General features: G+C 37.6%; 1 pseudogene; it reads right to left on the reverse strand.

The window, feature by feature from the left end:
* Positions 1-1,287: 1,287 nt before the first annotated feature.
* LOC131848829 (nose resistant to fluoxetine protein 6-like) lies at positions 1,288-19,249 on the reverse strand (annotated as a pseudogene).
* Positions 19,250-52,979: the final 33,730 nt, after the last annotated feature.

Genomic DNA, 52,979 nt, shown 5'->3' on the forward strand with positions numbered 1-52,979 from the left:
TCTCTACGACTACCGCTATTAAAACCATTGAGGTTCGTACACGGTCTAGCGTGACTCGCGTCGCACAGTCGTGCCGCCGCCTCTTCGTACAAGGCCAGGGGCGGATCGTGGCGTTGTGGCACCTAAACTAGATCTACTTAGGGGCCTACGTAATTAAATTACTGAACTAAAAAATGCAGCGACCAAAAACGAGTGACCAAAAATTCCCCGTTCCTTTCGATGAACGCGTGCTCGCATTGGTTGGGTCGTCTCAGGATCCAACCTTATGATAGGTTTGTTTTAAAATTCTAGATATTTTTTATATTCTAAATATCGCTTCAGAGAGGACTATCCGGGCATTGCAGCCCAAGGCCCGAAGATACAAAGCATCCCTCTTTGTATCCTCGGAGCCCTAGTCCGTAACCCAAAAGCCACGGTAAATCTGCCCCTGCACAAGGCTAAGTAAATCTTTGATACTGATGCTGTATAGTAAGTTGGTAATAGAGTCGCGTACGGTCCACCACACGACATCGCATCACAACATGAAAATAGCCTGTTCGTCACTAATAGGCATAGCGACTGAACAGATCACACGTTTACAAATGTTTTGATATCACGCCATCCTTAGATTACGCCGCAACTTATGTAGCGACGATGTCAGCACTTATGTAGCACACGACTGGCGAGGTGCGAGTCGCGGGATCACTCAATGGATATATATGGTCACTCGGAGAGTAAAATTGTAGAGTATCGAAGATATGAGTAGCCGGACGTACGAAGAGACCAAGGCCCTTGCAATTCCAGTGCCAAAAATAATATACTATATAGATAGGTAAATACTCATACTATTATAAATGTAAATGAAACTCTGTTTTCTACACTTAGGCTAACATTAGGACCGTTGTTATGGTGGCAGAAACCGAACTCTTCCCAGGACACAGAAACTTTCTGATCTCCTTCTTCTGGTTACCGGATATTTAAACCTTGAAAGGCCACTCCTACGGTCTCAGAATTACTTGAACAGCCGTTTTGAATTAAACACTTTGAAGAAGCTATAATATATACCGTACTGACGACCTCAATAGTCTAGCGGTTTAATACCTTGAACTTGTGGACCCAGGTTCGATTCCTCGAACGATATAAAGATTTGTATGACGATGAGTGTTGCTATTGCTCTGGATCAATTGTATATTCCGTATGTATTCAAATATTTCTACCTAGTATCCATATTGTAAGCTCTACTTAGCCTGAGACTAGTATGGACTGCGTGAATTGTCCAGGTCGTTGTTATGAGCGTCATAGTGGTACCTTGTAGTCGTTGAGTTGCACTCGGCGGTCGAGGAGCGCATGGTGCAGATGCGCGAATGCTTGAGGCCGGCCAGCGCGCCCGGCAGGTTCCCCAGCGGAGACTGGTACAGCAAGTTGAATGACGCATCGCCCTTGTACAGCACGCGGATAGATCTGTGTACACACACTCATATATACTCACAAGTTATAATAGTTGTTGGACGAATTTTAATACAGTTTCCAGCAATACATAGACTGATTGAAGAGAAGGGTTTATATGTATACATGCATGTCAATGGTATATTGGTATGTATGGAACAAGCCGAGAAAATAAAAGATTTGTAATAAATAAATAGAGTTACTCGGGCCTGTGGAGGACGAACGTGGGCACCAGCCGCCAGGAGTACGCGGTAGGAAGTTGCCGCCGACGGAGACAGCATGAGCGCGCCCAGCGCGTACACCGCGCCCAGCCGCAGCCGCCACAGCGCCAGCGTCAGCACCAGCGACAGTGCGTACAGCTGCATGTCCGCCGCCAGGTACCTGACACACCCAAACAGTCATGCTCGGTATAAAGTTCAAACTTGTGGCGGCGTGATGGGCCGGGTCGTTGTGCTCCCTCTAATATGGTTGAGTGCAATGATGACTGGCTCATCCGTCATATTTGTGAACGGGTGCTGCTTGGGGGACTGGTCTGTTCAGGTTACGAACACTGATTAGACTTGTTGCTTTTGCAATAGCATATTCTGGTGGTCACTCTGTTCTCCCAAATTTGAATTTGGGATAACAGAGTGAACTGTGATGAATCAATCTGTATTATTGTAAACATGTACAACATTTATTTGAAAACAATACGAGCTGAAGTTTTTACTTGTCGAGTTTTTCTTATCTTGAAATCGTTCAAGACATTGTTAGATTTGACATATCCTCAAGAGTCTGTAATAGACCTACACCATAGATAAAGATATTCCGTATTTGAAATTTGAGTTTATTGGGGGATTTGGGCTATTGTCAGGTGCTAAGATTTGTAGCACTGTGACCTGTATAGATCTATTGTGCTCGCCCTTAATCAAACTTCGCTACCTAGGCCCGCGAGGGACAAGAATTGAAGGATATTCTTAGGAGCGATGGTTTTTGTCTCCTCAGGATCAATATACTTTCCAAAGGAGATATTTCCATGCATGACAGAGCTATAACCTGATAGGACGTGTAGTGGCGTAAAGGAATGGTTTAAATTTTGGAAGTACTCGGAATTAGCGATTACCTACATTACTAACTAATAATAATTTCATCATCCAATCCAATCTCACCAAGTCTGTATGAGGCACTTGTCGTCGGGGTAGATGAGGTTGTTGAGGTAGAGGAGATGGGTCCACCACTTGTGCCTGCAGACGGCGGCCTCGGAGCCCACCAGCGGCGCCCACATGGGTCCGTCGCCCGCGCGCTCCCACCAGCTCGACGCGAACCACACCACCAGGAAGTAGCTCGGGCTCATTCTGAACAACATATATATTGTTAGGATCTTCTACTTTCCTGCGGACCTCACTAGTATGGCAGCGTTGCTATAACAGGCGCACAAAGGACTAACAATCCCATTGCTAGCAATGAACCATATCAGGTTGACCTGCACGCAGTTCGCTCTGGAAACCATCATCTTAAATTTCTGGTGAATTTGGCACGATAGACTAACTAACCTAACATATCATCATTTTTCTCCATTGGTACATAAATTGTGGGAGGAGTCCATTTCATTATCATCTATTAAGAAAAATGTATATTCATTTGCCTGTAATGCTGTCCATGTATCCATGCTTACCATCAGGTGAGTAGGCCATCAAATTGTTTGCCGATTAAATAAAAAATGTACGGAACCTAATGATCCTATTAAACATGGTATGGAAGAATATGGATATCTTGGGCACGTGCTGGCCCTGCCGCCGCTGTTGCAGCAACTTGTGCGCGAGCAGGAACGAGGACATGACGAAGAACACCTGCACCACTAAAGTGCTGTTGGTCATCAACACCACGTCTCCTGCGCGCCTCATCTGCAATACAACCACACATAGGTGTATTACATATAATAGTGTACTACATAAAAAAGAAAACAAGAACATGAAAAATACTAGACCAGCGTTCTTTTAAAATTAGTTGCAATATCCAAAGGCTCCAATCATCAACATCAGGTCATTCATATAATCGAATACTTTGACAAAAGTAAGAGAGTGATTCAAGAATTGATCATTACAGTGCAATTAGTTGGGAGAGTAGTGACAACTCTATAGATTTCATATTAAGACAATGACGTACAACAATTCATAAGTAAGCAATGTTTCAACTACGATGGATTAAAGCTTAATTTAGGGGACCACCTCTGAATTTAATTCGGGCAATGGTTAGGAGCGAGGGGTCGTGGCTGGCAGTGCTCACGGAAATAATTTCTTCGCAGAAGGAGGCGGCGGAGAGGGACCGGGAGTACGATCCTTCCACCCCAAAAGATCGCGCCGCCGAGAGGACCAGGCGTAGACGTCGGGACGAACCCAACTCCGTCCCGAGTCTGCACACCACGGGGAGCCGGGGTGCATGCCTTGAGGGAGGCGCAACCCCGCAACCAGGCCCGCAGAGCGCGCGCGTGTGCCCACGCGCCTCCACGAAACGGTACGGTGCGAGTCATAGCACCCTAACCAGAGAGGGGAGCCTGTCCTACAACATCTACAGGACAGGCCAAGCCGCCGAAGTCTAGGTTGAATGCCAAGTGCGAACCCCGGACTTCAGTCCACGGCACCTCAAGGTATACCGTGTGGTTTTTTAGTGGGTACGGGTCCTACACACTACTCGCCATCCCTCTGGCGGGGTGACGGTCTTGTTGGAGATTTATCCAAACGTTAAAAAAAAAAGGACCGAGTGAGTGGTCACTTTCCCGTTCCAGTTTCCAGTTCCAAAAACTGACTATGAAATAAATGTCATATGCTAGATCTCTTCTTTTTTTCGATCTATTATATTCTGTTGGCCGCAGCCGGTCCTTATAGCGTTACAGAACTATAGGACGCGAGTACAGATGGCACTCCAAACCAGCAGCGGTTGAAGTTACAACTCTTGCCTGACGACTTTAGTCTGACAGCACTGCTAGGAGTTCGAACTTTGGCTCAGACCTTCGAAATTTCGATCCCCGTTTGAATTGTACGGGGAATCGATCGGTGTAAGTACAATAAACCGTAATATAGGCTGATCTACCATGACGTGCGTGATGACATATAATTTTCCCGAAGGTTAAGGACTTAGGCGTCCCAAACTTTTCTCAAGAGCGTTTCATTTAGTCGACCATCAGTGTGAAATGTGGATAGAGGTATCGTTGACAGTGCGCGGTACCTGTTCGAAGCGCCTGGTCTCGACGAGGTAGGAGAGCGTGTTGAGCCAGCAGACGTGCTCAATGATGAAGCACATCATGCCGAGCACCCGCAGCCCGTCCATGGCAGCCAGGTCTGCGCCGCGTGCCGAGGGTGGCGGCGCGTGCAGCGTGCGCCAGCTCCCCGCTAAGGACCACGACACCGCCCACTGCAGCCCTGCACAGTTTTTTAATAATAATAATAATGGAAAACAAAAATATGTTAAATCATATTTACTGAACAAAGCCACTCACTAAACGATTACTTGAATGACGAGCGTGCATGGCAATAGTTGGTCATGCACGGGATTTTCATTTAATGTTAGACATAGACACCTATATAAATATACATTGTAAATAAACTGGCTTTAAAAAAATATTCAATTGAGTTTCTTGCCAGTTCTTCTCAATTGAATCTATATACTTAATACTAATATAATTACTCGTAATGTAAAAAAAATGACATTCATAAGCGGCTAGGTCAATATGTCCTACATGATTAATGATTTTTGAATTTGAATTTGAATGCATTTAAACTCTTTATTGTGCTATATATGTAGCTTAAATTGGGTCTAGATGGCGCTGTGTGAATTGTCCTGAGGTTATTATTATTATAGCTCATTCTGGCAACTCAGTAGATAGTTAAAAAGTTTCTATTGTTCACGTTCACACACAACGCCGTCGCAAAGTAATTCAATCAATCAGCTGATTATCCAAGATGGCCGATAAATATTAAGTTTGTTTCGTTTCTAGACAAAACACTAAATTTATTAATTCGTAAAAATGTTTTGTTAATCCCGAAAAGCTCGGGATATGTTACATAAAATCCCGGGATTTTCGGGACCGATCCCGGGATCCCGGTTAAATTCGTTGTTGGCCAAATTCTTTAATCACCACACGATATATAGATCGCAATAAACGGTTGCTTAGGCACCATTCACCGTCATACCCATGACCACACTCATAGCATTGCACTGTTACTGTAATGCGTAATCAAAGAGCGATGTTTTTTATTATGTGTGTGCAATTGGAAGCAATGGTCGCAGAGATTACTCAGTCGAAAGAACCGTTACTGGAGAAGGGGAGTTACCAGTAACGCGGTCAAGTTTATGTCATCAAGCTCACTGGCTTTTTAACAATAATAATAATCTCAGGACAATTGACACAGCGCCATCTAGACCCAAGTTAAGCTAGCTGAAGCTTGTGTTATGGGTACTAGATAACTGATACAAATACATAGATATTTTTTTTCTTTAAAATACTATACATATTATACATAGAAAACACCCAGACCGATACAAACAATCATACTCATGAATACAAATGTTTGTACCGTGCGAGGAATCGAACCCGCGACCATCGATCACCGAGGTCGTCAGTTTGAAGTAAGGTTTTCTTTCCCAAAAAGCGCAAAAGCACTGCCTTTATTATTCATAATTTGATTGACAAATCTGTATTATTGTAAACATGTACAACATTCATTTGAAAAGAATACGAGCTGAGTTTCTTGTCAGTTCTTCTCATCTCGAAATCATTCCGAACTGACGGTGAATTTGACATATCATAAGAGTCTGTAATAGACCTACATGAATAAAGATATTTTGAATTTGAATTTGAACTGGAGAGAAAAAGTATTTTAAATCAAAGCATAAAGTTACGCCTATCATACGCTAACGCTCTGTAATCGCATACCAAGAGTAGCATCGAGCGTCACATTGTAAGATGTAAAGATTGTAAGATGTCTGTAGTTCTGCGACGGTGACCACTTCACCATCGGGACTTTCAGCTTGTTTGTCACGCCAATTACATAAAAAACTGTCATATATATATATATATATATATATGTAGGCGAGTGTACGTTGTGCGACATCCGTCTCAAATTGATGATCATTTGTGTAAACACACGTTTCGCAACGCGAATCGTCCGAGTTGCTGCTAATTGTCTGTAAATCCGGCCTCGGAGGCACCACCAGGGGTGGGGACCCAGAAAAAACAGGTTAACACTTTTTTTTTGGGGTTTATGGGTATTGTCAGGTGCTAAAATCTGTAACACTGCGACCGGCCGCTCAGAGATTACAGAGTCGTCTAACGGATACGACTTTAGTCTGAGGGCATCGCTAGTTCGAACTAGAGATGTGTCAACTCTAGTTAACTCGAGTCAAATTCTGCCAACTCGAGTTGGAAGAATTCAACTGGTAAATCAATGAATCAAGTGAAAGAGCGAGAGCATGATTCTGTCGTCGAACTGACAATGACATGAAATTTTCCGATCATTTCATATCATACAATTTTCACTCGTCACAAATATTTCAGTATTGATTTGAGGTTGTTATCATTTTTTTTAGCATATTCGTCCGATTATGTTATCAGTAAAATGATTGTGCGTTCTATAAGTCCTTCCGAGGCTTTAAAGTGCCATTTCTACTCGCCCCCTATAGTTCAGTGAAGCTTTCAGGAGTAGCTGCGCTAAAAACATTAGAATTATTAGAAATAATATAAACAAAAAAAATATTCGGGTAACTTCCAGGTCAATTCGAGTTAACTCGAGTTATCTGTGTTTCAACTCAAGTTAACTCGAGTCATGTTTATTACGAGTTAGCACATCTCTATCAGAGATTGCATTTCGGGCAGGTCGGGATTTGATCCCGACCTGCCCGAAATGTAACTAATGTAATGTAATGTGCGATGTAACTTTGAACGGACGTACAATTTACGGCAAAATTTTAAATAACAGCCTGGTGATAAAATAAAAAATTTAATAATTATTCCAAATCACAATAAACGTATTAATTTTGGGCAATTTTTTTTTAACTCTTAACAAATATAAAAATGATAATTTTAAAAGACAAACCATATCAAACTACGCTGTTTCAAGGTTATTTAGTCACATCACTACAGAAACAGTTGATTGGTAAGAAACGCAAAGCATCAGGGGACAAGAATTAAAGGGATATTCTTAGGAGCGATGGTTTATCTCCTCAAAGAACAGGAATGTATACTTTCTCCAAAGGAGATATTACGTTTATGCACAAGTGGGTTACAACCACATTGGATGTGTGCCAACCTTACAACACTTAATACTGTTTGACATTAGTGGATTATTGTGACATATTGTTGTTATATTGAATTATGGACTGATGCTGGTCATCCGCGCCCCCGTGGAGGTTGGGGCCTCGGAGCGAGCCCCTTTGCCCCGACATCAACTCAGGGGATCACAATCCCCGAGTATCTGGAATGTTGTAAGCCTCCTAAGGCCGGAAAAACTATAATATATACATAAAACCATAGCGTAACTTATGAATTAGATAAAAAATCCTAATGTTTTTTTTAATTTATATTATTTTGTTAACGTTATTTTTTTTTTATTTATATTTATCAACGTTCTAAGAAATAAGTAAAATAAAATAGGGGATGAAAGTTTGTATGAAAATTCGTCATTTTTCAAGCTAGAACCAGCAAACGATTTTGCTTTTTTGGGTTAGATTATAAAATATTTTTTCTTTATTTGATCAAGGTCACTATTCTACGCGGACGAAGCCGCGGGCACAGCTAGTATATGTATATACATATATGTGTATATGTATATATATATTTATATACAAGCTACCCACCTGCTTCGCACAGTATATATTATACACAACTACCTCTTGAATCACTCTATCTATTAAAAATAACGCTTCAAAATCCGTTGCGTAGTCTTAAAGATTTAAGCATACATAGGGACGGGCAGACAGCGACAGCGACTTTGTTTTAACTATGTAATGATATATATAAATATATATATGCGGTGTAATATAAACCTTGACATCGATATAACGGCAGATTTGTATGTCGTAATGAGGTTATTGATCCTTACGTAACTCATTGATTACGGCCGCTGACATAACAACCAATACAAAATAGTTACGAATTAGCTCGGCCACACTAAAATAAACACGACCGTACGATATTATTGAATTCACCGATCACATTATTTTATTTATGAAAATTTTATGTATACAAAACTACAATTTATTGAACATTGTCATCTTAGCAAACATTGCTTCTGTATATATCCTTATTTACTGATATGTGTACATATTATATATAATTTATAGGTACCTATGTCTGTAATAATACTCTATGATTATACTCTATGATAATCGTAAATATTTTTTAAAAATAAAATTATTCTATTTGAAAATAGAACACACGAATCAGAACATCGATATTGTTTTGTTCTTTTTATAAATTTCTACACACTTCTCGAACATTCCACGGCATCACCAATAAATATATTTAGTGTACAAAAAGATCCCATCAAAAACATAAATATGAAATGATAGCCGAGTTCAATATTATGATATATGCCTTGATTGTTGACTTCTACGACAAAAGAGGTGAGATCTAAATGGGTGCCAAGTTCAATGGTCTGTCCTGAAATGTATTTATAACAATATAAAATATCATTTCTTCTTATAACTTAGGATAATATACTGTAGCCTAAGGTCTGACTTGGCTAGTTCTCATATACCAATTATTACTTTCGATTGCTAGTTACTACTAATAATAAAATAGGAACCGACGAGTAACATGTTTAGAACTTGGGAAGGCTACAGTATATTTTGTATATGAAAACTAGCCAAGTCAAATCAACACAATCTCAGGACAATTCACACAGCGCCATCTAGACCCAAGTTAAGGTAGCTAAAGCCTGTGTTATAGGTACTAGATAACTGATACATATACATAGATATATTTTTTTCGTAAATAAATACATACTATACATAGAAAACACCCAGACCGATACAAACAATCATACTCAGGAATACAAATGTTTGTGCCGTGCGAGGAATCGAACCCGTGACCACCGGAAGTAAGGCAGTGTGCCACCATTAGACCGCCGAGGTCATCATCCAGCAACCTTGTTGAAATACATACAAACACTATCCATCCAGGGCCGTAAAAATATACTATCTTTACCTTTCTTGGCGTTATCGGAGAGCGTGACATCCAGCACTGTGCTGATGGCGGTAAGGGCAACAAGCACAGCGGTCACCTGCGGAGCTACGCCCGCTCGTTGTCCGTAGGCGGCGGGTCGGGGCCTCGGGTCCCTGCCGGCAGTACTCCCGCATGGTACAAACCGCGCTGACATATTATGCACCGAGAGATCATGCTCGCGTTGACGCACGATGAAAACCTAATTGGTGATACAATGTTTAATCTTCATAGATAAAGATAGATCAATTCTTTATTCAACAATTATATACACAAATATTATAATGGGTGAAAACTGTGTTGGTACAGTTTATGCTGTAAATAATATAAATGACGTAGTGGAGTAACTTGAAACAGTCATGCTCGCTAGAAAGTTCAAACTTGTGGCGGCGTGGCGGATGTGCACCCTCAAATATGGTTGAGTGGGGGGAAAGGGTTTTTGTTAGTAATGTGGACTAATGACCCCATTACTAGCAATGCACCATGTCAGGTTGACCTCCACGCGGTTCCCCTGGAAACCATCACGTTGAGCTAACGAACCTGCCCTCATGTTCATCTTCATTTCATCTTCAGTTCTCTTTCATTTCGAAATATTTCTGTAATAGACCTACATGAATAAAGATATTTTGAATTTTTAATATTGAACATAACATAGAAAAAAACATGAATTAATAAAAAAAAATGTAGATAATGATTCATTCCTTTCCCTTCATTTATATATTCATTCTCTCGTCATTCATTCATTCATTCCATTCATTCCAATTAATGAATACATCGTTGAGTTAACACAGTCGTTCCGTTACAAACCAATCCCACATTGGGCCATCCTACAGTCATGTCTGTCCCCAGATATGTTATCTATGAAACTATATGTTATGACTTCATTCTCATCAGATACACTTAAATAACAACATAAAATACAATATAATATCTTACAATTAAATACAATATCTTACAACTAAGTACAATTGACAATAACAATTTATTTACCAGAAAACTATTCGTGTTTAAGATCATAAATTAAGTGTCTAAGATAAATAATAAAATGTCATTATCTTAGATCTTGTTAAACTCGTTTAACTATGTTATAAATGCAAAAGATTTAATGCTTATATATAACTAGCTGTCCCGCTTAACTTGGGTATTTTTGCCTTAAAATAAAAAAAAAATTTAGGGTTGGACTATCCCTAACATTTAGGGGGATGAAAAATAGATGTTGGCCGATTCTCAGACCTACTCAATACGCTCACAAAATTTCATGAGAATCGGTCAAGCCGTTTCGGAGGTGTATGGGAACGAAAACTGTGACACGAGAATTTTATATATAAGAAATTCTCGTGTCACAATGTTAGTTACAATACTTCTCCGAAACGGTTTGACTGATTTTCATGAAATTTAATATGCACATTCAGTAGGTCTGAGAATCGGCTACTATCTATTTTTCACACTAAGTAACAAAGGTTGTCCAGAAACATTGTATTTTTATTTTAGATGGTTTTTTTTTTAATAAAACACATATAACCCTAGAGTTTCTTTCTTCTATCACCAACCCCTATTTTTTTTATAGCGTTATTAATTTATATGGCAAAACAACGTTTGCTGGATCATCTATGTAGTAATGACCATATAATCATGTAATCCTATGACCTATGACCTAACATAAATCTTACAGATTTCCATGATAAATTACTCATAAAATTTATACGATCATAAATTACATTGAGTTTTATATTTCGATACATTACGTACATCTCAACATAGTTACATTGTATGTACGTCATATGAACGTTGTATGTCACAATCGCACTTAACTTTATACAGACTGGAACCAACAAAATGCAATACAAACTGGAGTACATGAGTTGCAATCAATAATAGACGTAATTACGATTAAGTAACTTTTTTTAATGGATGATAATGGAGTGGTGCACCCGCCTGCACTAATGGTTTACCCAGGGCGGCAGTGGAGGATGATAAGATGAGCATGAGGTCAGGTCCAAATAACTAGGAATTAACTACATGGTTTCCAAGGGGAACCGCGTGGTCGACCTAACGTGGTACATTGCTAACAATGGAGACACTGTACCCCATTACTAAATATCCCCTCCCCATCAAATAAGCATTGTTCATTTGCTATTATTATTATATCAGTTATGTGTTGTTTTACTTAGACTATTTTTTAATTTTAATAATGTTTTAAATAGCTACTCGCCCCGGCTTCGGCAGGTTATACATGTATTATACATATAAACCTTCCTCTTGAATCACTCTATCTATTTAAAAAACCTCTTTAAAATCCGTTGCGTAGTTTTAAAGATTTAAGCGTACATAGGGACGGACAGACAGAGAAGCGACTTTGTTTTAAACTCTGTAGTGATGATATCCTGTATACGATAAAGTGGCGGAAAAAATAAGGAAATTTGACTCTACCAGAGAGCGAGATAGAGATATTAATAATAATAACTCAATATAATCTTAAACAGAGCCATCTAGCCCCAAACTAAACAGAACTTGTTATGGGTACTAGACAGCTGATAGAAATATATAGATATTTATTTATAAATACATGCATATGCATAGAAAACACCAGACCGATACAAACACACACTTATGAATACAGTTGTTTGTATTCTGCGAGGAATTGAACCGCGACCATCGGAAGTATAGCAGTGTGCTGAATCTGATGCGTGCATCTGTTTAACTTAAGGTTGCAAATAGAAACTTAGGTTTTTTTTTTATGTATGATAATGGAATGGTGCACCCGCCCGCGCTAACGGTTTACGCTGGCGGGGCACCAGTGGAGGATGATAAAATGAGCATGAGGTCAGGTCAGTTAGCCCAGCGTGACAAATTCACCAGGAATTTAACACGATGGTTTTCAGGGGTAACCGCGTGGAGGTCGACCTGACATGGTACATTGCTAGCAATGGGGTTATCAATCCACATTACTAACAATCCCCTTCCCCCTAGAAACTTAGGGTTGGAAATCGAACTTGGACACTCGGAGCGGAGGATGTAGGGGCATCCCAAGTTTCCAGGAGGCGAGTGATCCGTGGAGTGTGGGCGTGGAGTGGTCCCCGTGCCCAACTTCGGGGGCTCCTTCACTGCAGACCCGCGGCTGGAGTGCGGTAGAATGCAAATGCCAACCCGCACGAAGGTGAAAGTTGTTTTTAGAGGAACACCGTGGGGTTTTGGGGGGATTTCGTCCGCTCCCCTTCATAAAGGCGGACGTTTCGGTACTGAAACCTCTCCCCTCATAAAAAAAAATAAAAAAAAAGGGGTTGGAAATCGAAATCGTTGCATTTCTTACTGCATCCTTATTTTAAACTGACCAAATTCAAATCTTGTTTTTTTTTTATATTCAGGTTGGCAATTTTTTTAACTTACCATGCGTCAAATGCTAGCTGTTCGAAGCTCTCGTTGTGGGAGTGGTGAGCAGCGAGCGGTAGGTGGTTGTGAGTGGTGTCTTGGTGGTGGGGACAGCGGCGACTCACGCACAGCCCTCGGTGCAGTCGGGTGTGGTTGAAATTGTCCACCCAGTTAGCTGAGTAGCGCTGCAGAACATATTGGGCTCATTATATAGTACTTAATACATGTAATTATAATAATAATAATCTCAGGACAATTCACACAGCGCCATCTAGACCCAAATTAAGCTAGCTAAAGCTTTTGTTATGGCTACTAGACAATTTTTTTTTCCTAAATACATACATAATATACGTAGTAAACACCCTGACCGATACAAACAATCATACTCATGAATACAAATGTTTGTGTCGTGCGAGGAATCGAACCCGCGACCATCTGACGTAAAGCGGTGTGCTAGACCGCTAGACCACCGAGGTCGTCAATATTATTACTATATTTATTATATCTCCCTTTTTATGGGGGTAATATATTCAAACACGCGGGCCTTAGCCAAGCATGGATGAGTTATGTGAGGAAGATAGAAATTTTCTGACTATTCGGCATGTGTTTAGTATGACGGCTTTTTGTAATAGGTCTATTGTAGAGGAGGGGATATGCAACGTGTCTAGGTGTTTGATAAGACTTCTTGGTATAATTCCTGTGGATGACAGAACTGTGGGTACTATTATTATACTATATTGTTATTATTAATATCCCCAAACAACTCACAGCGCCATCTAGTTCCAAGCTAAGCAAAGCTTGTGTTATGTGTATTAGATAACTGAAATAAATGCATAGATTCTTTTTTGTAAAATACATACTCGTAATTCAATTCAAAATATCTTTATTCATGTAGGTCTATTACAGACTCTTATGATATGTCAAATCTACCGTCAATTCGGAATGATTTCGAGATATGAAGAACTAATAAGATACTCAGCTCGTATTCATTTCAAATAAATGTTGTACATGTTTACAATATAATAATATTTAATTAATGTAATAATGTAAGTGTAATAAGAGCTCTGGACAACTCACATAACGCAGGGGGAAAGGGGTGGTTTGTAATGCGGACTGATCTTATTGCTAGCAATTTACCGTGCCAGGTTGACCTCCACGCGGTTCACCCTGGAATCCATCGTGATAAATTCTTGGTGAATTTGTCACGATGGCCTAACTGACCTGACCTCATGTTTATCTTATCATCACTCACTGGTGCCCCGCCAGCGTAAACCGTTAGCGCAGGCGGGTGCACCATTCCATTATCATCCATAAAAATATATTTATATATATATATATATATGTATATTAAGATTAATTTAACATGACATTGATATATATACTTAAAGGTTTAATTAACAAATCAAAAACAAAATATCTTTATTCATGTAGGTCTATTACAGACTCTTATGATATGCCAAATCTACCGTCAGTTCGGAATGATTTCGAGATGAGAAGAACTGACAAGCAACTCAGCTCGTATTCTTTTCAAATAAATGTACATGTTTACAATAATGGAGAGTCATTAAAATTCAAATTTGTGAGAATAGAGTGACCACCAGCATATGCTATTGCAAAAAACAGAAATCTAATCAGTGTTCGCAACCTGAACCGAGCAGTCCCCACGAGCAGCACCCGTTCACAAGTATATTCACGTGTATTAATTAATATGAAATCATCGCGAAAGTAAACTGCTTGCTCAACTGAAGTCGCGGAATGTTTTGTGTCAGTCTGTGTTTAACCCAAATCGTGTGTTTATGTGAAATATAAGCGTGTATCTACCAAAATATATCTTACTAATATTATAAACGAAAATTTGTTACTCTTTCACGCAAAAAGAAAGAAGTTAGAAGCTTCACTGTTTATTGTTAGCTTCAATGTATAGAGAATTTAATTTATTACTTTTATTCCAACTAGCTCTACATGGAATTTAACGTTATTTTCCTAAAAAAAAAGTAGCCCAAGTTACTCCTTATTACATCTGTTACCGGTCAAAGTCTCGTCAATATCGGTCCAGCCATTTCAGAGATTAACCGATATAGACAGACAGAGAGACAAAAAATATATAAAAAATGTTGTTTTGGTGTATGTACCGTATTTATATTCATATGAATGTAGTAAAAAACGGTTATTTCGATATTACATGTTACAAACAGACACTCCAATTTTATTTATATGTGTAGATGTATAGATTTATAGAGAGATTGGGATCATCGAAAATTCTCATTGCATGTTTCTGGACCGAGTCAAAAAGACCGAGCTGGTATCCAGGTGCTCCCGCCCAAAAGATGAGAGCAGTATTTCAATATTACAAACAGATACTCTAATTTTATTCATATGTATAGATTTGGAACCATAAACTAACGATGTTATTATGATGTTGGTGGCGTCACTATAATGCCACCAACATACAGAAAAAAAGGTGGACAGAACAGCCATTCTCATTTTGAAAGCCGATCAATGATAAAAGATATATTCTATTACCGGTATAAAAAAATTAATATAAGTGAGTAATGTAATTGGAGACCGAAATAAAAACAAGTACATCTGCATCGAGATATTATTTCGAATCTTTCCAATATTATTCGTTTGCATTGCAGTACCGTATCGTACCCAGTTAACAACAGCCATAAATAATCTTAATTTTGCAACACTAGTGTAACGTAATTTTAATCCACAATGTTTGAGCAATAGGCTTCTTAGGAAACGTCGTAAACTCTCAAGTTCTGATATATTAACACTGGGGGAAGGAGACCTGTTCTCTGAGGACATGTCCTAGTTTCTGAAGAGTCCTGGAAAGTCCTGAATAGATATTTGGTACTGTACTGGGTTTTTTTTTAATTTGCGCGCCTCTTAATTACTGTTTGTCAACAGTATAATTTTATATATTATAATGTAAAAACTTGACGTTCATAAGCGGCTAAAATGTCCTACATGAATAAATGATTTTTGAATTTCAATTTATCAAATACTTTTTATTAAAAAACCTGATTATATTAATTACTTGAATTTTACATACTAATATAACTATTGCAACACTATTTATTTATTTTATTTAATTCAGGCTACATGGCCCATATTATAAATACCTTATAGACTAACATACATAAGAGATAATAATAAAATATGTAAATAAAACTGTCTCTATGGTCACGGCACTGACGACGGCAATCTGCAACGGGAGCGCCGATAGCCGATTATTACTGCGTTCTGTTTTTAAACTGGATAGCACTGGTTTATTTAACTTGGGCTTGGTTTTTGGGCTTGGGAACCCTATGTAATATACGCGGTTCCCTCTGGAAACCATCGTGATACATTCCTGGTGAATTTGTCACGATGGGCTGTCTGAACTGACTTCATGTTCATGTTATCCTCCACTAGTGTCTCGTCAGCCTACGTTTACATTCAGCCGCTTCCCCTGCCACTCGCGCTGCCGGAAATATTGCCGGGCGACAACTGAGCGAGAGGGCTGAATGTAAAAACACGCTGCCACTCGCGCTGCCAGTCCTTTGACTTGCGCACGAAAAACCGGCAATCGAGGGAGCGCCGGGCAGCGCGAGTGGTAGCTCCAATGGTATGGGAAGTATTTCCACTCATGTTTATACTCTCGCGCTGCTCATTTCCCTGCCCACTCGGACTGAGTGTAAATTGAGCATTAGAGCAGGCAGGTGCACCATTCCATTAAACAAATCCGCGGCAAACAGTTGTATGATCCGTAAACCACGTCGTCTCATAATTACACAGATGCGAACAAAAACTGCATAATTTTAATTACGTGAAAGTGCTTATATTTAGTATATATTGCGTCATTACGATGTAGAGTGCAGATTTGCGAAATGTACGGAGAAAGTGGCGTGTGCAGCCAGGAGGCAAGTAGATGTAGGTCAGCGCAGCTCGTGGTTGCAGTGGACACTCCGCACACATACACAAACACAGATACTTTATTTATTTATATATTTATTTAAACTTAATGCACGAACAGAAAAATAAAGGTCCTCCACAAAGGAAGATCTAAAATGCGACAGTATGCGCATAAGTCATTTTGGGGAAAACATATTTAGATGCCGTTGAAACGAAAGAAGATGAATACGGCAAGTTGCAAGTTAAATAGAAATTAATAAAGATTTATCCAAAAAATTTAATATAAGCACTTTTGAATAGTCAAGTTTTTTTATTCTACCACTCATTCGGAATGCAGATTCATCACAAGAAGAATAAGCACGAGACTTGTGAATAGTGGTACATACACCAAAGTAACATTTTTTTACCCTTTTTGTCTGTCTGTCTGTTTGTTCCGGCTAATCTCTGAAATGGCTGAATCCGATTTTGACGAGACTTTTATTGGCAGGTAGCTGATGTAATGAAGAGTAACTTAGGCTACTTTTATTTTAGACAAATAAAGTTAAACACAGTCGTAGTATCGGGTACAGCAAGTTTGAATTTATTACTTGAATTACATAGTATAAAACAAAGTCACTGTCGCTGTCTGTCCGTCCTTATGTATGCTTAAATCTTTAAAACTACGCAACAGATTTTGAAGCGGTTTTTTTAATAGATAGAGTGATTCAAGAGGAAAGTTTATATATATAATACATGTACACCCGTGCGAAGCCGGGGCGAGTAGCTAGTTATTAATATATTATTATATACAACTAAGAATGGTGTGTATGCAGTGATTCAAGAGGAAGGTAAGCGGCCACCAGTTGGTATTAATGATTATATTATCTGTGGTATTACCAACAATCCCTACCCGAAAATATAGTAATAAAAATTTTGATATGTATATTTGGAAAGTGGAGACAAAAACGCCTGTTATGTTTTCGATTGACCGGTTATCCGGGCCGCGATATGCGCATACTGCTACCAATACATAATTGATGATACACCGGGTTACTAAACGCCGACACGTGGTTGCTAGCTGTGGCGAAAGGATGGGAATTTGCTACATACGCAACCACGCCACCCAAAAAGTGATAAGAAATCTAGGCCTGTGACTGTTAATTGGTTGTCAGAAGTGAATTCAAACAACAGCATTCTTAGTTGTATATATATTAATAACTAGCTACTCGCCCTTGCTTCGCGCGGGTGTACATGTATTATATATATAATCCTTCCTCTTGAATCACTCTGTCTAATAATAAAACCGCTTCTAAATCTGTTGCATAATTTTAAACATTTAAGCATAAATAGGGACGGACAGTCAGCGACAGCGACTCTGTCTTATACTATGTTTATATTTCAAATTATGTGATATTTCAAACTAACTGTACCCGCTAGGACGTCTGCGTATAATTTAACTTTATTTTTCTAACATAAAAGAATATAATATATTAATAATTATAATATAATATAGCTACCTGCCAAAAAAAGTCCCGTCAAAATCGGTCCAGCCATTTCAGAGATTAGCCGGAACAAACAGACCGACAGACAGACAGACAAAAATTGTAATAAGTGGTTTTTTTGTGTATGTACCGTATTTATATTCATATGCATGTAGTAAAAAATTGTTATATCAATATTACAAACAGACACTCCAATTTTATTTACATGTATAGATGTATAGATTAAAAAAAATCGAAAAGTATTTGTGTCAAATGAAATATATCTCATATTTATTACAGCATAAGGTGCATAATATCAGTTATCTAGTACCCATAAAACAAGGTCTCCTTAGCTTGGGACTAGATGGCGCTGTGTGAATAGTCCTAAGATATTATTATGTAGAAAAATTCCATATGGTGTACTAACCTGCATGGTCTGGAACAGCTGATGATGAGAGTCTGCAGAGAGCTCGAAGCTACCGAGGCAGTAGACTCCGCGCGCCGCCAGGCACTGCTCGTAGTGGTCCAGGTGGAACAGGTTCGGCATCTGATAGTACTGCTCATCTGTAACCCACAGTTTATTAATTCAATTTTAAATACACGTCGTGATTGTAGAATGAACTACCTGCCCAGGTTTTCCCACGGGACTACAGCATGGGGTTTTTCAAGAAGGGTATATTAAGGTTTCTTAAGGGTCGGTAACGCGCATGTACACCCCTGGTGTTTCAGGCGTCCATAGGACGTAACCATTTACCATCAGATGGGCCGTATGCTTATTTACTACCATAGTAGTATAAAAAAAAATAACAATAATTATGATAATAAATAACCCTGGACAATTAACACAGTATCTAGTCCCACGGTAAGCAAAGCTTGTGTTATGGGTACTAGACAACTGATGTAAATACTTAGATATTTTGTAAATACATACATAATATACATATAAAACTCACAGACCGATACAAACAATCATACTCATGAATGCAAATGTTTGTACCAAAGTCAAATTCAAATTCATAAATCATTTATTTATGTAGGACATTTTAGCCGCTTATGAACTTAATTTTGTTTATATTATAATATAAAAAAATTGGTTTATTTTTCCATACCAGTCCAGTTCAGTATATAGATCTAATTGAGAAGAATTGGCAAGAAAGTCAATTGAATATTTTTACCGTGCGCGGAATCGAACCCGCGACCACCGGAAGTAAGGCGGCGTGCTAAACCGCTAGACCACCGCGGCCATCATATCATAGGTAATAAATGTAAGGTTGCAACACAATTATCGTTTAATTGTGAGTCATTGTTACGATGACTTGTTGCACAGACGGTGCAACAGTTCAAGATAGCAGGTTCCCGACCCCGGCGAGTAAGATAAGTTCCGATTTATTGACTCACCGTTGTTTTTTTTCGGACTACTCTAATGCTGTTGACCACAGCTGGTCTTTACAGATTCAAATTCAAATTCAAATTCAAATTCAAAAATCATTTATTCATGTTGGACATTTTAGCTGCTAATGAACGTATTTTTTTTTATATTATAATTTTTTCCCTACCGTCCAGTTCAGTATATAGATTCAATTGAGAACAACTGGCAAGAAACTCAATTTTGACATGGTCTAGTGTTTTGAGTAGTCATGCTCACTAAAATGTCCAGACTTGTGGCGGCGTGGTGGGCCGGGTCATTGGGCTCCCTAAAATATGGTCGAGCGCAGTGATGGCTGGCTCATCCGTCATACTCGTGAACGGGTGCTGCTTGTAGGGACTGGTCTGCTCTAATCACTATGACTGATTTCCTCTTATTAATTGTTTAACCAGTTATATTCAATATTTTTTCTATTTGAGTATTTAATAGAATTAGTGCTAATTGGTGGTTTGTATTCACACACTTAAACTTAAAAATGTAAAGTAATAATAAAATTATTTAAAAGAGCAACACGCAAGTTTCTTGCTCGTTCTTCTTGTGATGAGACAGCTTTCCGAACGAGCGGTAGATTAAAAAATGTAATGACTATTCAAAAGTGCTTCAATGTGGGTTTATTTGAATAAATGATTTTCTATTCTATTCTATTCTAATTGAATATATTTTTTTAAAGCCATTTTATTTACAATGTATATTTATATAGGTGTCTATGTCTAACATTAAATGAAAATCCCGTGCATGAACAACTATTGCCATGCACGCTCGTCATTCAAGTAATCGTTTAGGACTTCACCGGACGATAGGGGACGAGTGCTGATGGCACTCCAAACCAAAAGAAGGATGTGGAGAGGCTGAAGGCCAACTCCCGCCTGACGGATACGACTTGATACTGACACCGCTAGGGGTTCGATCCTCGGCTCAGGCCGTCGTAATATCGATCCCCGTTTGAATTGGACGGGGGATCGATCGGAAGCAACACTACACTTTTTTTATACTACGATGCTGGCAAGGCTGTGGACTGAAGTGGGCTGATGATGATGTTGATGATGATGATGATGATGTCGGCAAACATACGGCCTATATCATGGTAAATGGTTACCGTAGCCTATTGTCGAGCGAATAAAAGCTACAATCAAATAAAATAATACCCTTAGGAATTATAATGAATGTCAAAGAAAATTGTTAGGTAGGATTGTAAAAAATAAATAAAAGTTGTTGTGTAAATAGTAAATAAAAAACTAGTAAAAAGATAAAAGAACTAGTAAAATATCTAAGTGTTTATATCAGTTGTCTAGTACCCATAACACAAGCTCTGCTTAGCTTGGGACTAGATGGCGCTATGGTAATTGTCCAGTTTTATTTATTTGTTACTAGCTGTACCCGCGACTTCGTCCGCGTGGAATTTAACTTTATTTCTCTAAAATAAAAGTAGCCTAAGTTACTCCTTATTACATCAGCTACCTGCCAAAAAAAGTTCTGTCAAAATCGGGTCAGCCATTTCAGAGATTAACCGGAACAAACAGACAGACAGACAAAAATTGTAAAAAATGTAATTTTGGTGTATGTACCGTATTTATATTCATATGCATGTATTAAAAAACGGTTATTTCAATATTACAAACAGACACTCCAATTTTATTTATATGTATAGATATTGTATTCTTCACACACTTATATTAGAGCAAATATAAATATCGAATCGTTGAAACTGGTTTTTTATTTTTCGCTAGAATTCTAAAGTACAGCAAATAACCTAATTTCCATTTATTTATAATGATATAACTAACTCTCATTAAGTAAATAATTAGATGTTTTCTAAATAAACAACATAATTATAGCAAACACTTCCCCGTACCGTCCACCAGCAGGTGACTGGTCACTAAACAAACAAACAAGGTAGGTAAAACCAAATGAAAGTGCCGTACAATACCAAGTGTAGGCTGGGTACATGAACAACCTCCTACAGATTATACACTCGAGCGAAACCAAACATTGTGTAATAATCAAATATTATTTTAATTACCTAAACGTCGTTTAACTAAAGTTATGGGACACAGTTTAGATACAGCAGTGCTTAGTAGACAATATTGAATTTGTCTTACTGGACATTATTAAATGCAATTATTATTTTGATGTATCTGTGTCCCATATTAGTAATTCGTTTTATGGCAATTGTGTAAGGTTTTATAATAAAATACCAGAGTCTGTTATAAGTCTGCCTGAAAAAAGATTTAAATCTAAATATATATAACTTAAAAGGTAACTGACTGTAATAGTGATCTATCAACGCACAGCCCAAACCACTGGACGGATCGGGCTGAAATTTGGCATGCAGGTAGATGTTATGACGTAGGCATCCGCTAAGAAAGGATTTTGATTAATTCTACCCCCAAGATGATAAAATAGGGGATGAAAGTTTGTATGGAACTTTGTCAATTTTAAACCGATCGGGCTGAGACTTTGCATGCATAAAGCTACTATGACGTAGGTATCCTCTAAGAAAGGATTTTGATAAATTCCACCCCTAAGGGGATAAATTAATGCGACCGAAGCCGCGGGCAGAAGCTAGTGTCATATAGAACACTTCCTTTGCAAAAAAGCTTACTATAAAATTGAAGAATTCGTTAACGATAACAATGTTTTTATAGAAAAACTTTAAATCCATAGCACTGACAATATTATCTGATTACATTAATAATGAGTGCGTAGCGACTTCTATGTTGATTATCGCATGCCTCTTACTTGTTATACTATAATTATTTATATAAAAAAAAACATCTATTAAAAAGAGCAACACACAAGTTTCTTGCTCATTCTTCTTGTGATGAATCTGCATTCCGAATGAGTGGTAGAATCAAAATATGACTATTCAAAAGTGCTTGTAATGAGTTTATTTGAATAAAGATTATTTCTATTTCTATTTCTATTTGTATTACGTTTCAACATTTGGTCATGTTGATAATTAAGTCAACATTCCATCTGTACGTAACATTATTTTAAACTAGCTGACCCGCGCGATTTCTTCTGCACCACAATGTACATAATATCTTTTTAAATTATAGCCTGTGTTATTCTGATATATAAGCTATGTTACTGAAAAGTTTCATCCAAATCCGTTCAGCAGTTTTTGCGTGAAAGAGTAACAATCTTCCATATACAAAAACTTTCGTGTTTATAAAATTAATAATAAGATAATGGAATGGTGCACCCGCCTGCGCTAACGGTTTACGCTGGCAGCATCAGTGGAGGATGATAAGATGAGCATAAGGTCTGGTCATCATGAACTACTCTCAGAACTGGTCCAGTATCATTCCTCTCAATCAATTGTATAGTCTGACTCAACAAACCTTATGTACATACATCTATACATATAAATAAAATTGGAGTGTCTGTTTGTAATATTGAAATAACCGTTTTTTACTACATTCATATGAATATATATACGGTACATATAGCAAAAAACATTTTTTACAATTTTTGTCTGTCTGTCTGTTTGTTCCGGCTAATCTCTGAAATGGCTGGACCGATTTTGACGGGACTTATTGGCAGGCACCTGATGTCTTCTCTTCTTCTTATTTTAGAAATATAAAGTGTTGCAAAATTCCACCCGGACGAACTCGCGGGTACAGCTCGTTCGTAATGAGTATTGCACGATCTAGGAAACGTTTAGATTTACGTCTAGAAAGGACTGGTCGAGCGGGTGTCGCCTCTAGAAAGTGACGCGGCAACTGGTGTTCCGTCTACAGTTACCTCACTGTACTAGTGACGTAACATAGGGATATCTATCCTATTCTAGCCTGTGTAGCCACGCCATGCTAACATCAAATCAAATCAAATCAAATTTATTTGCACTAAACATAGGTTTACATTGGTTGTTATTGTAATATAATGTACCATTATGTTTTGCCTCATTAGGCATGCAAAATATATAAATATTAAATATTATTTAATTATTAAATCAATTGTCATCAGAGAATTATAAATACATATTAACTATCTAACTCAAGAGATTTATCATTATATTCATAACTAGCTGTACCCGCAACTCCGTCCGCGTGGAAATTAACTTTATTATACATACAAACATAATTTTTTTTCTAAAATAAAAGTTGCCTAAGTTACTCCTTATTACATCAGCTATCTGCTAATAAAAGTCCCATCAAAATCGGTCCAGCCATTTCAGAGATTAGCTGTAATAAACAGACAGACAGACAAAAATAGTAAAATATGTTATTTTTGTGCATGTACCATATTTATATTCATATGCATGTAGTAGAAAACGGTTATTTCAATATTACAAACAGACACTCCAATTTTATTTATATGTATAGATGCCGCATAATAAGTGTAAATTTTAAACATTACATTATTTCAGCAGTTAATTTAAATCGAGAGTTGGTCTCTCATCCGTCCCTCATCTCATTATATAAATGTCTAAATATTGTATTTACGCATGTTCAACACATTTTTTTTTATTTACTTTTACCCCAGAATTTAATCAGTAGATTGTCAAAATATTATGTTCCTATATTCACCGCAAGAGTTCCTTTATCCACCCCGATGAACAGTGTCTGACTGTTTGTGGTTTTATTGTTTCTAAACGGATGGACCTATTTTGAATGGGGCTTTATTTTAAACTGAGATCATTGAGACAGTTCTTTCATTTAAAGACTATTAAGTACACGAGTTAATAAATTCAAAATTCAAAATATCTTTATTCATGTAGGTCTATTACAGACTCTTATGATATGTCAAATCTACCGTCAGTTCGGAATGATATCGAGATGAGAAGAACTGACAAGAAACTCAGCTCGTATTCTTTTCAAATAATAGTGGAACATGTTTATGATAAATACAGTTATTAAAATTCATATTTGTGAGAATAGTGTGACCACCAGCATATGCTATCGCAAAGAACAAAAAATTTAATCAGTGTTCACAACCTGAACAGACCAGTCCCCACAAGCAGTTTATAAAATAGTTTATAATCTCTCTTCTGATTGACAATTTCTATAACTAAAGTTTTCATCAGTCGCCTACTCAATTGAGTGGTGAGTAGTCATGCTTACTAAAATGTCCAGTCATGTGGCGGCGTGGTGGGCCGGGTCATTGGGCTCCCTAAAATATGGTCGAGCGCAGTGATGGCTGGCTCATCCGTCACACACGTGAACGAGTACTGCTTGTAGGGACTGGTCTGCTCTTATCACTACGACTGATTTAATCTTATTGTGCCTAAATTAATTCGTGCTGGTTGGTAGTTTGTATTCACACGTTTCGACTTGTAAATGTGAACTTACAAGGATTGTTTAAAAGAGCAACCATTTTCTTCTTGTGATGAGACAGCTTTCCTAATGAGCGGTAGATTAAAAAATTGTTATGACTATTCAAAAGTGTTTAAATTAAGTTTATTTGAATAAACGATTTCTATTCTATTCTAAATTGTATTTGTACAATTGAATATTTTTGTTATGGAACCGTAAAAAGACCGGTTATGAGGAAAACGTTAAATTTAACCACGCGCTGGTTATGTATTAATTATTTATCGACGGTTACAGTTAAAGCAAATGTAGTAATTAGTTTGCAATATTGCAATAATAGCGGCGAGTGTGGGAGAGTGCGATGGAACGTCGACTTTGAATAATATGTAATAATATTACGTAGGGTAGCGTCGGCCGGCGCGGTGGGCAGCGTATGTCACAATATCCTAACTAAATAACTAACGGTGAATACTTGAAAAGATACGCTCAATTAACTATTTATTTAATTCAAGCTACCCGGCCCACATTATTAACATGCACCTTATATACTAACATACCTAAGAAATAATAATCGATACATACATGTAAATAAAATTGGAGTGTCAGTTTGTAATATTGAAATAACAGTTTTTTACTACATGCATATGAATATGAATACGGTTATAAAATATTTTTTTTTACAATTTTTGTCTGTTTGTTTGTTAAGGCTAATCTCTGAAATGGCTGTACCGATTTTGATGGGACTTTTATTAGCAGGTAGCTGATGTAATAAGGAGTAACTTAGGCTACTTTTTATTTTACGATATATATTGTTTTTTTAGAAAAATAAAGTTAAATTCCACGAATATTTTAAGACTAAAATTAGCAAAATCGATTTACTGAATGTTTACCGATTCTCAGACCTACTCAATACGCTCACAAAATTTAATGAGAATCGGTCAAGCCGCCGAAACGGCTTTAACCGATTCTCATGAAAGGAGGAGTATGGGAACGAAAACTGTGACACGAGAATTTTATATATAAGATTACATAGTATAAAACAAAGTCGCTGTTGCTGTCTGTTCGTCCATATGTATGCTTAAACCTTTAAAACTACGCAACGGATTTTGAACCATTTTTTTAATAGATAGAGTGATTCAAGAAGAATTATATATAATACATGTACACCCGGGCGAAGCCGGGTTGGGTAACTAGTAATATATAAAAAGAATGAAAACTGTATAAGAGTTTTAAGTGTAGCAAGAATTTACTCTCATTATGATAAAGAAAGAAAGAAAGAAGAAAAAAGTAGACCCTGAAAATCGTCTTGCTATTGTAGAGACAAACAAGAAATACAATAACTCATTATAATCAGATAATATAACACTATTTAATTAATAATTACATTTTTAATTACTTTAAAACAATTTTAACGATCTTTATTATCAACTAAACAACACGTATAATATTCAATTTGCTATTTACTGATTAATATAATAGCTTTATTTGTAATGAATATGCAGTTCAAGTCAAATATAAATTCAAATTCTAAAATCATTTATTCATGTAGGACATTTTAGCCGCTTATGAACGTCAAAACTTTACATTATAATTGTATTTTTTTCCCTACCGTCCAGTTCAGTATATAGATCCAATTGAGAAGAACTGGCAAGAAACTCAATTGAATTACTTTTTTTTAAAAGCAATTTCATACATGTTATTTTTACTAGTGATTTCGTCCGCGTGGAATATAACTTTATTATTAAAAAATGAATGAATTTTTCTAAAATAAAGGTAGCCTAAGTTACTCCTTATTACATCAGCTACCTGCCAATAAAAGTCCCATCAAAATCGGTCCCGCCATTTCAGAGATTAGCCGGAACAAATAGACAGACGGACAGACAAAAATAGTAAAAAATGTTATTTTGGTGTATGTACCGTATTTATATTCATATGCATGTAGTAAACAACTGTTATTTCAATATTACAAACAGACACTCCAATGTTATTTATATGTATAGATAAATTTAACTGTGGTATAGTGGTAATTACCTCATATAGACCGAAAGGAAAATGTATATTTCTGACTGACTTTCCTGTGATGGAAACACCGGTAATAAACTACCAAATTAATCAGTTTTAAACCTGTATACCACTTTGGATGTTAATATACATAGAGACACTTCCACTGTCGACAATACCGAAGGTACTCTACTGAGGATAAAAGACATAAATTAAAGAATCATAATAAGAAGAAGTAAATAAACTGATATAATAATTAACTCTAATCAAAATTTATTCTACACTAGCTGTTCCCGTGACTTCGTCGTCGTGGAATGTAACTTTATTTTTCTAAAATAAAAGATATTTATCTAAAACAAAAATGTAGCCTAAGTTATTTCGTATTACCTCAGCTACCTGCTAAAAAAAGTCCCATCAAAATCGGTCATGCCATATCAGACATTAGCCAGAAATAAACAGACAGACAAAAATAGTAAAAAATGTTATTTTGGTGTATGCATCGTATTTATATTCATATGCGTGTAGTAAGAAACGGTTATTACAATATTACAAACAGACACTCCAATTTAATTTATATATAGAAAGAAATAATCTTTATTCAAATAAACTCATTACAAGCACTTTTGAATAGTCATATTTTGATTCTACCACTCATTCGGAATGCAGATTCATCACAAGAAGAATGAGCAAGAAACTTGTGTGTTGCTCTTTTGAATAGATAGAACAAGTAAGAGAACAAAAGAATATTTTTTACAAATAACAAAATAATGTTTTTTACAATTTTTGTATGTCTGTTTGTTCCGGCTAATCTCTGAAATGGCTGGACCGATTTTGACGGGACTTTTATTGGCAGGTAGCCGATGTAATAAGGAGTAAGTTATGCTACTTTTATTTTAGATTTTTTTTATTTTAGAAAATTTAAGTCGGACGAAATCGCGTGTACACATATATAAGTAAATGTAACTTTAACGCACCCACAGTATATAGCTATACAAATCGCATAGTATTTCATATTGTATAACGTTTAAACCAACATTCACTACTTTAACTTCCTTAGATACTGGTGTGGTACCAGACAAACCAAATACTGGACACTGCAGTAAAACATTTTGATTATGATTGCGTAAAGCACTTAAAAACTTCTAAACAAATATCGATGTAATTGCACACATTAAACAGATTAAGAGAACAACAGATTGTTTTAAGCGATGAGTATTTTTTTTGGTAAATATTTCTGTGCCCAATAGAAAATTATTAATATCGCCTTTTGTATAGCACATTTATTTAAAAGAGTTTTGTTTATAAAATAAGACTAGCTACTCGCTCCATCTTCGCCCGGGTGTACATATATTATATATATAAACCTTCCTCTTGCATCACTCTATCTGTTAAAAAAAACCGCTTCAAAATCCGTTGCGTAGTTTTAAAGATTTAAGCACACATAGTGACGGACAGACAGCGACAGCGAGTTTATTTTATACTATGTAATGATATAAAACTTCCTCTTGAATCACTCTATCTTAAAAAAAATCGCTTCAAAATCCGTTGCGTAGTTTTAAAGATTTAAGCACACATAGTGACGGACAGACAGCGACATCGACTTTATTTTATACTATGTAATGATATAAAACTTCCTCTTGAATCACTCTATCTGTTAAACATAACCGCTTCAAAATCCATTGCGTAGTTTTAAAGATTTAAGCATACATAGGGACGGACAGACAGCGACAGCGACTTTATTTTATACTATGTAATGATATAAAACTTCCTCTTGAATCACTCTATCTTTAAAAAAACCGCTTTCTAAATCCGTTGCGTAGTTTTAAAGATTCACGCATACATAGGGACAGACAGACAGCCACAGCGACTTTGTTTTATACTGTATAGGGTTTTACTACCGTTCAAACTTCTAATTTAACTATGGTTAAATTTCAAACACTGAATTTAAAACTATTACTATAAATCACAGGGTGCACAAGGGTTGTAGAGGGTGTTATACACGAGCACTGTACCGGAGATGTCGTAGACATCCTGGGCTGCGCATGCGCAGGCCAGAGCGGCGAGGGCGACGGCGGTGATCGCTCGCGCCATGTTGGGGTCACACTGCGGCGGACCGCGCCGGCGCATGCGCACCTACTTGCGTAACATGCCTGAGCCTTTCCCCTGCTTCTAGTTCTTATTATATATATAAATAAATGTACATATAGTATGCCAGGTCACGGCAAACGTATGTCGTATGATTTCCACCCTTATCCGTTAGGGGTATAAAAAAACCTTAAATATTCTAAAACCAAATCTATATACATCAAAAATCATACTGTTTCGGAGAAATTCTATAAAAAACAAATTTATAAGTAGATATATTCTTATTACTTATCAATATATATATATATATATATATAACTCAAAGGTGACGGACTGACATAGTGTCTGTCGACATAGTAGCTTTATGCATGCAAAGTCTCAGCCCGATCGGTTTAAAATTGACAAAGTTTCATAAAAACTTTGATCCCCTATTTTATCCCCTTTGGGATAGAATTAATTAAAATCCTTTCTTAGCGGATGCCTACGTCATAACATCTACCTGCATGCCAAATTTCAGCCCGATCCGTCCAGTGGTTTAGGCTGTCCGTTGATAGATCACTATGTCAGTCAGTCACCTTTGAGTTGTATATATTTAGATATAGATTTGGGATATTTGTTCACGTAATATGACTAGGACAATCCCATTGTACCTGTACTAAATAACAAAAAATTACAACTTAAACTTATGCGATACCAGCTAGAACAATAACTTGGCAACATCGGAAGTTGTCACTGCCAATATTTCATGGATATACCTATGTCCAATTAATTTAACTTGGAAGTTAAATTGATAATTAAGCTTGGACGATATATAACTTGGATATACTCTTTTATAGATGAATTACAAGCACATTCCATCAAAATATAATGCAGATCTTCTTTCCCACAAGGTACATAATTATGGAAGTCTACCTAAATGAAATAGAAATAATCTTTATTCAAATAAACTCATTACAAGCACTTTTGAATAGTCATATTTTGTTTCTACCACTCATTCGGAATGCAGATTCATCACAAGAAGAATGAGCAAGAAACTTGTGTGTTGCTCTTTTGAATTGATGTTTTTTTTATATAAATAATTACAGTATAGCAAGTAAGAGACACTCATTATTAGTGTAATCAGATAATATTGTCAGTGCTATGGATTTTAAGTTTTTCTATAAAAACTTTTTATCGTTAACGAATTCTTTAAAATACATTCAGTAGTTTTAACGTTAAAGAGTAATAAACATCCATCCATAATCCATATACACTCACAACTCACAAACTTCTGTATTTATAATATTACTCTAATATAAAAAAAAAGAAGCAGCAAATCTTCTGCTTCTTTTTCTATATCAGAGTATATATTTTTTGTGATTTATGCTGTGCAAATGTATTCAAATTCAAAATATCTTTATTCATGTAGGTCTATTACAGACTCTTATGATATGTTAAATCTACCGTCAGTTCGGAATGATATCGAGATGAGAAGAACTGACAAGAAACTCAACTCGTATTTTTTTCAAATAATAGTGGAACATGTTTATAATAATATACAGTCATTAAAATTCAAATTTGGGAGAATAGAGTGACCACCAACATATGCTATTGCAAAAGCCAATAGTCTAATCAGTGTTCGCAACCCAAACAGACCAGTCCCCACAAGCACTTGTTCACGAGTATGACGGATGAGACAGCCATCATTACACTCAACCATATTAGAGGGAACACATCAATCCGGCCGCCACAAGTTTGAACTTTATAGCAGGCATGACTGTTTCAAGTTACTCCACTACGTCAAATATATTATTTAAAGCATAGGTTGTAACAATCACAGTTTTCACACATTACAATATTTAATTTACATTATGTCATTAATAAATTTACAATACGTTTCTTTAGTGTTTATTACATTATCTATGTCAATGAGAAAGTTATATACCTCATAACAAAAGTTAAAATTGTAATTAAGTCCACGCATTGTAGTCATTCAAGTAGTCGTTTATTTTATAATAAGCTTTAGCGCAAAATGTATTTTTACATGTATCTTAAATTTCCCTTCATTTAATTTGAAAACACTATCAGTATGTATATATATGTTGATGTGAATATAGTAAATATCTTTCATGTCATTTGAATCACTAATCCTGGCGTTGTTGGGTGCCGACGTCATCGGAGTCATCAAAATAGGTTAACACTAGTTACATGCACAGTTTGCGACACCCTTCCGATCGATCCCAGTCCAATTCAAACGGAGATCAAAATTACGACGGCCTGAGCCGAGGTTCGAACCCTTAGCGGTGCCCTCAGACTAAACTCGTATCCGTCAGGCGGGAGTTGGCCTTCAGTGGCTCCATAAGTCCTTCCTTGGTTTGGAGTGCCATCTGCACTCGCCCCCTAACGTCCGGTGAAGCTGTAAAGATCAGCTGCGAGCCAACAGCATTAGAGTAGTCCGAAAAAAAAGTTTGCGACAGTGGCGATTTAGAACCGAACCGGTCCTCCCGCGGGCCGACACCGGCACTGCTGACACACTGCCCCGCGACACACAGACCTGACACCTTGCGACACTCGCATCGATACCCAATACATCTCTACATTCCTATCACTAAGAGGAAACAATTCTATTTCTTCTAATGACTAAACTCAAGTTATAATTACCGGCTATTAATTTTATAACCCTATATATATATATAAAAAGAGCAACACACAAGTTTCTTGCTCATTCTTCTTGTGATGAATCTGAAAGGAAAGAAAGAAAAGAAAAAGAAAATTGTTTATTTGCTACACTGAAAATAATTTTTAAAATTTAATTTACATTTTATATTAATAATTAGAGTACCAACTAGGTCTCCGCTCAGCATATGTAGTGACGGGGTGCCACGACGCTGGTTTTCAGCGGATACCTTCATATACAATAAACATAATAAAATAATAATAATAATACACATACATACATAAATCCAGGCGGACAACACAAAGCAAACATTTGCATTCCGAATGAGTGGTAGAATAAAAATATGACTATTCAAAAGTGCTTGTAATGAGTTTATTTGAATAAAAGTTATTTCTATTTCTATTTCTAACTAGCTATTCCCGCGACATCGTCCGCGTGGAATTTAACTTTATTTTTCTAAAATAAAAGTAGCCTAAAGAACTAAAAATTATTTTGTTCGTCTTAATTTATTCGTTCCATTAGGTACTGATAGGTTCAGACTAATACATTTACATCCTGCATCATTCCTTATTTTATCCCCATAGGGGTTGAATTTATCAAAATCCTATTCAAGCGAACGTCTTTAATTTCAGTTCAATCAGTCGAAAATTAAAAAAGATGATTTTTACAAATTTTCATCCCATATTTTATCCCCTTAGGGGTGGACTTTATCAAAATCATTTCTTAGGTGATGCCTACGTCATAGTAGCTTTATGCATGCAAAGTCTCAGGCCGCTCGGTTTAAAATTGACAAACTTTCATCCCCTATTTTATCCCCTTGGGGGTAGAATTAATAAAAATCCTTTCTTAGCAGAAATATTCATATAAATAAAATTGTAGTGTCTGTTTGTAATATTGAAATAATAGTTTTTTACTACATGCATATGAATATAAATACGGTACATACACCAAAATAACATTTTTTACAATTTTTGTCTGTCTGTCTGTTTGTTCCGGCTAATCTCTGAAATGGCTGGACCTATTTTGACGGGACTTTTTTGGCAGGTAGTACATACTTTTATTTTACTAAAACAAAGTTAAATTCCAAGCGGACGAAGTCGCGTGTACCGCTAGTTATATATAAGATTATACAAGCATTTCTCACAGTGCAACAGCGTCGTGGAATTTTTGCCGGCGAATCGACCTCGTCGTTGAAATCTAGTTTTAATACTTTCAATTATGATACACTCTGTATTATGACATAGTTATATAAATATAATATATTATGGAAGGTGGGTAACGCAGACGGCTGGGTGGTCAGGTTTCTTGATCATACTTCTTGGCTGAACTCACATTATATTATAGTACCACTAAATATCACTAAATAGAGCTCCATTACCAATCTGCTCCGATTTCCGGTATCTAGGTTCTCTCCTCCAAAGCAACTAAACACATTTATAAATCTGTAAAGTTAACACTAAATAAAAGTATTTATTATTATATAAAATAAAGTCACTTCCAGTGTCTGTTCACTAAGATCTTTTTAACAATGCAACAGATTTTAGTGCAGTTTATACCAATAGATAGTGATTTGATAGGAAGTTTTATATGTACAATACATGTGCACCCACACTGTGGCGAGTAGCTAGTACTTGATATAAGGAAAATATATTCTGGACGCATTACACCGACTTTGTAAAGTCTTTCATTGTTTTTAAAGGTACATTCTACTCGAGTTATATAGTTTATATATAATTGTAATATATACAGAACAAGCAGAAGCAGGTTCCCTCCTCCAAAGCAATGGAGAATTAGACAGGACCATAAAGCATAGAATTAACGCAGGATGGATGAAGTGGCGGCAGGTTACGGTAACGACGTGTGACTCACGTGTTCCCCTTAAGCTTAAGAGGAAAATTTACAAGACCATGATCCGGCCTGCTGTCTTGTATGGATCAGAGTGCTGGCCCGTAAAGGCGACGGATGAAAGACGACTGCATGCAACTGAAATGAGAATGTTGAGGTGGATGTGTGGTGTGACAAGAATGGATAAGATAAAGAATGAATACATTAGAGGAAGTATGAAAGTGGCGCCGGTGTCAGAGAGGTTGATGAGTAATCGTCTATCATGGTATGGACATGTAATGCGTAGGAATGAGGATAATATTTTAAGGAAGGTGTTACATATGAATGTGGATGGTTATAAGGGCAGAGGAAGACCGAAAAAGAGATGGATGGACTGTGTGAAAGATGATATGGTAAGAAAGGAAGTAAATAACGCGATGACTGCGAACAGAGATGAATGGAAGCGAAAAACATATTACGCCGACCCCAAATAAATGGGATAAGGAAGAAGCAGATGATGACCTCACAGACACAAATACACACACAGATTTACATTAATACAGATCAGATATACGATCAGATTGATTGTTACAATCCGTCAGGTATGCCGTCAGATGACAATCCATCAGATGGACCGTTTTGTTGTTTGTTACAATCCATCAGATGGTCTGTCAGATTGTTTGTTAAAATCCATCAGTTGGATGGTCAGATGGTTTGTTACAATCCATCAGATAGACTGTCAGATTGTTTGTTACAATCCATCAGATAGACTGTCAGATTGCTTGTTACAATCAATCAGTTGGACCGTCAGATTGTTTGTAACAATCCGTCAGTTGGATGATCAGATTGTTTGTTACAATCCATCAGTTGGATGGTCAGATCGTTTGTTACAATCTATCAGTTGGATGATCAGATTGTTTGTTACAATCTATCAGTTGGATGATCATATTGATTGTTATAATCCATCAGATATACCGTCAGATTTTTGTTACAATCCATCAGTTGGATGATCAGATTGTTTGTTACAATCTATCAGTTGGATGATCAGATTGTTTGTTACAATCCATCAGTTGGATGGTCAGATTGTTTGTTACAATCCATCAGTTGGATGGTCAGATCGTTTGTTTCAATCCATCAGATGGACGGTCGTATTGTTTGTTACAATCCATCAGTTGGATGGTCAGATCGTTTGTTACAATCCATCCATTACAATCCATCAAATGGACGGTCGTGTTGTTCGTTACAATCCATCAGATGCACCTACCGATTATTCGTTGCAATCAATCTGATAGACCGTCAGATTGTTTGTTTTAATCCTTCAGATAGTCTGTCAGATTGTTTGTTACAATCAAACAATTGGACCGTCAGATAGTTTGTTTCAATTCATCAAATGGACGGTCGTACTGTTTGTTACAATCCATCAGTTGCATGATCAGATTGTTTGTTACAATCTATCAGTTGGATGATCAGATTGTTTGTTACAATCCATCAGTTGGATGGTCAGATTGTTTGTTACAATCCATCAGTTGGATGGTCAGATCGTTTGTTTCAATCCATCAGATGGACGGTCGTATTGTTTGTTACAATCCATCAGTTGGATGGTCAGATCGTTTGTTACAATCCATCCATTACAATCCATCAAATGGACGGTCGTGTTGTTCGTTACAATCCATCAGATGCACCTACCGATTATTCGTTGCAATCAATCAGATGGACCGTCAGATTGTTTGTTACAATCCATCAGATAGACTGTCAGATTGTTTGTTACAATCAATCAGTTGGACCGTCAGATTGTTTGTAACAATCCGTCAGATTGTTTGTTACAATCGACAGATAGACTGTCAGATTGTTTGTTACAATCAATCAGTTGGACCGTCAGATTGTTTGTTACAATCTGTCAGTTGGATGATCAGATTGTTTGTTTCAATCCATCAGATGGTCTGTCAGATTGATTATTTCAATCCATCAGATAGACGGTCGTATTGTTTGTTACAATCCATCAGTTGGATGGTCAGATCGTTTGTTACAATCTATTAGTTGGATGATCAGATTGATTGTTTCAATCCATCAGATGGTCTGTCAGATTGATTATTTCAATCCATCAGATAGACGGTCGTATTGTTTGTTACAATCCATCAGTTGGATGGTCAGATTGTTTGTTACAATCCATCAGTTGGATGGTCAGATCGTTTGTTACAATCTATCAGTTGGATGATCAGATTGTTTGTTACAATCCATCAGTTGGATGGTCAGATCGTTTGTTACAATCTATCAGTTGGATGATCAGATTGTTTGTTACAATCCATCAGTTGGATGGTCAGATCGTTTGTTACAATCTATCAGTTGGATGATCAGATTGTTTGTTACAATCCATCAGTTGGATGGTCAGATCGTTTGTTACAATCTATCAGTTGGATGATCAGATTGTTTGTTACAATCCATCGGATGTACCGTCAGATTGATTGTTAGAATCAATCAGATATACCGTCAGATTGATAGTTACAATTCATCAGATGGACCGTCAGATTGTTTGCCACTTACCGTAATTTGAGCCGACAGCTTGTTTGCATTCCATCAGGTCGACACATGTGTCATTTTAACCATAAGGTGGACCAGTAACATAAAATATTTTAAAGCTATAATTTCTAAACTTAGTCATAAAAGTAACAGAACCCGAGGACAACGACTATGTACTTGTGTTTAATGCTTTGTACTATAGTTTAGAGGCTATCTTACATGATATATGGACACACAATGTAATTAAACAACTGTCAAAAATAAAAAAAATATATTTTCGCTACTTATATTCGAACAATTTATTATAACATTTTTGTCATTATTCCATTTTATTTACAATAAATAATAAAATTTTTAGGAGAAGTGTACGTACAATTACATCAGTCATTCAAAAACAAATCTACTTAAAATATCTAGATATATTAATATATTTATTAGTACTTATAAACAAAGATAACAAAACCACCTGCTTACAGAAATAGATAATACAAAACCCACATAGACAGCCCCTCCGATCGATCCCCCGTCCAATTCAAACGGAGATCGATATTATGACAGCCTGAGCTGAAGTTCGAACCCCTAGCGGTGCCCTCAGACTATAGTCGTATCCGTCAGGCGGGAGTTGGCCTTCAGCCGCTCCATAAGTCCTTCCTTTGGTTTGGAGTGCGATCTGCACTCGCCCCCTATCGTCCGGTGAAGCTGTAAAGGCCAGCTGCGGCCAACAGCATTAGAATTGGGCGTTATATTGCGGAATTCTTTTTCATTCCTATTTCCAATGCAGATAGCATCTCACTGATCTATAACAGTTATCTAATAATTATTTAATGTACTTCTGCAATACAGGCTCAGGTATAACCATTTTTTAACAATTCACAAAATTTTTTTTTTATCCCTACATAATATACATAGAAAACACCTAGACCTATACAATCATACTCATTAATACAAAAGTTTTTACCGTTCGAATCAGAATTAAGGCCGTGTGCTTAACAGCTAGACTACCGAGATTAACTCTACTCTATAGAGCCAATTGTTTAAAAAATAAAAATTATCTAATACTAGCTGTGCCCTCGATTTCACCCGCGTAAAATTTACAGCCTATATGTCATCGATTATATAGAAAAATGACTATTTTGAAAATTAGAAGCTAGAATTCCCTCCTTTTATATAAGTAATTAAATTAACCACGCCGTCTTAATCATTATGTAAATACTTTTAAAATGATATAGAATACTTGTGTGTAAATTTAAGACTTTAAAGGAAAAAATAATTTAAATAAATTAAGTATTAATTATTTGATTTAATTAAATAATATGATTAAAATTTAAGAAATAAATTAAAAAAAAAAACATAAATGCTTGTCTTGTAAAAAATGTACATTTTGAAAACTGCCATTTTTCTATTTAACCGACGATGTTATTCTATATTACTGTATGAGCTATATTACTGTAAAGTTTCAACAAAATCCGTTCAGTAGTTTTAGCGTGAACGAGTAACAAACATCCATACATACTCACAAATTTTCGCGTTTATAATATTAATAAGATATATATGACACAATTCCCGGGAATGGCAACGAAAGTGCCGTGATCTCATATAAATTTTACAATATTTTCTTCAGATATATTACAATACATCAGGTATTTTCTCATTTTGCTGTGTCATACGAGGGCAGTTCTAAATTTTACGATGTTTTCTTCAGACATTGTTGTCATACGAGGGCAGTTGTAAATTTTGCGATTTTTCTTTAGCGGATATATATATATATATATATATAAGTATATTCACATGGGAATGCTGTCGAACGGGATAAAAAGTCCTATGTCCTTCTCCTGGCTCTAAACTACCCCTGGCAATTTTCCTGCCAATTTTCAGCTTTATATAATCGGTTCAGCCGTTCTTGAGTTATAAGTGGAGTAACTAACACGACTTTCTTTGATATATATTGCCTTTACACGAACGCCCTTTCACGCGCCAATACCCCTCCGATCGATCCCCGTCCATTCAAACGGGGATCGAAATTACAACGGTCTACAGGTTCGAAACCCTAGCGATGCCCTCAGACTACAGTCGTATCCATTTCAGAGTTGGCCTTCAGCCGCTCCATAAGTACTTTCTCGGGTTTGGAGTGTATCTGCTCTCGCCGTGAAGCTGTAAAGGCCAGCTGCGGCCAACAGCATTAGAGTAGTCCCAAAAAAGAACGCGCCAATAGACTCTCACATGGGAAAGAGTGTGCATGTAAATGTAGACAAACGCTGTCTTTACACGGACGCTCTTTCACGCGCCAATAGACTTTCACGCAGAAATCATTGTGCATGTAAATGTAGACAAACGCTGTCTTTACACGGACGCTCTTTCACGCGCCAATAGACTTTCACGCAGAAATCATTGTGCATGTAGATGTAGACAAAAACTGTCTTTACACGGACGTGCTTTCACGCGCCAATAGACTTTCACGCAGAAAACATTGTGCATGTAAATGTAGACAAAAGCTGTCTTTACACGGACGCTCTTTCACGCGCCAATAGACTTTCACGCAGAAAACATTGTGCATGTAAATGTAGACAAACGCTGTCACGGACGCTCTTACACGTGCAAAAAGGCTTTCACGCGAGAAGTGAGTATATAAATAGCCTGCTTTTACACGACACGTTCTTTGTTGGTCGATCAAGAGCGCGAGAAAGCCAAAACGCGCAATCGTGTTTGAGCGCAGTCTTTCTTGTTCTCTTTTAACATTTACACACCCATGATTATTAAATTACACGTGTAAAAACATCTATTAGGCTTTAAAGCAAGAAAGAATGTAAATGTAGATAAAGAGAACGTTCGTGCTGTAGCGCCTTTTAATAAGAATTAATTATTACAAAATGGTGGATATCTGACTATAGAGCAAAAAAATTATTATTCATAATTTATAAATATTAAGCCAGTCTCTGGATTTTTTCTTAAAGGAAGTGAAGTGACATCTTATATATTATTACTTATAATAATATTATTTATGAGCTTATATCCCTACCAGTTGAGAACTTACCGTCGAGGTCATTGAACAGGCCCAATAGGAAAATAGCAAAGACGAGAACAAATACTGGTCGCTCGAGGGCCGTGTACACGAGGATGACGATTGGAGACGTGTAGTGGTCAAGGTAGGTGCCCAGAGAAGCCAGTCCCACCATCATTGGTATACTAAGTTTGTACGACCACACCAGCCACTGAAATAAAAACATGAATAATGATAAAATCATATATTCTCATTAAATTCTCTATTCTTAATAGCTGCCTATACATTTTCTTTCATGTGCGATCAGGAACGTGTGCAAAGATCGATCCGCCGTCCAATTCAAAAGGGGATCGAAATTACGACGGCCTGAGCCGAGGTTCGAACCCCTAGTAGTGCCCTCAGACTAATGTCGTATCCGTCAGGCAGAAGTTGGCCTTTAGCCGCTCCATAAGTCCTTCCTTGGTTTGGAGTGCCATCTGCACTCGCCCCCTAACGTCCGGTGAAGCTGTAAAGGCCAGCTGCGGCCAACAGCATTAGAGTAGTCCGAAAAGAAAAAGTGAAAATTCTCATTCCATTCTCTATTCTTAATAGCTTTATGAAATGAAATGAGAATAAAAATAGTGTTTTAAATATAACAATTGGATTAGTATGCTCCATTTCTCTAGTTGCTTTTTTAATTAATAATAACAATTCAGTAATAAGTACTATTGCTTCTCGTTTGATGTCATAAAAAAGCGACTTTTTAAGTTGCGTTTTTGTTTATTTATTTACTAGCTACTCGCCCCGGCTTCGCACGGGTGTACATGTACATATATGCGTAGTTTTAATGTCTATTAAAAAAACCGCTTCAAAATCCGTTGCGTAGTTTTAAAGATTTAAGCATACATAGGGACGGACAGACAGCGACAGCGACTTTGTTTTATACTATGTAATGAAGTCTATGGTCAAATTGTGAATATATTAATATAGTTAGCCTTTAAAATTATTTCTCTATGAGAATAGATATATATTTGTTTGTCTTTAAAATTATTTGTAAACTTATTATATTGTAAACTTATATCTATACATATAAATAACACCTACAGAGAGAAAACACTACTTAAAATGTCTATGTTATTTATTGTTTAAAGGATTAATTACATACTTTACATTTAATTGCCTTAAATCCCTGGTTTTGTTGCTCGAAATAGATATTTGCAACCAATAGGCCTAGAATACTGGACGGCAGGCTTCCCCAAGGCGACATGTAGAACTGATGGAACGATGGTACATCCACGAATCTAGTGTGAGTATTCCTGAAAATTGGAAAGATGCTACAGTTAATTATACCGCAAAAATGAATTAATTTCGTTTATGGCTGAGTATCTTTTTAGCGCCATCTAGACCCAAGTTAAGTTATCTAAAGTTTGTGTTATGGGTACTAGATAACTGATTGTAAGATTATGAATATAACTGAGTATCTAATATGATCTATTTGGTAAATAGCGCCATCTAGTATTTATAGACCGAACCACGTTGTTTGTCAGAAGATAACCGTTACCTCCGCTTCTCTCCCTACTACACTAACTTCGGTCTATAAATACGGAGGTCGGTAGTTGAATAATCCTCTTTGGTTGGGTGAGCCGCGGCATTCAGTCGACGAGTGCAGAGCGTGCTGGTTGTGTTTTGGATACTAAAGTGAATTGTATTAGGAATGGGTTCATCCCGGTCTTAGTTGGGCCTGGGGGGAAGCTGCAAGTAGTGAAGGCGAGTGTTAATGCATTCTAAAAGAGCTCTTTAAACCTACACCCGTGTCACAAGTCACGGACGCTACTTGGGGTTTCCCTTGCAGTAGCCGGCTTCAAAGCCTAAGTCATCATCTTATACAAGTGGCATTTTACATGATACATATACATAGTTTTTTTTATAAAAATAAACCGATACAAACTATCATACTCATGAATACAAATGTCTATGCCGTGCGAGGAATCGAACACGCGACCATCGGTCGTAAAGCGGTGTGATAGATAGCTAGACCACCGAGGCTGTCATAGACAGAGTAATGACTTGACTAATAAAATTATAGGTGACGTATTGAAAATTTTGAATCAAATTGGAATTTCTGAAATAGGTTTGTACGAGGCCATGCTATAAATTATGAAAGATTATTCCTACATTAGGAAGAAAGTTGTCAAGGGATGTGTGGTATGTACATCATGAGTATAGAAGATGAGGCAATACAGATAGAGAAATAGAAAGATCGCATGCTAATAGTATGGTACTTACTGTGGGTTCATTATATACAGCATTGACTGCCACTCGAAGATATAAATGAGTACGGCGTTCAACAGACAAGATGCCAAGAACAAAACGCCAAGTATCCGGACAGAATCGCGGCCGAGTCGTATCAGGACAATCGTTAGCACTACTGCCACTAAATACAACTGCATGTCCATTGCTAGGAACCTAGAAGTAAGGTTTGTGGTTAGATACTATTTCGGATCATCAATTTCATTAGATGCATCGTGTACTAGTGATTGTAAGTCTTCAATATTTTATGTTACAAAACAAAGTCCATCAGTCAAATAAGAACTCATCATTTCTCTTTTTATTGCAGCTTTGTTCTTTGATTGTCATTCGAATTCGAATCTTTGTTCCAAACATTGGTTTGCAAGAAACAGGTATACTTATATTTTGCGCTTAATGATTCTGCATCTTTCAGATTACAAAATTTGAAATTTTGTTGCATTTGATTTTTATATTTATTAAATTTATGTTTTCCAAAACAAAAACAGTTTAATTAGTCAAAAGTTACCCATGGATTATTGTTGCGGGTGAGTGATACTATGTTGTTTGTCGAGACGATGTATATTACAGATGATAATAAACTGACAATATGTACATATAAATATTGATCTTATATACTAAATGACAATAGGAAAATGTAAGGTGGGGTGACATTAAATGCAATTATTATTTTGATGTATCTAGATGACTGTGTCCCATAATTATCTCCAGGGAAAAAGATAAAGTTAATAAACTTTAGATGCCTTGAACTTGACAAAAAATGATTAGTTTCCCGCTCCTTTAAAATAAATTTAATTTACCATTTACAAGGAGCGTCGATTGCCACCTGTAAATGCTTCTTTCTGTAATGGTCGTTCACGAAGAGTAATGAATCGAGTAGCAACAGTTACTGGCAGATTGTCTACCATTCTTTTTATAAACTTTGTGCAATTGATATCTGTTTTAGTGTCACTTTTGATCCGTTACTTCTTCTCTGTGAGCCCTTTTGGGAAATATACACATTTTTTTTCTTTCTTCATGTAGATCTATTACTTACAGACTCCTATGATATGTCAAATCTACCGTCAGTTCGGAATGAGAAGAACTGACAAGAAACTCAGCTCGTATTCTTTTCAAATAAACGTACAATAATATAGATTCATTTCTAAATTCAAATTTAGGAGAATAGAGTGACCACCAGCATATGCTGTTGCAAAAGCAAAAAGTCTAGTCAGTGTTCGTAACAAGACCAGTCCCCACACGCAGCATCCGTTCACGAGCACGATGGATGAGCCAGCCATCATTGTATTCAACCATAGACAATTACAATTATTAAATTTGTTACTATATGTATAAATGATAAAGCTGTAATACCAGGTGGGTAGAAGGCAGAAGTAGTCTGCAGGTAGAAGGTTGTGTGCGTAGAGAGCGTGCACCCACAAGCGGTGACGGCACGCGGCGCTCTCTGCGGTGACGGCGCCCCACACGGGCCCGGAGCCCGAGTACACCCACCATGTCCCCGCGAACCACACCACCAACAAATGGACTGGAGATATCCTGACGAAGGACCGTGCATTAGTCTCGTGAGACTCCAAAGAGGGAGAAAGGTTCGGGAAATATCACGAAATATTGTCAATGGGAGGAAGTGGTGGTCCCTTTTGACGATATTTCGTGATTTTTGCCGATGCATGACGTGTAGTAAGATCACAATCAATCAGGCGAAAGCGCGCTGCCAGGCGCTCCACACCGGTACCCCCGGGCGCCTCTTCGATCGATCCCCCATCCAATTCAAACGACGATCGAATGAAATTATATTCTCTCTCTAAATTATAGTCTATTTTATTCCGTGGTAAAGTTACATTACTAATATTTTATCAAAATCCGTTCAGTAGTTTTTCCGTGAAAGAGTAACAAACATCCATACTTACAAACTTTCGCGTTTATAATATTCATCATCATCATCATCATCATCGCAGCCCGGAAGACGTCCACGGGGACATAGGCCTCCCCCAAAGATCTCCACAACGATCGGTCCTGCGCTGCTCGCATCCAATGCCTTCCAGAAATCTTGACCAGATCGTCGGTCCACCTTGCTGGAGGCCTTCCCACGCTGCGTCTTCCGGTCCGTGGTCGCCACTCGAGGACTTTATTGCCTCAACGGCCATCTGTCCTACGAGCTGTGTGCCCTGCCCATTGCCACTTCAGTGTCGCAAGTCTTTGTCGGTCGTCGTTAATAATAGTATTAAAAAAAAAATTACATAATAATTACTACCGTTATTCACCTGATAAGTCTGTAAAAGATACACTTGGGTAGCATCTTAAACGTGATGGGTTCAGATTTTGAGTACAACAGAATGTTATATCCGAACAGGAAACTGGTGAGCACCACAAAGCACTGCACCATCGCTGTGCCGCTCTTCAGGACCGCCACTAGTGGATGCTGCATCAACTGGAAACGAGAATACAATTATTATACTATGTTTATCAGATCCATCTGCCGTTCATTTTTTTTTTAATCTCCTAATTGTAGGGATATATATATATATACATACACACAGTGCCATCTAGACCCAAATTAAGTCAGTTAAAGCTTGTGTTATTGGTAGTAGATAACTAATACAAATACATAGATATTTTTTTTCGTAAATACATATTATACATAGAAAACACCCAGGCAGATACAAACAATCATACTCATGAATACAAATCTTTGTGCCGTGCGAGGCATCGAACCCATGACCATCGGTCGTAAAGCGGTGTGCTAAACCGCTAGACCACCGAGAAAATGGTACTTAAGTTTTCCGAAATAAATGTTATTGTAATATAATAAAAATCACCTGCTCTGCGGCCCGAGGACTGTACGGGTATAGCGTATAATAAATAAAGCCTGTATGTACCACGATCACCAGAACCAGCATCACCACCCTGCAAAATTCATCACGGCTTGAGGTCAAAATGATGATGATGAATTAAGAATAGATGATGCTACTTATCATCCACGGGATCACATAAAAAACCAATTGTAAGACCTTTAGGCTTTGCGGCTTGACCTTACATCTCTGTGCATTTTCTACCGCATATATCTCAGTGAGTATTCTGAGGAATTGTAGGGTAAAATAGCCTCAAAAAAGCTTGGTGTGCTCAGTAGAGTGAGACGGTATTTCTTATACAAGGCGCAGATCCGGCCGCATATGGAACACTGTTCTCATCTCTGGGCGGGAGCACCACAATACCAGCTACTTCCATTTGACCGCATTCAGAACCGAGCAGCCAGAATCATTGGTAATCAACGTGTATGTGACAGACTCGACCCATTGGCTCTGCGGCGAGATATTGCATCTCTGTGCATTTTTTACCGCATATATCACGGGGAGTGTTCTGAGGAATTGTACGGATTAATACCAGCTGCTGAGTTTCACCATCGTACTAACCGCCATGAACTAAAATATCATCCTGATCATCTGGATAAATGGCGGTCCTCCACAGTGCGGTTTTCCAGAAACTTTTTGCCTCGCACAACCACATTGTGAAATCACCTTCCAGCAATGGTATTTCCGAACCGATACGATATTGAAACCTTCAAGAAAAGAGCTTATTCCTTTTTAAAAGGCCGACAACGCACTTGCTATTCCCCTGGTGTTGCGGGTGCTCATGGGCGGCGGTAATCACTTATCATCCGGTGAGCCGTAAACTTGTTTGTCCCATACGGTTAAAAAAAGAGAACTCCAATGTAAGTCAAGCCAAACGTGAATTCTAACTATACTGAGTCACCTGTCCGGAGTAGTCAGTTAAAAGGGTAGGGGCGGATCTACCTAAGGGCTTTTTGGGCTGCTGAGGGCCCCGGGAATACAAAAAAATATCTAGAATGTTAAAAAACTTATAAGTTGGCAACCCTGAGATCAATCACCCCATGCAAATGCGCGTCTATCGAAAGGAATAGGGAATTTCTGGTCGCTTGTTTTTGGTCGGTGTATTTTTTTTGTTGAGTAATATAATTAGGTAGGTGTAGGTGATGATGGTGGTGATAATGATGATGATAATAATGACAATGGTGATGGTGATGATGATGATACCTAAGGTTACCTTGCGCCTTCCAGCGGTAGTAGAGCAGCACGCGCCGGGTCTGCCGCAACACGATTACTCAACAAGCGCCGCCAATTTGAAGCAGCCGACCACGCGGACAGTGCCTTCGATTCTGGAATAAATTAATTCACTACTTACACACTTATACAAAATTGTTTATAAAATGTACGAGTTTAAATAGAAAATGCTAATACTTTTTAACCGATTGTAGAAAAGGAGGAGGTTCTCAATACTACTGTATTTTTTTAATGTTTGTTCTTCATGATTAGGTCATAACGATGATGACCGGACGTCCTTGGGGTCTAGCGTTCTAGCTTACTTCCGATGGTCGCGAGTTCGATTCTTCGCACGACAGAAACATTTGTATTCATGAGTATGATTGTTTGTATCGGTCTAGGTGATTTTTTATGTATAATATGTATGTATTTACGAGAAAAATATATCTATGTATTTGTATCAGTTATCTAGTACCCATAGCACAAGCTTTAGCTAGCTTAACTTGGGTCCAGATGGCGCTGTGTGAATTGTCCTGAGATTATTATTATTATTATATATACTTGGATTTTCCAATATATTTCTTATGCTGTATTATTATATACCTAATGAATATATAGATGTTGTAAACAGTAGAAAATTATTAAACCCATTTTCATATAATTACTGCCAAATTGCACCTACCATATACTTACAGATTTAAATATATATAACTCAAAGGTGACTGACATAGTGATCTATCAACGCACAGCCCAAACCACTGGACGGATCGGGCTGAAATTTGGCATGCAAGTAGATATTATGACGTAGGCATCCGCTAAGAAAGGATTTTGATTAATTCTACCCACAAGGGGATAAAATAGGGGATGAAAGTTTGTATGAAACTTTGTCAATTTTAAACCGATCGGGCTGAGACTTTACATGCATAAAGCTACTATGACGTAGGCAACCCCTAAGAAAGGATTTTGATAGACTCCACCCCTAAGGGGATAAATTAACGCGAGCGAAGCCGCGGGCAAAAGCTACATACAATAAGTTGATACACTAAGACAACCCCTTTTGCTGTGGCTCCTCAATTCCAGAACACGGTAATTACCATCTCTAAGAGTATTGGGATTCTCGGTATCGACATCTCTAGCACAGTTGAGTTCCGTAGTCACCTCGAAGAAAAGGTCAAGCTGGCGTCCAAAAAACTCGGTGTGCTCATAGACTCCTCTTATATAAGTCTCAAGTTCGGCCGCACATGGAGTACTGCTCTCATCTTTGGGCGGGAGCACCTGGATACCAGCTCGGTCTTTTTGACTCGGTTCAGAGACATGCAATGAGAATTTTCGATGATTCCAATCTCTCTATAAATCTATACATCTATACATATAAATAAAATTGGAGTGTCTGTTTGTAATATTGAAATAACCGCTTTTTACTACATGCATATGGATATAAATACGGTACATACACCAAAATAACATTTTTTACAATTTTTGTCTGTCTGTCTGTTTGTTCCGGCTAATCTCTGAAATGGCTGGACCGATTTTAACGGGACTTTTGGCAGGTAGTACGTACTCTTATTTTACTAAAACAAAGTTAAATTCCACGCGGACGAAGTCGCGGGAACAGCTAGTACACAATAAGATTAAATCAGTCGTAGTGATTAGAGCAGACCAGTGCCTATAAACAGCACCCGTTCACGAGTATGACGGATGAGCCAGCCATCACTGCGCTCGACCATATTTTAAGAAGCCCAATAGGCTAATACAGTACAGATGATACTCACTTTTTGATTCATCCTTGACCATCAGATCATACACGGTTCCTACAACATTCATCAACAAGATCAGCCCAACTACCGCTGCGAAGACCAACTGCAGGGTATCAGGCTGCAGGGTATTTGCTTCGCTGATATCCTCGTGAGTATGGCAGTACTGGAGGTGGTACAGCTGCGAGTGGAGAGAGTGGGTATCCGCCCACTTCTGGACGCAGAGTTCGAAGCGGTACGAGGTATTCTTTTCTGAAGCGGTCTGCGGGCAGCGTCTGCTGATGCAGTACCCGCGGTGGAGTTGCGTGTGATTGTAGTGGTTGCTATCTGATGAATACTCCTGGGAACAATATTATTACAGAACTGTACTCACGACTTTGTCCGTGTGGAAATTAACTTTAATTTTCTAAAATAAAAGTAGCCTAAGTTACTCCTTTTCACATCAGCTACCTGCCAATAAAAGTCCCGTCAAAATCGGTCCAGCCATTTCAGAGATTAGCCGGAACAAACAGACAGACAGAGAAAAATTGTAAAAAATATTATTTTGGTGTATATACCGTATTTATATTCATATGCATGTAGTAAAAAACGGTTATTTCAATATTACAAACAGACACTCCAATTTTATTTATATGAATAGATGTATAGATTACACGGTATCGAAGTATGAGTCATCGGAAATGAAAACCATGAGAGAAATACCAGAATACCATAAAGGTTATGGTATATATATATATATATGGTATATATTCATAAAAAAATACTCTAATGAGAATAATAATACCTTCTCAGGACAATACACAGCTGTTTAATCGTATGCTGTTGGTTGCAGCTGGCTTTTACAGCTTCACCGGACGAGGGGGCGAGTGCAGATGGCACTCCAAACCCGCAAGACTTATGGAGCGGCTGAAGGCCAACTCCCGCCTGACGGATACGACTTTAGTCTGAGGGCACCGCTAGGGGTTCGAACCGGCACCACCCCACAACCAGGCCCCTGGAGGCGCGCGCGTGTACCCACGCGCCTCCACGAGAAGGTAGGGTGCAAGCCATAGCACCCTAACCAGAGAGAGGGGGCCTGTCCTACAACATCTACAGGACAGGCCAAGCCGCCGAATTCTGGGTTGAGTGCCAAGTGCGAACCCCGGACTCCGGCCCACGGCATCTCGAGGTACACCGTGTGGTTTTTTAGTGGGTACAAGTCCCACACACCACCTCGCCATCCCTCCGGCGGGGTGACGGTCTTTTGAAGATTTTTCCACACGATAAAAAAAAAAAAAGGGGTTCGAACCTCGGCTGAGGCCGTCGTAATATCGAATTTTCCCATCAAATTGGATTTTCCCAAAAATTTATAGAAAAACTAAAAATGCATTGCACTGACAATATTATCTGATTACACTAATTGTTGTGAAGTCAAAGCGCCTACTATTTTTTTTTACGCAAATATTATACTTTTAGTAGTTTCTACATACAATTTAGTAGTTTTATTAAGTTAAAATATAGAAGTTTTTAATTTTATTATTCCCGAAAATCCGCTGTTCCAGAACACTAATAGAGAGTGCGTAGCGGTTTCTATGTTGATTATCGCATGCCTCTTACTTGTTATACTGTAATTATTATATAAAAAAACATCTATTCAAAAGAGCAACAAATAAATGTTTCTTGCTCATTCTTCTTGTGATGAATCTGCATTCCGAATGAGTGGTAGAATCAAAATATGACTATTCAACAGTGCTTGTAATGAGTTTATTTGAATAAAGATTATTTCTATTTCAGTAGATACGAGAGGAATTTACACAGCGTCCTCTAATCCAGAGCTTGTATTATAGGTACTAGATAACTGATATAAATACATACACTCGCCCCCTATCGTCCGGGAAGCTGTAAGGCCAGCTGCGACCAACAGCATTAGAGTAGTCGTAATTTTTTTTTATTGTGAATTTGGAAAGTCTGTACATCAATAGATATACCTACCTGCATAAGTTGAAAAGTTGGGTTTTCTTCATCAGAAGTGAGGTGGAAGGTGCCCAGGCAGTAGAGACCGTCAGTCTGCGAGAGGCACGCATCGTAACGGTCAAGGTGAAACAGTGGTGGTAGATTGTAGTACTCCTCATCTGTTGAAGAAACAACATATTTCTAAAAAAAAAACTAAATGGCAAACCACCTGATGGTTTGTGTAAACCATTGTCTATATATTTAAATATATATAACTCAAAGGTGACTGACATAGTGATCTATCAACGCACAGCCCAAACCACTGGACGGGTCGGACTATAATTTGGCATGCAGATAGATGTTATGACGTAGGCATCCGCTAAGAAAGGATTTTGATTAAATCTACGCCCAAGGGGATAAAATGGGGGATGAAAGTTTGTATGAAACTTTGTCAATTTTAAACCGATCGGACTGAGACTTTGCATGCATAAAGCTACTATGACGTAAGCACTCCCTAAGAAAGGATTATGATAAATTCCACCCCTAAAGAGACAAATTAACGTAAACGAAGCCGCGGGCAAAAGGTAGTAATAATAATAACTCTTACAAAATACTCAATACCCGTCACAATAAAAGAAAATTTCTGGCGTCGACAATAATAACATCTTCACATAGCACCCTTCCCACACTAGGCTAAGGCTCGTGTGAGGGATTATCACCTTTTAAGTAAGATAAAAGAATAGAAAAGAAAATAAATATATAATAATAATAATAGCTGTGAAAATATATAAAAAAACACACACACATTCTGGCTAAATTGTATAAAAAATTAATTAGATTTATATATATAAGACTTTTTGAATACTGCCATTTTTCTATTTAACCGACGAAATGTTGATTTTACTTTATCAATAACAAACACATATACATTTTCACTGTATGTTTGTTTATATATGTTATATTATGTTAACAGATAACATCAGTTTATCGATAGTTACAAGTAAACATCAAACCAACATATTTCTAAGTATTTACATTACTCCAATTAAGTTACAATATTATCTAACGAAGAGGTCAGGGGTCTAAGCTATTATTTAACTAATAGTGCCCGCGACTTCGCACGTGTGTTATCTTAATTGCATAAAAGCACAGATAACATAATGTTACTTAATAATAGTAACACAGGAAAATTCACACAGCGCCATAAAAAACCACCACTTTTTATTTTTCGGACTACTCTAATGCTGTTGGCCGCAGCTGGCCTTTACAGCTTCACCGGACGTTAGGGGGCGAGTGCAGATGACACTCCAAACCAAAGGAAGGACTTGTGGAGCGGCTGAAGGCCAATTCCTGCCTGACGGATACGACTTTAGTCTGAGGGCACCACTCGGCTCAGGCCGTCGTAATTTCGATCCCTGTTTGAATTGGACGGGGGATCGTTCGGAGGGGGGCCCGGGGGCGCCGGTGTGGAGCGCCCGGGCGCTCGCAGGCGCCCGGCTGAATGCGCGATATTGTGTGTAAAGGATTTGGAGTTGGCAAAACCAGGACAATTTAGTTTAAAACCAGGACTCAGTAATATACTTGTTATAATTATATTATTATATAATGTCAATAGGCTAAATTATTAAAATCCAAGTAATGGTAATAATCGATCTTTAATACTTAAAAATATTAAAAAAAAAACTCTACAATTCGAGCAGGCATTGTAAAAATGGCGCGCGAATTATGAAAATACATGATCTTATCAGGGCGTTTTAAACCCAGGACGCTGCTTAAAAACTATCCAGGACACCCCAGGACACTACAAAAACTAGGACATGTCCTGGGAAAACAGGACGGTTGGCAACTCTACCGTACCTACATGAATACATTTATTTTAAGTGGATTGACCTTCTCGACATAACTCCTTTGACCTGAGTTACTTACGGAGTAATGTGTACAGATAATTACTTCATAATTATCATTCGTAATGGTATAATTATAATAATAATCAAACTGGACTATTCTTGTAATTATTATATTGTTTTTTTAATCCCGGAAACAAATTTGACGTTACCGATGTTGCCAGATTTTTGCTTGGCACTATCGGAAATTGATATTAATTACCCATTTTTTTGGGATATTCAGAAACAATGTGTGGGTGTTTATATAAAACGCATTAATACAAAATGAATTAAGTATAGGTATTAATAAATATTTGGTTGTTGTATCGAAATAGACTTTTTTATTTTTTTAGATTTTTTCATGAGCGGGCTGGGCATCAACATTATCAGCGAGTACATAAATCACCTACGATTTGCCGACGATATCGTGGTCATGGCTGAGACCCTGGAAGACCTTAGCAAAATGCTCGAAGACCTCAGTAGAGTCTCGCAACGAGTAGGTCTTAAGATGAATGGACAAGGCGAAAATCATGTCAAACGCCCATGTCGTACCTGCTCACGTAAAAATCGGAGATTCTACACTCGAAATTGTCGATCACTACGTATACTTAAGGCAAACTATCCAGCTAGGTATGTAGGTTCAATTTCGAGAAAGAGGTCAATCGTCGAATCCAACTGGGATGGGCAGCGTTCGGGAAGCTCCGATAGATCTTTTCGTCCAAATTTCCGCAGTGTCTCAAGACGAAGGTTTACGACCAATGTGTATTGCCAGTAATGGCACACTTACGGCACAGGGACGTGGTCGCTAACTATGGGCCTCATGAACAAGCTCAGAGTCACTCAGAGGGCAATGGAGAGGACTATGCTGGGAGTTTCTCTGGGTGATCGATTCAGAAATGAGGTGATCCGCAGAAGAACCAGACGAAACGACATAGCCCGAAGAATTGCGACACTGAAGTTTGACGACCTCGGTGGTCTAGCGGTCTAGCACACCGCTTTACGTCCGATGGTCGCTGGTTCGATTCCTCGCACGGCACAAACATTTGTATTCATGAGTATGATTGTTTCGGTCTGAGTATTTTCTATGTATGTATTTACGAAAAAAAATTATCTATGTATTTGTATCAGTTATCTAGTACCCATAACAAAAGCTTTAGCTAGCTTAACTTGGGTTTAGATGGCGCTGTGTGAATTGTCCTGAGATTATTATTATTATTACTGAAGTGGCAATAGGCCATTTAAAATAATAGGCTACATAGGTCGTAGAACAAATGGCTGTTGAGTCAATAAAGTCCTCGAGTGACGACCACAGACCGGAAGACGCAGCGTGGGAAGGCCTCCAGCAAGGTGGACCGACGATCTGGTCAAGATCGCACGAAGGCATTGGATGCGAGCAGCGCAAGACCGATCGTCATGGAGATCTTTGGGGGAGGCCTATGTCCAGCAGTGGACGTCTTCCGGGCTGAGATTATGATGATTTATGGTTTGTGCTGTGCGTTGATAGATCACTACGTCAGTCACCTTTGATTTATATATATTTAGATATATTAGTATTATAATATTAATTTATATATATGTTAGCCTAAAAGTTATTTATAATAGTTGTTTCAGGCCTAGTTGCCTGAAATCTTAATAATATTATAACCGCGAAAGATTGCAAGTGTGGATATTTGTTACTCTTTCACGCTAAAACTACTGAACTGATTTTGATGAAACTTTACAGTAATTCCAATTCAAATTCAAATTCAAAAAGCATTCATGTAGGACATTTTAGCCGCTTATGAATGTATTTTTTTTTTATTATAATGTTTACCCTACCGTCAGATATAGATTAAATTCTTGTCCCTGATGGGTCTAGGCAGCGAACTTTGAAAAAGGGCAAGCACAATAGATCTATGTAGGTCGCTGTGCTACAAGTGCTACAAACATCTGACAATAGCCCAAACTACCCAA

Source organism: Achroia grisella, unplaced genomic scaffold, assembly GCF_030625045.1.
Source record: "Achroia grisella isolate CSIRO2021 unplaced genomic scaffold, CSIRO_AGI_Agris_v1 utg598, whole genome shotgun sequence".
Lineage (NCBI taxonomy): Eukaryota > Metazoa > Arthropoda > Insecta > Lepidoptera > Pyralidae > Achroia > Achroia grisella.